This window comes from Calliopsis andreniformis, unplaced genomic scaffold (genome assembly GCF_051401765.1).
Source record: "Calliopsis andreniformis isolate RMS-2024a unplaced genomic scaffold, iyCalAndr_principal scaffold0031, whole genome shotgun sequence".
NCBI lineage: Eukaryota > Metazoa > Arthropoda > Insecta > Hymenoptera > Andrenidae > Calliopsis > Calliopsis andreniformis.
Window position 1 is genome coordinate 586,970 of NW_027480440.1, and position 72,089 is coordinate 659,058.

Below are 72,089 nucleotides of genomic sequence, written 5' to 3' on the forward strand. Positions count from 1 at the left end.
GATTGGGGATTGAGGATTGAGGATTGAGGATTGAAGATTGAGTATTGGGGACTGAGTGTTGAGGGTTGAGTGATGAGAATTGATGTTTGTGGATAGAGATTTGAAGATTGCAGACTGAGTATTGCGTATTGGAAAACCCTGAACTGAGGATATTCTATTGAGGATTGAGGATTGACAACTGATTGATGAGGACTGACGGCTGAAGATAGAGGTTTCAGGATTGAGGATTCAGGATTGTGGTTTGAGGACTGAGGATTGAGGTTTGAGGATTGAGGATTGAGGATTGAGGATTGAGGATTGAGGATTGAAGATTGAGGATTGAGGATTGAGGAATGAACATTGAGCATTGAGGATTGAGGATTGAAGATTGAGGATTGGGTATTGAGGATTGGACATTGAGGATTGAAGAATGAGGATTGAGGATTGAGGATTGAGGATTGAGGATTGAAGATAGAGGATTGGGTATTGAGGATTGAAGAATGAGTATTGAGGATTGAGGATTGAGGATTGAGAGTTGAAGATTGAGGATTGAGGATTGAGTATGGAGGATTGAAGATTGAGTATTGAGGATTGAAGATTGAGGATTGAGGATTGAAGATTGAGTATTGAGGTTTGAAGACTGACGATTGAGTATTGAGGATAGAAGATTGAGGATTGAGGAATGAGGATTGAGGATTGAGGATTGAGGATTGAGGATTGAGGATTGAAGATTGAGTATTGAGGATTGAATATTGAGGATTGTGGATTGAGGATTGAGGATTGAGGATTGAAGATTAAGGATTGGGGATTGAGGATTGACGATTGAGGATTGAGTATTGAGGATTAAGAATTGAGGATTGAGGATTGAGGATTGAGGATTGAAGATTCAGTATTGAGGATTGAAGATTGAGGATTGAGGATTGAGGATTGAGGATTGAGGATTGAAGATTCAGTATTGAGGATTGAAGATTGAGGATTGAGGATTGAGGATTGAGGATTGACTATGAGGGCTGAGGGTTGAGGATTGTGGTTTGAGGACTGAGGACTGAGGATTGAGGATTGAGAATTGAGGATTCAGGATTGAGGATTGAAGATAGAGGATTGGGTATTGAGGATTGAAGAATGAGGATTGAGGATTGAGGATTGAGGATTGAGGATTGAAGATAGAGGATTGGGTATTGAGGATTGAAGAATGAGTATTGAGGATTGAGGATTGAGGATTGAGAGTTGAAGATTGAGGATTGAGGATTGAGTATGGAGGATTGAAGATTGAGTATTGAGGATTGAAGATTGAGGATTGAGGATTGAAGATTGAGTATTGAGGTTTGAAGACTGACGATTGAGGGTTGAGGATTGAGGATTGAGGATTGAGGATTGAGGATTGAGGATTGAGGATTGAGGATTGAAGATTGAAGATTGAGGATTGGGTATTGAGGATTGAACATTGAGGATTGAGGATTAAGGATTGAGGATTGAAGATTGAGTATTGAGGATTGAAGATTGAGGATTCAGGATTGAGGTTTGAGGATTGAGGATGAGGACTGAGGATTGACGATTGAAGATTGAGTATTGAGGATTGAAGATTGATGATTGAGTATTGAGGATTGAAGATTGAGGATTGAGGATTGAGGATTGAGGATTGAGGATTGAGGATTGACTATGAGGGCTGAGGGTTGAGGATTGCGGTTTGAGGACTGAGGACTGGGGATTGAGGATTGAGAATTGAGGATTGAAGATTTAGGATTGAAGATTGAGGACTGGGTATTGAGGATTGAAGAATGAGGATTGAGGATTGAGGATTGAGGATTGAGGATTGAAGATTGAGGACTGAAGATTGAGGTTTCAGGATTGAGGATTCAGGATTGTGGTTTGAGGACTGAGGATCGAGGTTTGAGGATTGATGATTGAGGATTGAGGATTGAGGACTGAGGGTTGAGGGTTGAGGATTGAGGATTGACGATTGAGGATTGATGGTTGAGGATGGAGGATTGAAGAGAGAGGACTGAGTCTTGAGGATTAATTGTTGAGAATTGATGTTTGAGGATTGAGATTTGATTATTGAATATTGTGGATTGAGTATTGAACCATGAGAATTCAGGATATTCTATTGAGTATTGAGAATTGAGTATTGATGGTTGAGTATTGAGGATTGATGGTTGAGTGTTGTGTGTTGAATATTGAGGATTGAGGATTGAGGATTGAGGACTGAAGATTGAGGATTGAAGATTTAGTATTGACGATTGAAGACTGAGGATTGAGGATTGAGTGTTGAGGATTGAGGACGAGGACTGACGGTTGAGGATTGAGGTTTGTGGATTGTGGATTGAGGATTGAGGACTGAGGATTGAGGATTGAGGACTGAGCATTGAGGATTGAAGATTGAGGACTGGGGATTGAGGATTGAAGATTGAGGATTAAGGATTGAGCATTGGGGATTGGTGATCTAGTATTGGAGATTGATTATTGAGGATTGAAGATTGAGGGTTGAGGATTCAGGATTGAGAATTGAGAATTGAGGATGGGGACTGAGGGTTGAGGATTGAGGTTTGAGGAACGAGGATTGAGGATTGAGGATTGAGGACAGATGACTGACGATTGAGTATTGAAGATTGAGGATTGATGACTGACGATTGAGAATTGAGGATTGATGATTGCTGATTGAGGATTGAAGATTGAGTATTGATGATTGAAGATTGAGGATTGAGGGCTGTGGATTGAGGACCAGGACTGAGGGTTGAGTATTGATGTTTGAGGTCTGAGGATTGAGGATTGAGGATTGAGAATTGAGGATTGTGGATTGAGGATACAAGATTGAGGATTGGGTATTGAGGATTGAGGAATGAGGATTGAGGATTGAGGATTGAGGATTGAGCATTGAAGATTGAGTATTGGGGATAGAAGATTGAGGATTGAGGAATGAGGATTGAGGATTGAGGATTGAGGATTGAGGATTGAGGATTGAAGGTTGAGTATTGAGGATTGAATATTGAGGATTGTGGATTGAGGATTGAGGATTGAGGATTGAAGATTAAGGATTGGGGATTGAGGATTGACGATTGAGGATTGAGTATTGAGGATTAAGAATTGAGGATTGAGGATTGAGTATTGAAGATTCAGTATTGAGGATTGAAGATTGAATATTGATGATAGAAGATTGAGGATTGAGGATTGAGGATTGAGGATTGACGATTGAGGACTGAGTATTGAGGATTGAAAATTGAGGATTGAGGATTGATGATTGAAGATTCAGTATTGAGGATTGAAGATTGAGTATTGAGAATTGAGGATTGAGGATTGACTATGAGGGCTGAGGGTTGAGGATTGCGGTTTGAGGACTGAGGACTGGGGATTGAGGATTGAGAATTGAGGATTGAAAATTTAGGATTGAAGATTGAGGACTGGGTATTGAGGATTGAAGAATGAGGATTGAGGATTGAGGATTGAGGATTGAGGATTGAAGATTGAGGACTGAGGATTGAGGATTGAGGATTGAAGAATGAGGATTGAGGATTGAGTATTGAGGAATGAAGATTGATTATTGAGGATTGAATATTGAGGATTGAGGATTGAGGATTGAGGATATAGGATTGAGGATGAGAGCTGAGCGCTGAGGATTGAGGTTTGAGGACTGAGGACTGATGATTGAGTATTGAGACTTGAGGATTGAGGATTGAGTATTGAGGATTGAAGATTGAGGATTGGGTATTGAGGATTGAACATTGAGGATTGAGGATTGAGGATTGAGGATTGAGGATTGAGGATTGAAGATTGAATATTGATGATAGAAGGTTGAGGATTGAGGATTGGGGATTGAGGATTGAGGAGTGAGGATTGAAGATTGAGGATTGGGGACTGAGTGTTGAGGGTTGAGTGATGAGAATTGATGTTTGTGGTTAGAGATTTGAAGATTGCAGATTGAGTATTGCGTATGGAAAACTCTGAGCTGAGGATATTCTATTGATGATTGAGGATTGACAACTGATTGTTGAGGACTGAAGGCTGAAGATTGAGGTTTCAGGATTGAGGATTCAGGATTGTGGTTTGAGGACTGAGGATCGAGGTTTGAGGATTGATGATTGAGGATTGAGGTTTGAGGACTGAGGATTGAGGGTTGAGGATTGAGGATTGACGCTTGAGGATTGATGCTTGAGGATGGAGGATTGAAGAGAGAGGACTGAGTGTTGAGGATTAATTGTTGAGAATTGATGTTTGAGGATTGAGATTTGATTATTGAATATTGTGGATTGAGTATTGAACCATGAGAATTCAGGATATTCTATTGAGTATTGAGAATTGAGTATTGATGGTTGAGTATTGAGGACTGATGGTTGAGTGTTGTGTGTTGAATATTGAGGATTGAGGATTGAGGATTGAGGACTGAAGATTGAGGATTGAAGATTTAGTATTGACGATTGAAGACTGAGGATTGAGGATTGAGTGTTGAGGATTGAGGACGAGGACTGACGGTTGAGGATTGAGGTTTGTGGATTGTGGATTGAGGATTGAGGACTGAGGATTGAGGATTGAGGACTGAGCATTGAGGATTGAAGATTGAGGACTGGGGATTGAGGATTGAAGATTGACGATTAAGGATTGAGCATTGGGGATTGGTGATCTAGGATTGGAGATTGATTATTGAGGATTGAAGATTGAGGGTTGAGGATTCAGGATTGAGAATTGAGAATTGAGGATGGGGACTGAGGGTTGAGGATTGAGGTTTGAGGAACGAGGATTGAGGATTGAGGATTGAGGACAGATGACTGACGATTGAGTATTGAAGATTGAGGATTGATGACTGACGATTGAGAATTGAGGATTGATGATTGCTGATTGAGGATTGAAGATTGAGTATTGAGGATTGAATACTGAGGATTGAGGATTGACAATTGATTGTTGAGGACTGAGGGCAGAAGATTGAGGATTCAGGATTGAGGATTCAGAATTGAGGTTTGAGGAATGAGGATTGAGGATTGAAGATTGATTATTGAGGATTGAATATTGAGGATTGAGGATTGAGGATTGAGGATTGGGGATTGAGGATGAGAGCTGAGCGTTGAGGATCGAGGTTTGAGGACTGAGGACTGAGGATTGAGTTTTGAGAGTTGAGGATTGAGTACTGAGGATTGAAGATTGAGGATTGAGGATTGAGGATTGAGGAATGAGGATTGAGGATTGAGGATTGAGGATTGAGGATTGAAGATTGATTATTGAGGATTGAAGATTGAGGATTGAGTATTGAGGATTGAGGATTGAGGATTGAATATTGAGGATTGGGGATTGAGTGTTGAGGGTTGAGTGATGAGAATTAATGTTTGTGGATAGAGATTTCAAGATTGCAGATTGAGCATCGAGTATTGAAAACTGTGAATTGAGGATATTCTATTGAGGATTAAGGATTGACAATTGACTGTCGAGGACTGAGGGCTGAAGATTGAGGATTCAGGATTGAGGATTCAGAATTGAGGTTTGAGGACTGAGGATTGAGGATTGAATATTGAGTGTTGAGGATTGAAGATTGAGGATTGAGGATTGAGGATGGAGGATTGAAGAAAGAGGACTGAGTGTTGAGGATTGAGTGTTGAGAATTGATGTTTGAGGGTTGAGATTTGATTATTGATTTTTGTGGATTGAGTATTGAACGATGAGAATTCAGGGTATTCTATTGAGTATTGAGAATTGAGGATTGATGGTTGAATATTGAGGATTGATAGTTGAGGGTTGTGTGTTGAATACTGAGGATTGAGGATTGAGGATTGAGGATTTAGAATTGAGGATTGAGGATTGAAGATTGAGGATTGGGGATTGAGGATTGACGATTGAGGATTGAGTATTGACGATTGAGAATTGAGGGTTGAGGATTGAAGATTGAGTATTGAGGATTGAAGACTGAGGATTGAGGATTGGGGATTGAGGATTGAGGACTGAGGATTGAGGATTGAGGATTGATCATTGAGGATTGAGGACAGAGGATTGAGGTTTGAGGATTGACGATGAGGGCTGAGGGTTTGACGATTGAGGTTTGAGGTCTGAGGACTGAGGATTGAGGATTGAGAATTGAGGATTGAGGATTGAGGATTGAAGATTGAGTATTGGGGACTGAGTGTTGAGGGTTGAGTGATGAGAATTCATGTTTGTGGATACAGATTTGAAGATTGCAGATTGAGTATTGCGTATGGAAAACTCTGAACTGAGGATATTCTATTGAGGATTGAGGATTGACAACTGATTGTTGAGGACTGAGGGCTGACGATTGAGGTTTCAGGATTGAGGATTCAGGACTGTGGTTTGAGGACTGAGGATTGAGGTTTGAGGATTGAGGATTGAGGATTGAGGGTTGAGGATTGAAGATTGAGGATTGATGATTGAGGATTGAACATTGAGGATTGAGGATTGAGGATTGAGAATTGAGGATTGAAGGTTGAGGATTGAGGATTGAGGGTTGAGGATTGAGGATTGACTATGAGGGCTGAGGTTTGAGGATTGAGGTTTGAGGACTGAGGACTGGGGATTGAGGATTGAGAATTGAGGATTGACGATTTAGGATTGAAGATTGAGGACTGGGTATTGAGGATAGAAGAACGGGGATTGAGGATTGAGGATTGAGGATTGAGGATTGAAGATTGAGTATTGAGGTTTGAAGACTGACGATTGAGGGTTGAGGATTGAGGATTGAGGATTGAGGATTGACAATTCATTGTTGAGGACTGAGGGCTGAAGATTGAGGATTCAGGATTGAGAATTGAGAATTGAGGATGGGGACTGAGGGTTGAGGATTGAGGTTTGAGGAACGAGGATTGAGGATTGAGGATTGAGGGCAGACGATTGACGATTGAGTATTAAAGATTGAGGATTGATGACTGACGATTGAGAATTGAGGATTGATGATTGCGGATTGAGGATTGAAGATTGAGTATTGAGGATTGAATATTGAGAATTGAGGATTGAGGGTTGAGGATTGAAGATTGAGAATTGAGGATTGAGGTTTGAAAATTGAGTATTGACGATTGAAGATTGAGGATTGAGGATTGAGGATTGGAGATTGAGGACTGAGTGCTGAGGGTTGTGTGATGAGCATTGATGTTTGTGGGTGGTGATTTGAAGATTGAACATTGAGGATTGAGTGTTGAAAACTAAGAATTCAGGATATTCTGCTGAGTATTGAGACTTGAGTATTGATGGTTGAGTATTGAGGATTGATGGTTGAGCGTTGTGTGTTGAATATTGAGGATTGGCGGATTGAGTATTGAAGATTGAGGACTGAGGACTGAGGATTGAGTATTGAGGATTGAGGATTGAGTATTGATGATTCAGGAATGAAGTTTGAGTATTGATGATTGAAGATTGCGGATTGATTATTAAGGGTTGATGATTGAGGGCGAGGACTGAGGGTTGAGGATTGAGGACTGAGCGTTGAGGATTGAGGATTGAGCATTGAGGATTGAAGATTGAGGACTAGGGATTGAGGATTGAAGATTGAGGATTAAGGATTGAGGATTGGGGATTGGGGATCTAGCATTGGAGACTGATTATTGAGGATTGAAGATTGAGGGTTGAGGATTGAGGATCGAGAATTGAGAATTGAAGATTGAGGATAGAGGATTGAGGATTGAGGATTGAGGATTGAAGATTGAGGATTGGGGATTGAGGATTGTCGATTGAGGATTGAGTATTGAGGATTGAGAATTGAGGATTGAGGATTCAAGATTGAGTATAGAGGATTGACGGTTGAGGATTGAGAATTGAGGTTTGCGGATTGACGATGAGGGCTGAGGGTTGAGGACTGAGGATTGAGGACTGAGGACTGAGGATTGAAGATTGAGGATTGGGGACTGAGTGTTGAGGGTTGAGTGATGAGAATTGATGTTTGTGGATAGAGATTTGAAGTTTGCAGATTGAATATTGCGTATGGAAAACTCTGAACTGAGGATATTCTATTGAGGATTGAGGATTGACAACTGATTGTTGAGGACTGAGGGCTGAAGATTGAGGTTTCAGGATTGAGGATTCAGGATTGTGGTTTGAGGACTGAGGATTGAGGTTTGAGGATTGAGGATTGAGGATTGAGGATTGAGGATTGAGGATTGAAGATTGAGGATTGAGGATTGAGGATTGAACATTGAGGATTGAGGATTGAAGATTGAGGATTGGGTATTGAGGATTGAACATTGAGGATTGAGGATTGAGGATCGTGGATTGAGGATTGAGGATTGAAGATTGAATATTGATGATTGAAAATTGAGGATTGAGGATTGAGGGTAGTGGATTGAGGACGAGGACTGAGGGTTGAGTATTGATGTTTGAGGTCTGAGGATTGAGGATTGAGGATTGGGGATTGGGGATCTAGGATTGGAGACTGATTATTGAGGATTGAAGATTGAGGGTTGAGGATTGAGGAATGAGGATTGAGGATTGAGGATGAGGGCTGAGGGTTGATGGTTGAGGTTTTAGGACTGAGGACTGAGGATTGAGGATTGAGAATTGAGGATTTAGGATTGAGGATTGAAGATTGAGGATTGGGTATTGAGGATTGAAGAATGAGGATTGAGGATTGAGGATTGAGGATTGAAGATTGAGGATAGGGGATTGAGGATTGAGGATTGAGGATTGAAGATTCAGGATTGGGGACTGAGTGTTGAGGGTTGAGTGATGAGAATTGATGTTTGTGGATAGAGATTTGAAGTTTGCAGATTGAATATTGCGTATGGAAAACTCTGAACTGAGGATATTCTATTGAGGATTGAGGATTGACAACTGATTGTTGAGGACTGAGGGCTGAAGATTGAGGTTTCAGGATTGAGGATTCAGGATTGTGGTTTGAGGACTGAGGATTGAGGTTTGAGGATTGAGGATTGAGGATTGAGGGTTGAGGATTGAAGATTGAGGATTGATGATTGAGGATTGAACATTGAGGATTGAGGATTGAGGATTGAGAATTGAGGATTGAAGGTTGAGGATTGAGGATTGAGGGCTGAGGTTTGAGGATTGAGGTTTGAGGACTGAGGACTGGGGATTGAGGATTGAGAATTGAGGATTGACGATTTAGGATTGAAGATTGAGGACTGGGTATTGAGGATAGAAGAATGAGGATTGAGGATTGAGGATTGAGGATTGAGGATTGAAGATTGAGTATTGAGGTTTGAAGACTGACGATTGAGGGTTGAGGATTGAGGATTGAGGATTGAGGATTGACAATTGATTGTTAAGGACTGAGGGCTGAAGATTGAGGATTCAGGATTGAGAATTGAGAATTGAGGATGGGGACTGAGGGTTGAGGATTGAGGTTTGAGGAACGAGGATTGAGGATTGAGGATTGAGGGCAGACGATTGACGATTGAGTATTAAAGATTGAGGATTGATGACTGACGATTGAGAATTGAGGATTGATGATTGCGGATTGAGGATTGAAGATTGAGTATTGAGGATTGAATATTGAGGATTGAGGATTGAGGGTTGAGGATTGAAGATTGAGAATTGAGGATTGAGGTTTGAAAATTGAGTATTGACGATTGAAGATTGAGGATTGAGGATTGAGGATTGGAGATTGAGGACTGAGTGCTGAGGGTTGTGTGATGAGCATTGATGTTTGTGGGTGGTGATTTGAAGATTGAACATTGAGGATTGAGTGTTGAAAACTAAGAATTCAGGATATTCTGCTGAGTATTGAGAATTGAGTATTGATGGTTGAGTATTGAGGATTGATGGTTGAGCGTTGTGTGTTGAATATTGAGGATTGGCGGATTGAGTATTGAAGATTGAGGACTGAGGACTGAGGATTGAGTATTGAGGATTGAGGATTGATAATTGATGATTCAGGAATGAAGTTTGAGTATTGATGATAGAAGATTGCGGATTGATTATTAAGGGTTGATGATTGAGGGCGAGGACTGAGGGTTGAGGATTGAGGACTGAGCGTTGAGGATTGAGGATTGAGCGTTGAGGATTGAAGATTGAGGACTAGGGATTGAGGATTGAAGATTGAGGATTAAGGATTGAGGATTGGGGATTGGGGATCTAGCATTGGAGACTGATTTTTGAGGATTGAAGATTGAGTGTTGAGGATTGAGGATCGAGAATTGAGAATTGAAGATTGAGGATAGAGGATTGAGGATTGAGGATTGAGGATTGAAGATTGAGGATTGGGGATTGAGGATTGTCGATTGAGGATTGAGTATTGAGGATTGAGAATTGAGGATTGAGGATTGAAGATTGAGTATAGAGGATTGACGGTTGAGGATTGAGAATTGAGGTTTGCGGATTGACGATGAGGGCTGAGGGTTGAGGACTGAGGATTGAGGACTGAGGACTGAGGATTGAAGGTTGAGGATTGGGGACTGAGTGTTGAGGGTTGAGTGATGAGAATTGATGCTTGTGGATAGAGATTTGAAGTTTGCAGATTGAATATTGCGTATGGAAAACTCTGAACTGAGGATATTCTGTTGAGGATTGAGGATTGACAACTGATTGTTGAGGACTGAGGGCTGAAGATTGAGGTTTCAGGATTGAGGATTCAGGATTGTGGTTTGAGGACTGAGGATTGAGGTTTGAGGATTGAGGATTGAGGATTGAGGGTAGTGGATTGAGGACGAGGACTGAGGGTTGAGTATTGATGTTTGAGGTCTGAGGATTGAGGATTGAGGATTGGGGATTGGGGATCTAGGATTGGAGACTGATTGTTGAGGATTGAAGATTGAGGGTTGAGGATTGAGGAATGAGGATTGAGGATTGAGGATGAGGGCTGAGGGTTGATGGTTGAGGTTTTAGGACTGAGGACTGAGGATTGGGGATTGAGAATTGAGGATTTAGGATTGAGGATTGAAGATTGAGGATTGGGTATTGAGGATTGAAGAATGAGGATTGAGGATTGAGGATTGAGGATTGAAGATTGAGGATTGGGGATTGAGGATTGAGGATTGAGGATTGAAGATTCAGGATTGGGGACTGAGTGTTGAGGGTTGAGTGATGAGAATTGATGTTTGTGGATAGAGATTTGAAGTTTGCAGATTGAATATTGCGTATGGAAAACTCTGAACTGAGGATATTCTATTGAGGATTGAGGATTGACAACTGATTGTTGAGGACTGAGGGCTGAAGATTGAGGTTTCAGGATTGAGGATTCAGGATTGTGGTTTGAGGACTGAGGATTGAGGTTTGAGGATTGAGGATTGAGGATTGAGGATATAGGATTGATGATTGAAGATTGAGGATTGAGGATTGAGGATTGAACATTGAGGATTGAGGATTGAAGATTGAGGATTGGGTATTGAGTATTGAACATTGAGGATTGAGGATTGAGGATCGTGGATTGAGGATTCAGGATTGAGGATGAGGGCTGAGGTTTGAGGTTTGAGGTTTGAGTATTGAATCGTGAGAATTCAGGATATTCTATTGAGTATTGAGGATTGAGGATTGAGGATTGAGGATGGAGGAGTGAGGATGAGAGCTGTGCGTTGAGGATTGAGGTTTGAGGACTGTGGACTGAGGATTGAGGATTGAGAATTGAGAATTGAGGATTGAGTATTGAAGATTGAGAATTGAGGATTGAAGGTTGACGATTGAGGAATGAGGATTGAGGATTGAGGATGAGGGCTGAGGGTAGATAGTTGAGGTTTTAGGACTGAGGACTGAGGATTGAGGATTGAGGATTGAGGACTGAGGATTGAGGACTGAAGATTGAATATTGATGATTGAAGATTGAGGATTGAGGATTGAGGGCTGTGGATTGAGGACGAGGACTGAGGGTTGAGTATTGATGTTTGAGGTCTGAGGATTGAGGATTGAGGATTGAGAATTGAGGATTGAGGATTGAGGATTCAAGATTGAGGATTGGGTATTGAGGATTGAAGAATGAGGATTGAGGATTGAGGATTGAGGATTGAGGATTGAAGATTGAGCATTGAGGATAGAAGATTGAGAATTGAGGAATGAGGATTGAGGATTGAGGATTGAGGATTGAGGATCGAGGATTGAAGATTGAGTATTGAGGATTGAATATTGAGGATTGTGGATTGAGGATTGAGGATTGAAGATTCAGTATTGAGGATTGAAGATTGAGGATTGGGGATTGAGGATTGAGGATTGAAGATTGAGGACTGAGGATTGAGGAAAGAGGATTGAGGATTGAGGATTGAGGATTGAGGATTGAAGATTGTGGATTGGGTATTGAGGATTAAACATTGAACATTGAGGATTGAGGATTGAGGATTGAGGATTGAGGATTGAAGATTGAATATTGATGATAGAAGATTGAGGATTGAGGATTGAGGATTGAGGATTGACGATTGAGGACTGAGTATTGAGGATTGAAAATTGAGGATTGAGGATTGAGGATTGAAGATTCTGTATTGAGGATTGAAGATTGAGTATTGAGAATTGAGGATTGAGGATTGACTATGAGGGCTGAGGGTTGAGGATTGCGGTTTGAGGACTGAGGCTTGAGGATTGAGGATTGAGGATTGAGGATTGAAGATTGAGTATTGAGGTTTGAAGACTGACGATTGAGGGTTGAGGATTGAGGATTGAGGATTGAGGATTGACAATTGATTGTTGAGGACTGAGGGCTGAAGATTGAGGATTCAGGATTGAGAATTGAGAATTGAGGATGGGGACTGAGGGTTGAGGATTGAGGTTTGAGGAACGAGGATTGAGGATTGAGGATTGAGGGCAGAGGATTGACGATTGAGTATTAAGGATTGAGGATTGATGACTGACGATTGAGAATTGAGGATTGATGATTGCGGATTGAGGATTGAAGATTGAGGATTGGGGACTGAGTGTTGAGGGTTGAGTGATGAGAATTGATGTTTGTGGCTAGAGATTTGAAGTTTGCAGATTGAATATTGCGTATGGAAAACTCTGAACTGAGGATATTCTATTGAGGATTGAGGATTGACAACTGATTGTTGAGGACTGAGGGCTGAAGATTGAGGTTTCAGGATTGAGGATTCAGGATTGTGGTTTGAAGACTGAGGATTGAGGTTTGAGGATTGAGGATTGAGGATTGAGGATTGAGGATTGAGTATTGAAGATTGAGGATTGGGGATTGAGGATTGAGGATTGAGGATTGAAAATTAAGGATTGGGGATTGAGGATTGACGATTGAGGATTGAGTATTGAGGATTAAGAATTGAGGATTGAGGATTGTGGACTGAGAGCTGAGGGTTGAGTGATGGGAATTGATGTTTGTGGATAGAGATTTAAAGATTGCAGATTGAGTATTGAGTATTGAAAACTGTGAATTGATGATATTCTATTGAGGATTGAGAATTGACAACTGATTGTTGAGGATTTCGGTCTGAAGATTGAGGATTCAGGATAGAGGATTCAGGATTGAGGTTTGAGGACTGAGGATTGAGGATTGGCTATTGCGGATTGAACATTGAGGATTGAGGATTGAGGATTGAGGACTGAGGATTGAGGACTGAAGATTGAATATTGATGATTGAAGATTGAGGATTGAGGATTGAGGGCTGTGGATTGAGGACGAGGACTGAGGTTTGAGTATTGATGTTTGAGGTCTGAGGATTGAGGATTGAGGATTGAGAATTGAGGATTGTGGATTGAGGATACAAGATTGAGGATTGGGTATTGAGGATTGAAGAATGAGGATTGAGGATTGAGGATCGAGGATTGAGGATTGAGGATTGAGGATTGAAGATTGGGTACTGAGTGTTGAGGGTTGAGTGATGAGGATTGATGTTTGTGGATAGAGATTCGAAGATTGCAGATTGAGAATTTAGTGTTGGAAGCTGTGAATTGATGATATTCTATTGAGGATTGAGGATTGACAACTGATTGTTGAGGTCTGAAGTCTGAAGGTTGAGGACTGAGGATTGAGTACTCAGGATTGAGGTTTGAGGACTGAGGATTGAGGATTGAGGATTGAGGCTTGAGGATTGAGGATTGAGGATTGAAGATTGAGGATTGTGGATTGAGGATTGAGGATTGAGGATTGAAGATTGAGTATTGGGGACTGAGTGTTGAGGGTTGAGTGATGAGAATTGATGTTTGTGGATAGAGATTTGAAGATTGCAGATTGAGTATTGCGTATGGAAAACTCTGAACTGAGGATATTCTATTGAGGATTGAGGATTGACAACTGATTGTTGAGGACTGACGGCTGAAGATAGAGGTTTCAGGATTGAGGATTCAGGATTGTGGTTTGAGGACTGAGGATTGAGGTTTGAGGATCGAGGATTGAGGATTGAGGATTGAGGATTGAGGATTGAAGATTGAGGATTGAGGATTGAGGAATGAACATTGAGCATTGAGGATTGAGGATTGAAGATTGAGGATTGGGTATTGAGGATTGAACATTGAGGATTGAGGATTGAGGATCGAGGATTGAAGATTGAGGATTGGGGATTGAGGATTGAGGATTGAGGATTGAAAATTAAGGATTGAGGAATGAGGATTGAGGATTGAGGATTGAGGATTGAGGATTGAAGATTGATTATTGAGGATTGAAGATTGAGGATTGAGTATTGAGGATTGAGGATTGAGGATTGAATATTGAGGATTGGGGATTGAGTGTTGAGGGTTGAGTGATGAGAATTAATGTTTGTGGATAGAGATTTCAAGATTGCAGATTGAGCATCGAGTATTGAAAACTGTGAATTGAGGATATTCTATTGAGGATTAAGGATTGACAATTGATTGTCGAGGACTGAGGGCTGAAGATTGAGGATTCAGGATTGAGGATTCAGAATTGAGGTTTGAGGACTGAGGATTGAGGATTGAATATTGAGTGTTGAGGATTGAAGATTGAGGATTGAGGATTGAGGATGGAGGATTGAAGAAAGAGGACTGAGTGTTGAGGATTGAGTGTTGAGAATTGATGTTTGAGGGTTGAGATTTCATTATTGATTTTTGTGGATTGAGTATTGAACGATGAGAATTCAGGGTATTCTATTGAGTATTGAGAATTGAGGATTGATGGTTGAATATTGAGGATTGATAGTTGAGGGTTGTGTGTTGAATACTGAGGATTGAGGATTGAGGATTGAGGATTTAGAATTGAGGATTAAGGATTGAAGATTGAGGATTGGGGATTGAGGATTGACGATTGAGGATTGAGTATTGACGATTGAGAATTGAGGGTTGAGGATTGAAGATTGAGTATTGAGGATTGAAGACTGAGGATTGAGGATTGGGGATTGAGGATTGAGGACTGAGGATTGAGGATTGAGGATTGATCATTGAGGATTGAGGACAGAGGATTGAGGTTTGAGGATTGACGATGAGGGCTGAGGGCTGAGGATTGAGGTTTGAGGTCTGAGGACTGAGGATTGAGGATTGAGAATTGAGGATTGAGGATTGAGGATTGAAGATTGAGTATTGGGGACTGAGTGTTGAGGGTTGAGTGATGAGAATTCATGTTTGTGGATACAGAATTGAAGATTGCAGATTGAGTATTGCGTATGGAAAACTCTGAACTGAGGATATTCTATTGAGGATTGAGGATTGACAACTGATTGTTGAGGACTGAGGGCTGACGATTGAGGTTTCAGGATTGAGGATTCAGGACTGTGGTTTGAGGACTGAGGATTGAGGTTTGAGGATTGAGGATTGAGGATTGAGGGTTGAGGATTGAAGATTGAGGATTGATGATTGAGGATTGAACATTGAGGATTGAGGATTGAGGATTGAGAATTGAGGATTGAAGGTTGAGGATTGAGGATTGAGGGTTGAGGATTGAGGATTGACTATGAGGGCTGAGGTTTGAGGATTGAGGTTTGAGGACTGAGGACTGGGGATTGAGGATTGAGAATTGAGGATTGACGATTTAGGATTGAAGATTGAGGACTGGGTATTGAGGATAGAAGAATGGGGATTGAGGATTGAGGATTGAGGATTGAGGATTGAAGATTGAGTATTGAGGTTTGAAGACTGACGATTGAGGGTTGAGGGTTGAGGATTGAGGATTGAGGATTGACAATTGATTGTTGAGGACTGAGGGCTGAAGATTGAGGATTCAGGATTGAGAATTGAGAATTGAGGATGGGGACTGAGGGTTGAGGATTGAGGTTTGAGGAACGAGGATTGAGGATTGAGGATTGAGGGCAGACGATTGACGATTGAGTATTAAAGATTGAGGATTGATGACTGACGATTGAGAATTGAGGATTGATGATTGCGGATTGAGGATTGAAGATGGAGTATTGAGGATTGAATATTGATGATTGAGGATTGAGGGTTGAGGATTGAAGATTGAGAATTGAGGATTGAGGTTTGAAAATTGAGTATTGACGATTGAAGATTGAGGATTGAGGATAGAGGATTGGAGATTGAGGACTGAGTGCTGAGGGTTGTGTGATGAGCATTGATGTTTGTGGGTGGTGATTTGAAGATTGAACATTGAGGATTGAGTGTTGAAAACTAAGAATTCAGGATATTCTGCTGAGTATTGAGAATTGAGTATTGATGGTTGAGTATTGAGGATTGATGGTTGAGCGTTGTGTGTTGAATATTGAGGATTGGCGGATTGAGTATTGAAGATTGAGGACTGAGGACTGAGGATTGAGTATTGAGGATTGAGGTTTGAGTATTGATGATTCAGGAATGAAGTTTGAGTATTGATGATTGAAGATTGCGGATTGATTATTAAGGGTTGATGATTGAGGGCGAGGACTGAGGGTTGAGGATTGAGGACTGAGCGTTGAGGATTGAGGATTGAGCATTGAGGATTGAAGATTGAGGACTAGGGATTGAGGATTGAAGATTGAGGATTAAGGATTCAGGATTGGGGATTGGGGATCTAGCATTGGAGACTGATTATTGAGGATTGAAGATTGAGGGTTGAGGATTGAGGATCGAGAATTGAGAATTGAAGATTGAGGATAGAGGATTGAGGATTGAGGATTGAGGATTGAAGATTGAGGATTGGGGATTGAGGATTGTCGATTGAGGATTGAGTATTGAGGATTGAGAATTGAGGATTGAGGATTGAAGATTGAGTATAGAGGATTGACGGTTGAGGATTGAGAATTGAGGTTTGCGGATTGACGATGAGGGCTGAGGGTTGAGGACTGAGGATTGAGGACTGAGGACTGAGGATTGAAGATTGAGGATTGGGGACTGAGTGTTGAGGGTTGAGTGATGAGAATTGATGTTTGTGGATAGAGATTTGAAGTTTGCAGATTGAATATTGCGTATGGAAAACTCTGAACTGAGGATATTCTATTGAGGATTGAGGATTGACAACTGATTGTTGAGGACTGAGTGCTGAAGATTGAGGTTTCAGGATTGAGGATTCAGGATTGTGGTTTGAGGACTGAGGATTGAGGTTTGAGGATTGAGGATTGAGGATTGAGGATTGAGGATTGAGGATTGAAGATTGAGGATTGAGGATTGAGGATTGAACATTGAGGATTGAGGATTGAAGATTGAGGATTGGGTATTGAGGATTGAACATTGAGGATTGAGGATTGAGGATCGTGGATTGAGGATTGAGGATTGAAGATTGAATATTGATGATTGAAAATTGAGGATTGAGGATTGAGGGTAGTGGATTGAGGACGAGGACTGAGGGTTGAGTATTGATATTTGAGGTCTGAGGATTGAGTATTGAGGATTGGGGATTGGGGATCTAGGATTGGAGACTGATTATTGAGGATTGAAGATTGAGGGTTGAGGATTGAGGAATGAGGATTGAGGATTGAGGATGAGGGCTGAGGGTTGATGGTTGAGGTTTTAGGACTGAGGACTGAGGATTGAGGATTGAGAATTGAGGATTTAGGATTGAGGATTGAAGATTGAGGATTGGGTATTGAGGATTGAAGAATGAGGATTGAGGATTGAGGATTGAGGATTGAAGATTGAGGATTGGGTATTGAGGATTGAGGATTGAGGATTGAAGATTCAGGATTGGGGACTGAGTGTTGAGGGTTGAGTGATGAGAATTGATGTTTGTGGATAGAGATTTGAAGTTAGCAGATTGAATATTGCGTATGGAAAACTCTGAACTGAGGATATTCTATTGAGGATTGAGGATTGACAACTGATTGTTGAGGACTGAGGGCTGAAGATTGAGGTTTCAGGATTGAGGATTCAGGATTGTGGTTTGAGGACTGAGGATTGAGGTTTGAGGATTGAGGATTGAGGATTGAGGATATAGGATTGATGATTGAAGATTGAGGATTGAGGATTGAGGATTGAACATTGAGGATTGAGGATTGAAGATTGAGGATTGGGTATTGAGTATTGAACATTGAGGATTGAGGATTGAGGATCGTGGATTGAGGATTCAGGATTGAAGATTGAATATTGATGATTGAAAATTGAGGATTGAGGATTGAGGGTAGTGGATTGAGGACGAGGACTGAGGGTTGAGTATTGATGTTTGAGGTCTGAGGATTGAGGATTGAGGATTGAGAATTGGGGATTGAGGATTGAGGATTGAAGATTGAGGATTGGGTATTGAGGGTAGTGGGTTGAGGACGAGGACTGAGGGTTGAGTATTGATGTTTGAGGTCTGAGGATTGAGGATTGAGGATTGAGAATTGTGGATTGACGATTGAGGATTGAGGATGAGGGCTGAGGTTTGAGGTTTGAGGTTTGAGTATTGAATCGTGAGAATTCAGGATATTCTATTGAGTATTGAGTGTTGAGGATTGAGGATTGAGGATGGAGGAGTGAGGATGAGAGCTGTGCGTTGAGGATTGAGGTTTGAGGACTGCGGACTGAGGATTGAGGATTGAGAATTGAGAATTGAGGATTGAGTATTGAAGATTGAGAATTGAGGATTGAAGGTTGAGGATTGAGGAATGAGGATTGAGGATTGAGGATTGAGGATTGAAGATCGAAGATTGAGGATTGGGTATTGAGGATTGAACATTGAGGATTGAGGATTGAGGATTGAGGATTGAGGATTGAGGATTGAAGATTGAATATTGATGATAGAAGGTTGAGGATTGAGGATTGAGGATTGAGGATTGACGATTGAGGACTGAGTATTGAGGATTGAAAATTGAGGATTGAGGATTGATGATTGAAGATTCAGTATTGAGGATTGAAGATTGAGTATTGAGAATTGAGGATTGAGGATTGACTATGAGGGCTGAGGGTTGAGGATTGCGGTTTGATGACTGAGGACTGGGGATTGAGGATTGAGAGTTGAGGATTGAAGATTTAGGATTGAAGATTGAGGACTGGGTATTAAGGATTGAAGAATGAGGATTGAGGATTGAGGATTGAGGATTCAGAATTGAGGTTTGAGGTCTGAGGATTGAGGATTGAGGATTGAAGATTGAGTATTGAGGATTGAAGATTGAGGATTGAGGATTGAGGATTGACGATTGAGGATGAGGTCTGAGGATTGACGATTGAAGATTGAGTTGAGGATTGAAGATTGATGATTGAGTGTTGAGGATTGAAGATTGAGGAATGAGGATTGAGGATTGAGGATTGAGGATTGAGGATTGAAGATTGAGGATTGGGGATTGAAGATTGAGTATTGAGTATTCAAGATTGAGGATTGATGACTGAGGATTGAGGATTGAGGACTGATGATTGCGGATTGAGGATTGAAGATTGAGTATTGAGGATTGAATATTGAGGATGGAGGATTGAGTATTGAGGATTGAAGATTGAGTATTGAGGATTGAAGATTGAGGATTGAGGATTGAGGATTGAGGATTGAGGATTGAGGATTGAGGATTGAGGATTGGGGATTGAGGATTGAGGATTGAAGATTGAGGATTGGGTATTGAGGATTGAAGAATGAGGACTGAGGATTGAGGATTGAGGATTGAGGATTGAAGATTGAGTATTGAGGGTTGACGGTTGAGGATTGAGAATTGAGGTTTGATGATTCACGATGAGGGCTGAGGGTTGAGGAATGAGGATTGAGGACAGAGGACTGAGGATTGAGTGTTGAGGATTGACGGCTGAGGATTGTGAATTGAGGATTGAGGATTGAGGATGAGGGCTGGGGTTTGAGGTTTGATGTTTGAGTATTGAATCGTGAGAATTCAGGATATTCTCTTGAGTATTGAGGATTGAGGAATGAGGATTGCGGATTGAGGATCAGGGCTGAGGGTTGATGGTTGAGGTTTTAGGACTGAGGACTGAGGATTTAGGATTGAGAATTGAGGATTTAGGATTGAGGATTGAAGATTGAGGATTGGGTATTGAGGATTGAAGGTTGAGTATTGAGGATTGAAGATTGAGGATTGAGGATTGAGGATTGAACATTGAGGACTGAGTGTTGAGGGTTGAGTGATGAGAATTGATGTTTGTGGATAGAGATTTGAAGATTGCAGATTGAGTATTGTGTATCGAAAACTGCGAATTGAGGTTATTCTATTGAGGATTGAGGATTGTCACCTGATTGTTGAGGACTGAGGGCTGAAGATTGAGGTTCCAGGATTGAGGATTCAGGATTGTGGTTTGAGGACTGAGGATTGAGGTTTGAGGATTGAGGATTGAGGATTGAGGATTGAGGATTGAGGATTGAGGATTGAGGACTGAGGATTGAGGAATGAACATTGAGCATTGAGGATTGAGGATTGAAGATTGAGGATTGGGTATTGTGGATTGAACATTGAGGATTGAGGATTGAGGATCGAGGATTGAGGATTGAGGATTGAGGATTGAAGATTGAATATTGATGATTGAAGATTGAGGATTGAGGATTCAGGGTAGTGGATTGAGGACGAGGACTGAGGGTTGAGTATTGATGCTTGAGGTCTGAGGATTGAGGATTGAGGATTGAGAATTGGGGATTGAGGATTGAGGATTGAAGATTGAGGATTGGGTATTGAGGATTGAAGAATGAGGACTGAGGATTGAGGATTGAGGATTGAGGATTGAAGATTGAGTATTGAGGATTGACGATTGAGGATTGAGGATGAGGGCTGAGGTTTGAGGTTTGAGGTTTGAGTATTGAATCGTGAGAATTCAGGATATTCTATTGAGTATTGAGGATTGAGGATTGAGGATTGAGGATGGAGGAGTGAGGATGAGAGCTGTGCGTTGAGGATTGAGGTTTGAGGACTGTGGACTGAGGATTGAGGATTGAGAATTGAGAATTGAGGATTGAGTATTGAAGATTGAGAATTGAGGATTGAAGGTTGAGTATTGAGGAATGAGGATTGAGGATTGAGGATGAGGGCTGAGGGTGGATGGTTGAGGTTTTAGGACTGAGGACTGAGGATTGAGGATTGAGAATTGAGGATTTAGGATTGAGGATTGAAGATTGAGGATTGGGTATTGAGTATTGAAGAATGATGATTGAGGATTGAGGATTGAGGATTGAAGATTGAGGATTGGGGATTGAGGATTGAGGATTGAGGATTGAAAATTAAGGATTGAGGAATGAGGATTGAGGATTGAGGATTGAGGATTGAGGATTGAAGATTGATTATTGAGGATTGAAGATTGAGGATTGAGTATTGAGGATTGAGGATTGAGGATTGAATATTGAGGATTGGGGATTGAGTGTTGAGGGTTGAGTGATGAGAATTAATGTTTGTGGATAGAGATTTCAAGATTGCAGATTGAGCATCGAGTATTGAAAACTGTGAATTGAGGATATTCTATTGAGGATTAAGGATTGACAATTGATTGTCGAGGACTGAGGGCTGAAGATTGAGGATTCAGGATTGAGGATTCAGAGTTGAGGTTTGAGGACTGAGGATTGAGGATTGAATATTGAGTGTTGAGGATTGAAGATTGAGGATTGAGGATTGAGGATGGAGGATTGAAGAAAGAGGACTGAGTGTTGAGGATTGAGTGTTGAGGATTGATGTTTGAGGGTTGAGATTTGATTATTGATTTTTGTGGATTGAGTATTGAACGATGAGAATTCAGGGTATTCTATTGAGTATTGAGAATTGAGGATTGATGGTTGAATATTGAGGATTGATAGTTGAGGGTTGTGTGTTGAATACTGAGGATTGAGGATTGAGGATTGAGGATTTAGAATTGAGGATTGAGGATTGAAGATTGAGGATTGGGGATTGAGGATTGACGATTGAGGATTGAGTATTGACGATTGAGAATTGAGGGTTGAGGATTGAAGATTGAGTATTGAGGATTGAAGATTGAGGATTGAGGATTGGGGATTGAGGATTGAGGACTGAGGATTGAGGATTGAGGATTGATCATTGAGGATTGAGGACAGAGGATTGAGGTTTGAGGATTGACGATGAGGGCTGAGGGTTGAGGATTGAGGTTTGAGGTCTGAGGACTGAGGATTGAGGATTGAGAATTGAGGATTGAGGATTGAGGATTGAAGATTGAGTATTGGGGACTGAGTGTTGAGGGTTGAGTGATGAGAATTCATGTTTGTGGATACAGATTTGAAGATTGCAGATTGAGTATTGCGTATGGAAAACTCTGAACTGAGGATATTCTATTGAGGATTGAGGATTGACAACTGATTGTTGAGGACTGAGGGCTGACGATTGAGGTTTCAGGATTGAGGATTCAGGACTGTGGTTTGAGGACTGAGGATTGAGGTTTGAGGATTGAGGATTGAGGATTGAGGGTTGAGGATTGAAGATTGAGGATTGATGATTGAGGATTGAACATTGAGGATTGAGGATTGAGGATTGAGAATTGAGGATTGAAGGTTGAGGATTGAGTATTGAGGGCTGAGGTTTGAGGATTGAGGTTTGAGGACTGAGGACTGGGGATTGAGGATTGAGAATTGAGGATTGACGATTTAGGATTGAAGATTGAGGACTGAGTATTGAGGATAGAAGAATGAGGATTGAGGATTGAGGATTGAGGATTGAGGATTGAAGATTGAGTATTGAGGTTTGAAGACTGACGATTGAGGGTTGAGGATTGAGGATTGAGGATTGAGGATTGACAATTGATTGTTGCGGACTGAGGGCTGAAGATTGAGGATTCAGGATTGAGATTTGAGAATTGAGGATGGGGACTGAGGGTTGAGGATTGAGGTTTGAGGAACGAGGATTGAGGATTGAGGATTGAGGGCAGACGATTGACGATTGAGTATTAAAGATTGAGGATTGATGACTGACGATTGAGAATTGAGGATTGATGATTGCGGATTGAGGATTGAAGATTGAGTATTGAGGATTGAATATTGAGGATTGAGGATTGAGGGTTGAGGATTGAAGATTGAGAATTGAGGATTGAGGTTTGAAAATTGAGTATTGACGATTGAAGATTGAGGATTGAGGATTGAGGATTGGAGATTGAGGACTGAGTGCTGAGGGTTGTGTGATGAGCATTGATGTTTGTGGGTGGTGATTTGAAGATTGAACATTGAGGATTGAGTGTTGAAAACTAAGAATTCAGGATATTCTGCTGAGTATTGAGAATTGAGTATTGATGGTTGAGTATTGAGGATTGATGGTTGAGCGTTGTGTGTTGAATATTGAGGATTGGCGGATTGAGTATTGAAGATTGAGGACTGAGGACTGAGGATTGAGTATTGAGGATTGAGGATTGATAATTGATGATTCAGGAATGAAGTTTGAGTATTGATGATTGAAGATTGCGGATTGATTATTAAGGGTTGATGATTGAGGGCGAGGACTGAGGGTTGAGGATTGAGGACTGAGCGTTGAGGATTGAGGATTGAGCGTTGAGGATTGAAGATTGAGGACTAGGGATTGAGGATTGAAGATTGAGGATTAAGGATTGAGGATTGGGGATTGGGGATCTAGCATTGGAGACTGATTATTGAGGATTGAAGATTGAGTGTTGAGGATTGAGGATCGAGAATTGAGAATTGAAGATTGAGGATAGAGGATTGAGGATTGAGAATTGAGGATTGAGGATTGCAGATTGAGTATTGAGGATTGACGGTTGAGGATTGAGAATTGAGGTTTGAGGATTGACGATGAGGGCTGAGGGTTGAGGATGAGGACTGAGGGTTGAGTATTGATGTTTGAGGTCTGAGGATTGAGGATTGAGGATTGAGAATTGAGGATTGAGGATTGAGGATTCAAGATTGAGGATTGGGTATTGAGGATTGAAGAATGAGGATTGAGGATTGAGGATTGAGGATTGAGGATTGAAGATTGAGCATTGAGGATAGAAGATTGAGAATTGAGGAATGAGGATTGAGGATTGAGGATTGAGGATTGAGGATCGAGGATTGAAGATTGAGTATTGAGGATTGAATATTGAGGATTGTGGATTGAGGATTGAGGATTGAAGATTCAGTATTGAGGATTGAAGATTGAGGATTGAGGATTGAGGATTGAGGATTGAGGATTGAGGTTTGAGGTCTGAGGATTGAGGATTGTAGATTGAGGATTGGGGACTGAGTGTTGAGTGTTGAGTGATGAGAATTGATGTTTGTGGATAGAGATTTGAAGATTGCAGATTGAGTATTGCGTATGGAAAACTCCGAACTGAGGATATTCTATTGAGGATTGAGGATTGACAACTGATTGTTGAGGACTGAGGGCTGAAGATTGAGGTTTCAGGATTGAGGATTCAGGATTGTGGTTTGAAGAATGAGGATTGAGGTTTGAGGATTGAGGATTGAGGATTGAGGATTGAGGATTGAGGATTGAAGATTGAGGATTGGGGATTGAGGATTGAGGATTGAGGATTGAAAATTAAGGATTGGGGATTGAGGATTGACGATTGAGGATTGAGTATTGAGGATTAAGAATTCAGGATTGAGGATTGGGGACTGAGAGCTGAGGGTTGAGTGATGGGAATTGATGTTTGTGGATAGAGATTTAAAGATTGCAGATTGAGTATTGAGTATTGAAAACTGTGAATTGATGATATTCTATTGAGGATTGAGAATTGACAACTGATTGTTGAGGATTTAGGTCTGAAGATTGAGGATTCAGGGTTGAGGATTCAGGATTGAGGTTTGAGGACTGAGGATTGAGGATTGGCTATTGCGTATTGAACATTGAGGATTGAGGATTGAGGATTGAGGACTGAGGATTGAGGACTGAAGATTGAATATTGATGATTGAAGATTGAGGATTGAGGATTGATGGCTGTGGATTGAGGACGAGGACTGAGGGTTGAGTATTGATGTTTGAGGTCTGAGGATTGAGGATTGAGGATTGAGAATTGAGGATTGTGGATTGAGGATACAAGATTGAGGATTGGGTATTGAGGATTGAAGAATGAGGATTGAGGATTGAGGATTGAGGATTGAGGATTGAAGATTGAGTATTGAGGATAGAAGATTGAGGATTGAGGAATGAGGATTGAGGATTGAGGATTGAGGATTGAGGATTGAGGATTGAAGATTGAGTATTGAGGATTGAATATTGAGGATTGTGTATTGAGGATTGAGGATTGAGGATTGAAGATTAAGGATTGGGGATTGAGGATTGACGATTGAGGATTGAGTATTGAGGATTAAGAATTGAGGATTGAGGATTGAGGATTGAAGATTCATTATTGAGGATTGAAGATTGAGGATTGAGGATTGAGGATTGAGGATTGACTATGAGGGCTGAGGGTTGAGGATTGTGGTTTGAGGACTGAGGACTGAGGATTGAGGATTGAGAATTGAGGATTCAGGATTGAGGATTGAAGATAGAGGATTGGGTATTGAGAATTGAAGAATGAGGATTGAGGATTGAGGATTGAGGATTGAGGATTGAAGATAGAGTATTGGGTATTGAGGATTGAAGAATGAGGATTGAGGATTGAGGATTGAGGATTGAGAATTGAAGATTGAGGATTGAGGATTGAGTATGGAGGATTAAAGATTGAGTATTGAGGATTGAAGATTGTGGATTGAGGATTGAAGATTGAGTATTGAGGTTTGAAGACTGACGATTGAGGGTTGTGGATTGTGGATTGAGGATTGAGGATTGAGGATTGAGGATTGAGGATTGAGGATTGAAGATCGAAGATTGAGGATTGGGTATTGAGGATTGAACATTGAGGATTGAGGATTGAGGATTGAGGATTGAGGATTGAGGATTGAAGATTGAATATTGATGATAGAAGGTTGAGGATTGAGGATTGAGGATTTAGGATTGACGATTGAGGACTGAGTATTGAGGATTGAAAATTGAGGATTGAGGATTGATGATTGAAGATTCAGTATTGAGGATTGAAGATTGAGTATTGAGAATTGAGGATTGAGGATTGACTATGAGGGCTGAGGGTTGAGGATTGCGGTTTGAGGACTGAGGACTGGAGATTGAGGATTGAGAATTGAGGATTGAAGATTTAGGATTGAAGATTGAGGACTGGGTATTGAGGATTGAAGAATGAGGATTGAGGATTGAGGATTGAGGATTCAGAATTGAGGTTTGAGGTCTGAGGATTGAGGATTGAGGATTGAAGATTGAGTATTGAGGATTGAAGATTGAGGATTGAGGATTGAGGATTGACGATTGAGGATGAGGTCTGAGGATTGACGATTGAAGATTGAGTATTGAGGATTGAAGATTGATGATTGAGTGTTGAGGATTGAAGATTGAGGATTGAGGATTGAGGATTGAGGATTGAGGATTGAGGATTGAAGATTGAGGATTGGGGATTGAAGATTGAGTATTGAGTATTCAAGATTGAGGATTGATGACTGAGGATTGAGGATTGAGGACTGATGATTGCGGATTGAGGATTGAAGATTGAGTATTGAGGATTGAATATTGAGGATTGAGGATTGAGTATTGAGGATTGAAGATTGAGTATTGAGGATAGAAGATTGAGGATTGAGGAATGAGGATTGAGGATTGAGGATTGAGGATTGAGGATTGAGGATTGAAGATTGAGTATTGAGGATTGAATATTGAGGATTGTGGATTGAGGATTGAGGATTGAGGATTGAAGATTAAGGATTGGGGATTGAGGATTGACGATTGAGGATTGAGTATTGAGGATTAAGAATTGAGGATTGAGGATTGAGGATTGAGGATTGACGATTGAGGACTGAGTATTGAGGATTGAAAATTGAGGATTGAGGATTGATGATTGAAGATTCAGTATTGAGGATTGAAGATTGAGTATTGAGAATTGAGGATTGAGGATTGACTATGAGGGCTGAGGGTTGAGGATTGCGGTTTGAGGACTGAGGACTGGGGATTGAGGATTGAGAATTGAGGATTGAAGATTTAGGATTGAAGATTGAGGACTGGGTATTGAGGATTGAAGAATGAGGATTGAGGATTGAGGATTGAGGATTGAGGATTGAAGATTGAGGATTGAGGATTGAGGATTGAGGATTGAAGAATGAGGATTGAGGACTGAGGATTGAGGATTGAAGATTGATTATTGAGGATTGAATATTGAGGATTGAGGATTGAGGATTGAGGATTGAGGATGAGAGCTGAGCGTTGAGGATTGAGGTTTGAGGACTGAGGACTGAGGATTGAGTATTGAGACTTGAGGATTGAGTATTGAGTATTGAGGATTGAAGATTGAGGATTGGGTATTGAGGATTGAACATTGAGGATTGAGGATTGAGGATTGAGGACTGAAGATTGAGGATTGAAGATTTAGTATTGACGATTGAAGACTGAGGATTGAGGATTGAGTGTTGAGGATTGAGGACGAGGACTGACGGTTAAGGATTGAGGCTTGTGGATTGATGATTGAGGATTGAGGTTTGAGGACTGAGGATTGAGGGTTGAGGGTTGAGGATTGACGCTTGAGGATTGATGGTTGAGGATGGAGGATTGGAGAGAGAGGACTGAGTGTTGAGGATTAAGTGTTGAGAATTGATGTTTGAGGATTGAGATTTGATTATTGAATATTGTGGATTGAGTATTGAAACATGAGAATTCAGGATATTCTATTGAGCATTGAGAATTGAGTATTGATGGTTGAGTATTGAGGATTGATGGTTGAGGGTTGTGTGTTGAATATTGAGGATTGAGGATTGAGGATTGAGGACTGAAGATTGAGGATTGAAGATTTAGTATTGACGATTGAAGACTGAGGATTGAGGATTGAGTGTTGAGGATTGAGGACGAGGACTGACGGTTGAGGATTGAGGTTTGTGGATTGTGGATTGAGGATTGAGGACTGAGGATTGAGGATTGAGGACTGAGCATTGAGGATTGAAGATTGAGGACTGGGGATTGAGGATTGAAGATTGAGGATTAAGGATTGAGCATTGGGGATTGGTGATCTAGGATTGGAGATTGATTATTGAGGATTGAAGATTGAGGGTTGAGGATTCAGGATTGAGAATTGAGAATTGAGGATGGGGACTGAGGGTTGAGGATTGAGGTTTGAGGAACGAGGATTGAGGATTGAGGATTGAGGACAGATGACTGACGATTGCGTATTGAAGATTGAGGATTGATGACTGACGATTGCGAATTGAGGATTGATGATTGCGGATTGAGGATTGAAGATTGAGTATTGAGGATTGAATATTGAGGATTGAGGATTGACAATTGATTGTTGAGGACTGAGGGCAGAAGATTGAGGATTCAGGATTGAGGATTCAGAATTGAGGTTTGAGGAATGAGGATTGAGGATTGAAGATTGATTATTGAGGATTGAACATTGAGGATTGAGGATTGAGGATCGAGGATTGAGGATTGAGGATTGAGTATTGAAGATTGAATATTGATGATTGAAAATTGAGGATTGAGGATTGAGGGTAGTAGATTGAGGACGAGGACTGAGGGTTGAGTATTGATGCTTGAGTTCTGAGGATTGAGGATTCAGGATTGAGTATTGGGGATTGAGGATTGAGGATTGAAGATTGAGGATTGGGTATTGAGGATTGAAGAATGAGGACTGAGGATTGAGGATTGAGGATTGAGGATTGAAGATTGAGTATTGAGGATTGAAGATTGAGGACTAGGGATTGAGGATTGAAGATTGAGTATTAAGGATTGAGGATTGGGGATTGGGGATCTAGGATTGGAGATTGATTATTGATGATTGAAGATTGAGGACTGGGTATTGAGGATAGAAGAATGAGGATTGAGGATTGAGGATTGAGGATTGAGGATTGAGGATTGAGGACTGAGGACTGAGGATTGAGTGTTGAGGATTGAGGGTTGAGGATTGTGGATTGACGATTGAGGATTGAGGATGAGGGCTGAGGTTTGAGGTTTGAGGTTTGAGTATTGAATCGTGAGAATTCAGGATATTCTATTGAGTATTGAGGATTGAGGATTGAGGATTGAGGATTGAGTATTGAGGATGAGAGCTGTGCGTTGAGGATTGAGGTTTGAGGACTGTGGACTGAGGATTGAGGATTGAGAATTGAGGATTGAGGATTGAGTATTGAAGATTGAGAATTGAGGTTTGAAGGCTGAGGATTGAGGAATGAGGATTGTGGATTGAGGATGAGGGCTGAGGGTAGATGGTTGAGGTTTTAGCACTGAGGAATGAGGATTGAGGATTGAGAATTGAGGATTTAGGATTGAGGATTGAAGATTGAGGATTGGGTATTGAGTATTGAAGAATGAGGATTGAGGATTGAGGATTGAGGATTGAGGATTGACGATTGGGGATTGAGTATTGAGGATTAAGAATTGAGGATTGAGGATTGGGGACTGAGAGCTGAGGGTTGAGTGATGGGAATTGATGTTTGTGGATAGAGATTTAAAGATTGCAGATTGAGTATTGAGTATTGAAAACTGTGAATTGATGATATTCTGTTGAGGATTGAGAATTGACAACAGATTGTTGAGGATTTAGGTCTGAAGATTGAGGATTCAGGATTGAGGATTCAGGATTGAGGTTTGAGGACTGAGGATTGAGGATTGGCTATTGCGGATTGAACATTGAGGATTGAGGATTGAGGATTGAGGACTGAGGATTGAGGACTGAAGATTGAATATTCATGATTGAAGATTGAGGATTAAGGATTGAGGGCTGTGGATTGAGGACGAGGACTGAGGGTTGAGTACTGATGTTTGAGGTCTGAGGATTTAGGATTGAGGGTTGAGAATTGAGGATTGTGGATTGAGGATACAAGATTGAGGATTGGGTATTGAGGATTGAAGAATGAGGATTGAGGATTGAGGATTGAGGATTGAGGATTGAAGATTGAGTATTGAGGATAGAAGATTGAGGATTGAGGAATGAGTATTGAGGATTGAGGATTGAGGATTGAGGATTGAGGATTGAAGATTGAGTATTGAGGATTGAATATTGAGGATTGTGGATTGAGGATTGAGGATTGAGGATTGAAGATTAAGGATTGGGGATTGAGGATTGACGATTGAGGATTGAGTATTGAGGATTAAGAATTGAGGATTGAGGATTGAGGATTGAAGATTCAGTATAGAGGATTGAAGATTGAGGATTGAGGATTGAGGATTGAGGATTGACTATGAGGGCTGAGGGTTGAGGATTGTGGTTTGAGGACTGAGGACTGAGGATTGAGGATTGAGAATTGAGGATTCAGGATTGAGGATTGAAGATAGAGGATTGGGTATTGAGGATTGAAGAATGAGGATTGAGGATTGAGGATTGAGGATTGAGGATTGAGGATTGATGATTGAGGATTGAGGATTGAGGATTGAAGATTGAAGATTGAGGATTGGGTATTGAGGATTGAACATTGAGGATTGAGGATTGAGGATTAAGGATTGAAGATTGAGTATTGAGGATTGAAGATTGAGGATTGAGGATTGAGGTTTGAGGATTGAGGATGAGGACTGAGGTTTGACGATTGAAGATTGAGTATTGAGGATTGAAGATTGATGATTGAGTGTTGAGGATTGAAGATTGAGGATTGAGGATTGAGGATTGAGTATTGAGGATTGAGGATTGAAGATTGAGGATTGGGGATTGAAGATTGAGTATTGAGTATTCAAGATTGAGGATTGATGACTGAGGATTGAGGATTGAGGATTGAGGATTGAAGATTGAGGATTGGGGATTGAGGATTGTCGATTGAGGATTGAGTATTGAGGATTGAGAATTGAGGATTGAGGATTGAAGATTGAGTATAGAGGATTGACGGTTGAGGATTGAGAATTGAGGTTTGCGGATTGACGATGAGGGCTGAGGGTTGAGGATTGAGGATTGAGGACTGAGGACTGAGGATTGAGTGCTGAGGATTGAGGGTTGAGGATTGAGGATTCAGGATTGTGGTTTGAGGACTGAGGATTGAGGATTGAGGATTGAAGATTGAGGATTGGGGATTGAGGATTGAGGATTGAGGATTGAAGATTGAGGATTGGGGACTGAGTGTTGAGGGTTGAGTGATGAGAGTTGATGGTTGTGGATAGAGATTTGCAGATTGCAGATTGAGTATTGCGTATGGAAAACTCTGAACTGAGGATATTCTATTGAGGATTGAGGATTGACAACTGATTGTTGAGGACTGAAGGCTGAAGATTGAGGTTTCAGGATTGAGGATTCAGGATTGTGGTTTGAGGACTGAGGATTGAGGTTTGAGGATTGATGATTGAGGATTGAGGTTTGAGGACTGAGGATTGAGGGTTGAGGATTGAAGATTGAGGATTGAGGATTGACGCTTGAGGATTGATGGTTGAGGATGGAGGATTGAAGAGAGAGGACTGAGTGTTGAGGATTGAGTGTTGAGAATTGATGTTTGAGGATTGAGATTTGATTATTGAATATTGTGGATTGAGTATTGAACCATGAGAATTCAGGATATTCTATTGAGTATTGAGAATTGAGTATCGATGGTAGAGTATTGAGGATTGATGGTTGAGGGTTGTGTGTTGAATATTGAGGATTGAGGATTGAGGATTGAGGACTGAAGATTGAGGATTGAAGATTTAGTATTGACGATTGAAGACTGAGGATTGAGGATTGATGACTGACGATTGAGAATTGAGGATTGATGATTGCGGATTGAGGATTGAAGGTTGAGTATTGAGGATTGAATATTGAGGATTGAGGATTGAGGGTTGAGGATTGAAGATTGAGAATTGAGGATTGAAGTTTGAGTATTGATGATTGAAGATTGCGGATTGATTATTAAGGGTTGAGGATTGAGGGCGAGGACTGAGGGTTGAGGATTGAGGTTTGTGGATTGAGGATTGAGGATTGAGGACTGAGGATTGAGGATTGAGGACTTAGCATTGAGGATTGAGGATTGAGGATTGAGGGCAGAGGATTGACGATTGAGTATTGAAGATTGAGGATTGATGACTGACGATTGAGAATTGAGGATTGATGATTGCGGATTGAGGATTGAAGGTTGAGTATTGAGGATTGAATATTGAGGATTGAGGATTGAGGGTTGAGGATTGAAGATTGAGAATTGAGGATTGAAGTTTGAGTATTGACGATTGAAGATTGCGGATTGATTATTAAGGGTTGAGGATTGAGGGCGAGGACTGAGGGTTGAGGATTGAGGACTGAGGTTTGAGGATTGAGGATTGAGCATTGAGGATTGAACATTGAGGATTGGTGATTGAGGATTGTCGATTGAGGATTGAGTATTGAGGATTGAGAATTGAGGATTGAGGATTGCAGATTGAGTATTGAGGATTGACGGTTGAGGATTGAGGATTGATGTTTGAGGATTGACGATGAGGGCTGAGGGTTGAGGATTGAGGATTGAGGACTGAGGACTGAGGATTGAGTGTTGAGGATTGAGGGTTGAGGATTGTGAATTGAGGATTGAAGATTGAATATTGATGATTGAAGATTGAGGATTGAGGATTGAGGGCTGTGGATTGAGGACGAGGACTGAGGGTTGAGTATTGATGTTTGAGGTCTGAGGATTGAGGATTGAGGATTGAGAATTGAGGATTGAGGATTGAGGATTCAAGATTGAGGATTGGGTATTGAGGATTGAAGAATGAGGATTGAGGATTGAGGATTGAGGATTGAGGATTGAAGATTGAGCATTGAGGATAGAAGATTGAGGATTGAGGAATGAGGATTGAGGATTGAGGATTGAGGATTGAGGATCGAGGATTGAAGATTGAGTATTGAGGATTGAATATTGAGGATTGTGGATTGAGGATTGAGGATTGAGGATTGAGGATTGAAGATTGAATATTGATGATAGAAGGTTGAGGATTGAGGATTGAGGATTGAGGATTGACGATTGAGGACTGAGTATTGATGATTGAAAATTGAGGATTGAGGATTGAGGATTGAAGATTCAGTATTGAGGATTGAAGATTGAGTATTGAGAATTGAGGATTGAGGATTGACTATGAGGGCTGAGGGTTGATGATTGCGGTTTGAGGACTGAGGCTTGAGGATTTAGGATTGAGGATTGAGAATTGAGAATTGAGGATGGGGACTGAGGGTTGAGGATTGAGGTTTGAGGAACGAGGATTGAGGATTGAGGATTGAGGGCAGAGGATTGACGATTGAGTATTAAAGATTGAGGATTGATGACTGACGATTGAGAATTGAGGATTGATGATTGCGGATTGAGGATTGAAGATTGAGTATTGAGGATTGAATATTGAGGATTGAGGATTGAGGGTTGAGGATTGAAGATTGAGAATTGAGGATTGAGGTTTGAAAATTGAGTATTGACGATTGAAGATTGAGGATTGAGGATTGAGGATTGGAGATTGAGGACTGAGTGCTGAGGGTTGTGTGATGAGCATTGATGTTTGTGGGTGGTGATTTGAAGATTGAACATTGAGGATTGAGTGTTGAAAACTAAGAATTCAGGATATTCTGCTGAGTATTGAGAATTGAGTATTGATGGTTGAGTATTGAGGATTGATGGTTGAGCGTTGTGTGTTGAATATTGAGGATTGGCGGATTGAGTATTGAAGATTGAGGACTGAGGACTGAGGATTGAGTATTGAGGATTGAGGATTGAGTATTGATGATTCAGGAATGAAGTTTGAGTATTGATGATTGAAGATTGCGGATTGATTATTAAGGGTTGATGATTGAGGGCGAGGACTGAGGGTTGAGGATTGAAGACTGAGCGTTGAGCATTGAGGATTGAGCATTGAGGATTGAAGATTGAGGACTAGGGATTGAGGATTGAAGATTGAGGATTAAGGATTGAGGATTGGGGATTGGGGATCTAGCATTGGAGACTGATTATTGAGGATTGAAGGCTGAGGGTTGAGGATTGAGGATCGAGAATTGAGAATTGAAGATTGAGGATAGAGGATTCAGGATTGAGGATTGAGGATTGAAGATTGAGAATTGCGGATTGAGGATTGTCGATAGAGGATTGAGTATTGAGGATTGAGAATTGAGGATTGAGGATTGAAGGTTGAGTATTGAAGATTGAAGATTGAGGATTGAGGATTGAGGATTGAACATTGAGGACTGAGTGTTGAGGGTTGTGTGATGGGAATTGATGTTTGTGGATAGAGATTTGAAGATTGCAGATTGAGTATTGTGTATCGAAAACTGCGAATTGAGGTTATTCTATTGAGGATTGAGGGTTGTCACCTGATTGTTGAGGACTGAGTGCTGAAGATTGAGGATTCAGGTCTGAGGATTCAGAATTGAGGTTTGAGGTCTGAGGATTGAGTATTGAGGATTGAAGATTGAGGATCAGGACTGAGGATTGACGATTGAAGATTGAGTATTGAGGATTGAAGGTTGAGGATTGAGCATTGAGGATTGAAGATTGAGTATTGAGCACTGAAGATTGATGATTGAGTGTTGAGGGTTGAAGATTGAGGATTGAGGATTGAGGACTGAGGATTGAGGATTGAGGATTGAAGATTGAGGATTGGGGATTGAAGATTGAGTATTGAGGATTCAAGATTGAGGATTGAGGATTGAGGATTGAGGATTGAGGATTGCGGATTGAGGATTGAGGATTGAGGATTCAGAATTGAGGTTTGAGGTCTGAGGATTGAGGATTGAGGATTGAAGATTGAGTATTGAGGATTGAAGATTGAGGATTGAGGATTGAGGATTGACGATTGAGGATGAGGTCTGAGGATTGACGATTGAAGATTGAGTATTGAGGATTGAAGATTGATGATTGAGTGTTGAGGATTGAAGATTGAGGATTGAGGATTGAGGATTGAGGATTGAGGATTGAGGATTGAAGATTGAGGATTGGGGATTGAAGATTGAGTATTGAGTATTCAAGATTGAGGATTGATGACTGAGGATTGAGGATTGAGGACTGATGATTGCGGATTGAGGATTGAAGATTGAGTATTGAGGATTGAATATTGAGGATTGAGGATTGAGTATTGAGGATTGAAGATTGAGTATTGAGGATTGAAGATTGAGGATTGAGGATTGAGGATTGAGGATTGAGGATTGAGGATTGAGGATTGAGGATTGAGGATAGAGGATTGAAGATTGAGGATTGGGTACTGAGTGTTGAGGGTTGAGTGATGAGGATTGATGTTTGTGGATAGAGATTCGAAGATTGCAGATTGAGAATTTAGTGTTGAAAGCTGTGAATTGGTGATACTCTATTGAGGATTGAGGATTGACTACTGATTGTTGAGGTCTGAAGTCTGAAGGTTGAGGACTGAGGATTGAGGATTCAGGATTGAGGTTTGAGGACTGAGGATTGAGGATTGACGATTGAGGCTTGAAGGTTGAGGATTGAGGATTGAAGATTGAGGATCGGGGATTGAGGATTGAGGATTGAGGATTGAAGATTGAGTATTGGGGACTGAGTGTTGAGGGTTGAGTGATGACAATTGACGTTTGTGGATAGAGATTTGAAGATTGCAGATTGAGTATTGCGTATGGAAAACTCTGAACTGAGGATATTCTATTGAGGATTGAGGATTGACAACTGATTGTTGAGGACTGACGGCTGAAGATAGAGGTATCAGGATTGAGGATTCAGGATTGTGGTTTGAGGACTGAGGATTGAGGTTTGAGGATTGAGGATTGAGGATTGAGGATTGGGGATTGAGGATTGAGGATTGAAGATTGAGGATTGGGTATTGAGGATTGAAGAATGAGGACTGAGGATTGAGGATTGAGGATTGAGGATTGAAGATTGAGTATTGAGGGTTGACGGTTGAGGATTGAGAATTGAGGTTTGATGATTGACGATGAGGGCTGAGGGTTGAGGATTGAGGGTTGAGGACAGACGACTGAGGATTGAGTGTTGAGGATTGACGGCTGAGGATTGTGAATTGAGGATTGAGGATTGAGGATGAGGGCTGGGGTTTGAGGTTTGATGTTTGAGTATTGAATCGTGAGAATTCAGGATATTCTCTTGAGTATTGAGGATTGAGGAATGAGGATTGCGGATTGAGGATCAGGGATGAGGGTTGATGGTTGAGGTTTTAGGACTGAGGACTGAGGATTTAGGATTGAGAATTGAGGATTTAGGATTGAGGATTGAAGATTGAGGATTGGGTATTGAGGATTGAAGGTTGAGTATTGAGGATTGAAGATTGAGGATTGAGGATTGAGGATTGAACATTGAGGACTGAGTGTTGAGGGTTGAGTGATGAGAATTGATGTTTGTGTATAGAGATTTGAAGATTGCAGATTGAGTATTGTGTATCGAAAACTGCGAATTGAGGTTATTCTATTGAGGATTGAGGATTGTCACCTGATTGTTGAGGACTGAAGGCTGAAGATTGAGGTTCCAGGATTGAGGATTCAGGATTGTGGTTTGAGGACTGAGGATTGAGGTTTGAGGATTGAGGATTGAGGATTGAGGATTGAGGATTGAGGATTGAGGATTGAGGATTGAGGATTGAGGAATGAACATTGAGCATTGAGGATTGAGGATTGAAGATTGAGGATTGGGTATTGAGGATTGAACATTGAGGATTGAGGATTGAGGATCGAGAATTGAGGATTGAGGATTGAGTATTGAAGATTGAATATTGATGATTGAAGATTGAGGATTGAGGATTGAGGGTAGTGGATTGAGGACGAGGACTGAGGGCTGAGTATTGATGCTTGAGGTCTGAGGATTGAGGATTGAGGATTGAGAATTGGGGATTGAGGATTGAGGATTGAAGATTGAGGATTGGGTATTGAGGATTGAAGAATGAGGACTGAGGATTGAGGATTGAGGATTGAGGATTGAAGATTGAGTATTGAGCATTGAAGATTGAGGATTGAGGATTGAGGATTGAACATTGAGGACTGAGTGTTGAGGGTTGAGTGATGAGAATTGATGTTTGTGGATAGAGATTTGAAGATTGCAGATTGAGTATTGTGTATCGAAAACTGCGAATTGAGGATATTCTATTGAGGATTGAGGATTGTCACCTGATTGTTGAGGACAGAGGGCTGAAGATTGAGGATTCAGGATTGAGGATTCAGAATTGAGGTTTGAGGTCTGAGGATTGAGGATTGAGGATTGAAGATTGAGTATTGAGGATTGAAGATTGAGGACTAGGGTTTGAGGATTGAAGATTGAGTATTAAGGATTGAGGATTGGGGATTGGGGATCTAGGATTGGAGATTGATTATTGAGGATTGAAGATTGAGGACTGGGTATTGAGGATAGAAGAATGAGGATTGAGGATTGAGGATTGAGGATTGAGGATTGAAGATTGAGGATTGAGGATTGAAGATTGAGGATTGGGCATTGAGGATTGTCGATTGAGGATTGAGTATTGAGGATTGAGAATTGAGGATTGAGGATTGAAGATTGAGTATCGAGGATTGACGGTTGAGGATTGAGAATTGAGGTTTGCGGATTGACGATGAGGGCTGAGGGTTGAGGATTGAGGATTGAGGACTGAGGACTGAGGATTGAGTGCTGAGGATTGAGGGTTGAGGATTGAGTATTGAGGATTGAGGATTGAGGATGAGGGCTGAGGTTTGAGGTTTGAGGTTTGAGTATTGAATCGTGAGAATTCAGGATATTCTATTGAGTATTGAGAATTGAGGATTGAAGGTTGAGTATTGAGGATTGAAGATTGAGGATTGAGGATTGAGGATTGAACATTGAGGACTGAGTGTTGAGGGTTGAGTGATGAGAATTGATGTTTGTGTATAGAGATTTGAAGATTGCAGATTGAGTATTGTGTATCGAAAACTGCGAATTGAGGTTATTCTATTGAGGATTCAGGATTGCCACCTGATTGTTGAGGACTGAGGGCTGAAGATTGAGGTTCCAGGATTGAGGATTCAGGATTGTGGTTTGAGGACTGAGGATTGAGGTTTGAGGATTGAGGATTGAGGATTGAGGATTGAGGATTGAGGATTGAGGATTGAGGATTGAGGATTGAGGAATGAACATTGAGCATTGAGGATTGAGGATTGAAGATTGAGGATTGGGTATTGAGGATTGAACATTGAGGATTGAGGATTGAGGATCGAGAATTGAGGATTGAGGATTGAGTATTGAAGATTGAATATTGATGATTGAAGATTGAGGATTGAGGATTGAGGGTAGTGGATTGAGGACGAGGACTGAGGGCTGAGTATTGATGCTTGAGGTCTGAGGATTGAGGATTGAGGATTGAGAATTGGGGATTGAGGATTGAGGATTGAAGATTGAGGATTGGGTATTGAGGATTGAAGAATGAGGACTGAGGATTGAGGATTGAGGATTGAGGATTGAAGATTGAGTATTGAGCATTGAAGATTGAGGATTGAGGATTGAGGATTGAACATTGAGGACTGAGTGCTGAGGGTTGAGTGATGAGAATTGATGTTTGTGGATAGAGATTTGAAGATTGCAGATTGAGTATTGTGTATCGAAAACTGCGAATTGAGGATATTCTATTGAGGATTGAGGATTGTCACCTGATTGTTGAGGACAGAGGGCTGAAGATTGAGGATTCAGGATTGAGGATTCAGAATTGAGGTTTGAGGTCTGAGGATTGAGGATTGAGGATTGAAGATTGAGTATTGAGGATTGAAGATTGAGGACTAGGGTTTGAGGATTGAAGATTGAGTATTAAGGATTGAGGATTGGGGATTGGGGATCTAGGATTGGAGATTGATTATTGAGGATTGAAGATTGAGGACTGGGTATTGAGGATAGAAGAATGAGGATTGAGGATTGAGGATTGAGGATTGAGGATTGAAGATTGAGGATTGAGGATTGAGGATTGAGGATTGAAGATTGAGTATTGAGGATTGAAGATTGAGGATTGGGGATTGAGGATTGAGGATTGAGGATTGAAGATTGAGGATTGGGGACTGAGTGTTGAGGGTTGAGTGATGAGAATTGATGTTTGTGGATAGAGATTTGAAGATTGCAGATTGAGTATTGCGTATGGAAAACTCTGAACTGAGGATATTCTATTGAGGATTGAGGATTGACAACTGATTGTTGAGGACTGAAGGCTGAAGATCGAGGTTTCAGGATTGAGGATTCAGAATTGTGGTTTGAGGACTGAGGATTGAGGTTTGAGGATTGATGATTGAGTATTGAGGTTTGAGGACTGAGGATTGAGGGTTGAGGATTTAGGATTGTCGCTTGAGGATTGATGGTTGAGGATGGAGGATTGTAGAGAGAGGACTGAGTGTTGAGGATTAAGTGTTGAGAATTGATGTTTGAGGATTGAGATTTGATTATTGAATATTGTGGATTGAGTATTGAAACATGAGAATTCAGGATATTCTGTTGAGCATTGAGAATTGAGTATTGATGGTTGAGTATTGAGGATTGATGGTTGAGGGTTGTGTGTTGAATATTGAGGATTGAGGATTGAGGATTGAGGACTGAAGATTGAGGATTGAAGATTTAGTATTGACGATTGAAGACTGAGGATTGAGGATTGAGTGTTGAGGATTGAGGACGAGGACTGACGGTTGAGGATTGAGGTTTGTGGATTGTGGATTGAGGTTTGATGACTGAGGATTGACGATTGAGGACTGAGCATTGAGGATTGAAGATTGAGGACTGGGGATTGAGGATTGAAGATTGAGGATTAAGGATTGAGCATTGGGGATTGGTGATCTAGGATTGGAGATTGATTATTGAGGATTGAAGATTGAGGGTTGAGGATTCAGGATTGAGAATTGAGAATTGAGGATGGGGACTGAGGGTTGAGGATTGAGGTTTGAGGAACGAGGATTGAGGATTGAGGATTGAGGACAGATGACTGACGATTGAGTATTGAAGATTGAGGATTGATGACTGACGATTGAGAATTGAGGATTGATGATTGCTGATTGAGGATTGAAGATTGAGTATTGAGGATTGAATATTGAGGATTGAGGATTGAGGATTGAGGATTGGGGATTGAGGATGAGAGCTGAGCGTTGAGGATCAAGGTTTGAGGACTGAGGACTGAGGATTGAGTTTTGAGAATTGAGAATTGAGTACTGAGGATTGAAGATTGAGGATTGAGGATTGAGGATTGAGGATTGAGGATTGAGGATTGAGGATTGAGTATTGAGGATAGAGGATTGAAGATTGAGGATTGGGTACTGAGTGTTGAGGGTTGAGTGATGAGGATTGATGTTTTTGGGTAGAGATTCGAAGATTGCAGATTGAGAATTTAGTGTTGAAAGCTGTGAATTGATGATATTCTATTGAGGATTGAGGATTGACAACTGATTGTTCAGGTCTGAAGTCTGAAGGTTGAGGACTGAGGATTGAGTATTCAGGATTGAGGTTTGAGGACTGAGGATTGAGGATTGAGGATTGAGGCTTGAGGATTGAGGATTGAGGATTGAAGATTGAGGATTGTGGATTGAGGATTGAGGACTGAGGATTGAAGATTGAGTATTGGGGACTGAGTGTTGAGGGTTGAGTGATGAGAATTGATGTTTGTGGATAGAGATTTGAAGATTGCAGATTGAGTATTGCGTATGGAAAACTCTGAACTGAGGATATTCTATTGAGGATTGAGGATTGACAACTGATTGTTGAGGACTGACGGCTGAAGATAGAGGTTTCAGGATTGAGGATTCAGGATTGTGGTTTGAGGACTGAGGATTGAGGTTTGAGGATTGAGGATTGAGGATTGAGGATTGAGGATTGAGGATTGAAGATTGAGGATTGAGGATTGAGGAATGAACATTGAGCATTGAGGATTGAGGATTGAAGATTGAGGATTGGGTATTGAGGATTGAACATTGAGGATTGAGGATTGAGGATCGAGGATTGAGGATTGAGGATTGAGGATTGAAGATTGAATATTGATGATTGAAGATTGAGGATTGAGGATTGAGGGTAGTGGATTGAGGACGAGGACTGAGGGTTGAGTATTGATGCTTGAGGTCTGAGGATTGAGGATTGAGGATTGAGAATTGGGGATTGAGGATTGAGGATTGAAGATTGAGGATTGGGTATTGAGGATTGAAGAATGAGGACTGAGGATTGAGGATTGAGGATTGAGGATTGAAGATTGAGTATTGAGGATTCAAGATTGAGGGTTGAGGATTGGGGATTGAACATTGAGGATTGAGGATTGAGGATCGAGGATTGAGGATTGAGGATTGAGGATTGAGTATTGAAGATTGAATATTGATGATTGAAGATTGAGGATTGAGGATTGAGGGTAGTGGATTGAGGACGAGGACTGAGGGTTGAGTATTGATGCTTGAGGTCTGAGGATTGCGGATTGAGGATTGAGAATTGGGGATTGAGGATTGAGGATTGAAGATTGAGGATTGGGTATTGAGGATTGAAGAATGAGGGCTGAGGATTGAGGATTGAGGATTGAGGATTGAAGATTGAGTATTGAGGATTGAAGATTGAGGATTGAGGATTGAGGATTGAACATTGAGGACTGAGTGTTGAGGGTTGAGTGATGAGAATTGATGTCTGTGGATAGAGATTTGAAGATTGCAGATTGAGTATTGTGAATCGAAAACTGCGAATTGAGGGTATTCTATTGAGGATTGAGGATTGTCACCTGATTGTTGAGGACAGAGGGCTGAAGATTGAGGATTCAGGATTGAGGATTCAGAATTGAGGTTTGAGGTCTGAGGATTGAGGATTGAGGATTGAAGATTGAGTATTGAGGATTGAAGATTGAGGACTAGGGATTGAGGATTGAAGATTGGGTATTAAGGATTGAGGATTGGGGATTGGGGATCTAGGATTGGAGATTGATTATTGAGGATTGAAGATTGAGGACTGGGTATTGAGGATAGAAGAATGAGGATTAAGGATTGAGGATTGAGGATTGAGGATTGAAGATTGAGGATTGAGGATTGAGGATTGAGGATTGAAGATTGAGTATTGAGGATTGAAGACTGAGGATTGGGGATTGAGGATTGAGGATTGAGGATTGAAGATTGAGGATTGGGGACTGAGTGTTGAGGGTTGAGTGATGAGAATTGATGTTTGTGGATAGAGATTTGAAGATTGCAGATTGAGTATTGCGTATGGAAAACTCTGAACTGAGGATATTCTATTGAGGATTGAGGATTGACAACAGATTGTTGAGGACTGAAGGCTGAAGATTGAGGTTTCAGGATTGAGGATTCAGGATTGTGGTTTGAGGACTGAGGATTGAGGTTTGAGGATTGATGATTGAGGATTGAGGTTTGAGGACTGAAGATTGAGGGTTGAGGATTGAGGATTGAGGATTGAGGATTGACGATTGAGGATTGATGGTTGAGGATGGAGGATTGAAGAGAGAGGACTGAGTGTTGAGGATTGAGTGTTGAGAATTGATGTTTGAGGATTGAGATTGGATTATTGAATATTGTGGATTGAGTATTGAACCATGAGAATTCAGGATATTCTATTGAGTATTGAGAATTGAGTATTGATGGTTGAGTATTGAGGAATGATGGTTGAGGGTTGTGTGTTGAATATTGAGGATTGAGGATTGAGGATTGAGGACTGAGGATTGAGGATTGGCTATTGCGGATTGAACATTGAGGATTGAGGATAGAGGATTGAGGACTGAGGACTGAGGACTGAAGATTGAATATTGATGATTGAAGATTGAGGATTGAGGATTGAGGGCTGTGGATTGAGGACGAGGACTGAGGGTTGAGTATTGATGTTTGAGGTCTGAGGATTGAGGATTGAGGATTGAGAATTGAGGATTGTGGATTGAGGATACAAGATTGAGGATTGGGTATTGAGGATTGAAGAATGAGGATTGAGGATTGAGGATTGAGGATTGAGGATTGAAGATTGAGTATTGAGTATAGAAGATTGAGGATTGAGGAATGAGGATTGAGGATTGAGGATTGAGGATTGAGGATTGAGGATTGAAGATTGAGTATTGAGGATTGAATATTGAGGATTGTGGATTGAGGATTGAGGATTGAGGATTGAAGATTAAGGATTGGGGATTGAGGATTGACGATTGAGGATTGAGTATTGAGGATTAAGAATTGAGGATTGAGGATTGAGGATTGAGGATTGACGATTGAGGACTGAGTATTGAGGATTGAGGATTGAGGATTGAGGATTGACTATGAGGGCTGAGGGTTGAGGATTGTGGTTTGAGGACTGAGGACTGAGGATTGAGGATTGAGAATTGAGGATTCAGGATTGAGGATTGAAGATAGAGGATTGGGTATTGAGGATTGAAGAATGAGGATTGAGGATTGAGGATTGAGGATTGAGGATTGAGGATTGAAGATAGAGGATTGGGTATTGAGGATTGAAGAATGAGTATTGAGGATTGAGGATTGAGGATTGAGAATTGAAGATTGAGGATTGAGGATTGTGTATGGAGGATTGAAGATTGAGTATTGAGGATTGAAGATTGAGGATTGAGGATTGAAGATTGAGTAATGAGGTTTGAAGACTGACGATTGAGGGTTGAGGATTGAGGATTGAGGATTGAGGATTGAGGATTGAAGATTGAAGATTGAGGATTGGGTATTGAGGATTGAACATTGAGGATTGAGGATTGAGGATTGAGGATTGAAGATTGAGTATTGAGGATTGAAGATTGAGGACTAGGGATTGAGGATTGAAGATTGGGTATTAAGGATTGAGGATTGGGGATTGGGGATCTAGGATTGGAGATTGATTATTGAGGATTGAAGATTGAGGACTGGGTATTGAGGATAGAAGAATGAGGATTAAGGATTGAGGATTGAGGATTGAGGATTGAAGATTGAGGATTGAGGATTGAGGATTGAGGATTGAAGATTGAGTATTGAGGATTGAAGACTGAGGATTGGGGATTGAGGATTGAGGATTGAGGATTGAAGATTGAGGATTGGGGACTGAGTGCTGAGGGTTGAGTGATGAGAATTGATGTTTGTGGATAGAGATTTGAAGATTGCAGATTGAGTATTGCGTATGGAAAACTCTGAACTGAGGATATTCTATTGAGGATTGAGGATTGACAACAGATTGTTGAGGACTGAAGGCTGAAGATTGAGGTTTCAGGATTGAGGATTCAGGATTGTGGTTTGAGGACTGAGGATTGAGTATTGAGGATTGAAGATTGAGGACTAGGGATTGAGGATTGAAGATTGGGTATTAAGGATTGAGGATTGGGGATTGGGGATCTAGGATTGGAGATTGATTATTGAGGATTGAAGATTGAGGACTGGGTATTGAGGATAGAAGAATGAGGATTAAGGATTGAGGATTGAGGATTGAGGATTGAAGATTGAGGATTGAGGATTGAGGATTGAGGATTGAAGATTGAGTATTGAGGATTGAAGACTGAGGATTGGGGATTGAGGATTGAGGATTGAGGATTGAAGATTGAGGATTGGGGACTGAGTGTTGAGGGTTGAGTGATGAGAATTGATGTTTGTGGATAGAGATTTGAAGATTGCAGATTGAGTATTGCGTATGGAAAACTCTGAACTGAGGATATTCTATTGAGGATTGAGGATTGACAACAGATTGTTGAGGACTGAAGGCTGAAGATTGATGTTTCAGGATTGAGGATTCAGGATTGTGGTTTGAGGACTGAGGATTGAGGTTTGAGGATTGATGATTGAGGATTGAGGTTTGAGGACTGAAGATTGAGGGTTGAGGATTGAGGATTGAGGATTGAGGATTGACGCTTGAGGATTGATGGTTGAGGATGGAGGATTGAAGAGAGAGGACTGAGTGTTGAGGATTGAGTGTTGAGAATTGATGTTTGAGGATTGAGATTGGATTATTGAATATTGTGGATTGAGTATTGAACCATGAGAATTCAGGATATTCTATTGAGTATTGAGAATTGAGTATTGATGGTTGAGTATTGAGGAATGATGGTTGAGGGTTGTGTGTTGAATATTGAGGATTGAGGATTGAGGATTGAGGACTGAAGATTGAGGATTGAAGATTTAGTATTGACGATTGAAGACTGAGGATTGAGGATTGAGTGTTGAGGATTGAGGACGAGGACTGACGGTTGAGGATTGAGGTTTGTTAATTGTGGATTGAGGATTGAGGACTGAGGATTGCAGATTGAGTACTGAGTATTGAAAACTGTGAATTGATGATATTCTACTGAGGATTGAGAATTGACAACTGATTGTTGTGGATTTAGGTCTGAAGATTGAGGATTCAGGATTGAGGATTCAGGATTGAGGTTTGAGGACTGAGGATTGAGGATTGGCTATTGCGGATTGAACATTGAGGATTGAGGATTGAGGATTGAGGACTGAGGACCGAGGACTGAAGATTGAATATTGATGATTGAAGATTGAGGATTGGGGATTGAGGATTGAGGATTGAGGATTGAGGATTGAAAATTAAGGATTGGGGATTGAGGATTGACGATTGAGGATTGAGTATTGAGGACTAAGAACTGAGGATTGAGGATTGGGGACTGAGAGCTGAGGGTTGAGTGATGGGAATTGATGTTTGTGGATAGAGATTTAAAGATTGCAGATTGAGTATTGAGTATTGAAAACTGTGAATTGATGATATTCTACTGAGGATTGAGAATTGACAACTGATTGTTGAGGATTTAGGTCTGAAGATTGAGGATTCAGGATTGAGGATTCAGGATTGAGGTTTGAGGACTGTGGATTGAGCATTGGCTATTGCGGATTGAACATTGAGGATTGAGGATTGAGGATTGAGGACTGAGGACTGAGGACTGAAGATTGAATATTGATGATTGAAGATTGAGGATTGGGGATTGAGGATTGAGGATTGAGGATTGAGGATTGAAAATTAAGGATTGGGGATTGAGGATTGACGATTGAGGATTGAGTATTGAGGATTAAGAACTGAGGATTGAGGATTGGGGACTGAGAGCTGAGGGTTGAGTGGTGGGAATTGATGTTTGTGGATAGAGATTTAAAGATTGCAGATTGAGTATTGAGTATTGAAAACTGTGAATTGATGATATTCTACTGAGGATTGAGAATTGACAACTGATTGTTGAGGATTTAGGTCTGAAGATTGAGGATTCAGGATTGAGGATTCAGGATTGAGGTTTGAGGACTGAGGATTGAGGATTGGCTATTGCGGATTGAACATTGAGGATTGAGGATAGAGGATTGAGGACTGAGGACTGAGGACTGAAGATTGAATATTGATGATTGAAGATTGAGGATTGAGGATTGAGGGCTGTGGATTGAGGACGAGGACTGAGGGTTGAGTATTGATGTTTGAGGTCTGAGGATTGAGGATTGAGGATTGAGAATTGAGGATTGTGGATTGAGGATACAAGATTGAGGATTGGGTATTGAGGATTGAAGAATGAGGATTGAGGATTGAGGATTGAGGATTGAGGATTGAAGATTGAGTATTGAGGATAGAAGATTGAGGATTGAGGAATGAGGATTGAGGATTGAGGATTGAGGATTGAGGATTGAGGATTGAAGATTGAGTATTGAGGATTGAATATTGAGGATTGTGGATTGAGGATTGAGGATTGAGGATTGAAGATTAAGGATTGGGGATTAAGAATTGAGGATTGAGGATTGAGGATTGAGGATTGACGATTGAGGACTGAGTATTGAGGATTGAGGATTGAGGATTGAGGATTGACTATGAGGGCTGAGGGTTGAGGATTGTGGTTTGAGGACTGAGGACTGAGGATTGAGGATTGAGAATTGAGGATTCAGGATTGAGGATTGAAGATAGAGGATTGGGTATTGAGGATTGAAGAATGAGGATTGAGGATTGAGGATTGAGGATTGAGGATTGAGGATTGAAGATAGAGGATTGGGTATTGAGGATTGAAGAATGAGTATTGAGGATTGAGGATTGAGGATTGAGAATTGAAGATTGAGGATTGAGGATTGTGTATGGAGGATTGAAGATTGAGTATTGAGGATTGAAGATTGAGGATTGAGGATTGAAGATTGAGTAATGAGGTTTGAAGACTGACGATTGAGGGTTGAGGATTGAGGATTGAGGATTGAGGATTGAGGATTGAAGATTGAAGATTGAGGATTGGGTATTGAGGATTGAACATTGAGGATTGAGGATTGAGGATTGAGGATTGAAGATTGAGTATTGAGGATTGAAGATTGAGGATTGAGGATTGAGGTTTGAGGATTGAGGATGAGGACTGAGGTTTGACGATTGAAGATTGAGTATTGAGGATTGAAGATTGATGATTGAGTGTTGAGGATTGAAGATTGAGGTTTGAGGATTGATGATTGAGGATTGAGGTTTGAGGACTGAAGATTGAGGGTTGAGGATTGAGGATTGAGGATTGAGGATTGACGCTTGAGGATTGATGGTTGAGGATGGAGGATTGAAGAGAGAGGACTGAGTGTTGAGGATTGAGTGTTGAGAATTGATGTTTGAGGATTGAGATTGGATTATTGAATATTGTGGATTGAGTATTGAACCATGAGAATTCAGGATATTCTATTGAGTATTGAGAATTGAGTATTGATGGTTGAGTATTGAGGAATGATGGTTGAGGGTTGTGTGTTGAATATTGAGGATTGAGGATTGAGGATTGAGGACTGAAGATTGAGGATTGAAGATTTAGTATTGACGATTGAAGACTGAGGATTGAGGATTGAGTGTTGAGGATTGAGGACGAGGACTGACGGTTGAGGATTGAGGTTTGTTAATTGTGGATTGAGGATTGAGGACTGAGGATTGCAGATTGAGTATTGAGTATTGAAAACTGTGAATTGATGATATTCTACTGAGGATTGAGAATTGACAACTGATTGTTGAGGATTTAGGTCTGAAGATTGAGGATTCAGGATTGAGGATTCAGGATTGAGGTTTGAGGACTGAGGATTGAGGATTGGCTATTGCGGATTGAACATTGAGGATTGAGGATTGAGGATTGAGGACTGAGGACCGAGGACTGAAGATTGAATATTGATGATTGAAGATTGAGGATTGGGGATTGTGGATTGAGGATTGAGGATTGAGGATTGAAAATTAAGGATTGGGGATTGAGGATTGACGATTGAGGATTGAGTATTGAGGACTAAGAACTGAGGATTGAGGATTGGGGACTGAGAGCTGAGGGTTGAGTGATGGGAATTGATGTTTGTGGATAGAGATTTAAAGATTGCAGATTGAGTATTGAGTATTGAAAACTGTGAATTGATGATATTCTACTGAGGATTGAGAATTGACAACTGATTGTTGAGGATTTAGGTCTGAAGATTGAGGATTCAGGATTGAGGATTCAGGATTGAGGTTTGAGGACTGTGGATTGAGCATTGGCTATTGCGGATTGAACATTGAGGATTGAGGATTGAGGATTGAGGACTGAGGACTGAGGACTGAAGATTGAATATTGATGATTGAAGATTGAGGATTGGGGATTGAGGATTGAGGATTGAGGATTGAGGATTGAAAATTAAGGATTGGGGATTGAGGATTGACGATTGAGGATTGAGTATTGAGGATTAAGAACTGAGGATTGAGGATTGGGGACTGAGAGCTGAGGGTTGAGTGATGGGAATTGATGTTTGTGGATAGAGATTTAAAGATTGCAGATTGAGTATTGAGTATTGAAAACTGTGAATTGATGATATTCTACTGAGGATTGAGAATTGACAACTGATTGTTGAGGATTTAGGTCTGAAGATTGAGGATTCAGGATTGAGGATTCAGGATTGAGGTTTGAGGACTGTGGATTGAGCATTTGCTATTGCGGATTGAACATTGAGGATTGAGGATTGAGGATTGAGGACTGAGGACTGAGGACTGAAGATTGAATATTGATGATTGAAGATTGAGGATTGGGGATTGAGGATTGAGGATTGAGGATTGAGGATTGAAAATTAAGGATTGGGGATTGAGGATTGACGATTGAGGATTGAGTATTGAGGATTAAGAACTGAGGATTGAGGATTGGGGACTGAGAGCTGAGGGTTGAGTGATGGGAATTGATGTTTGTGGATAGAGATTTAAAGATTGCAGATTGAGTATTGAGTATTGAAAACTGTGAATTGATGATATTCTACTGAGGATTGAGAATTGACAACTGATTGTTGAGGATTTAGGTCTGAAGATTGAGGATTCAGGATTGAGGATTCAGGATTGAGGTTTGAGGACTGAGGATTGAGGATTGGCTATTGCGGATTGAACATTGAGGATTGAGGATAGAGGATTGAGGACTGAGGACTGAGGACTGAAGATTGAATATTGATGATTGAAGATTGAGGATTGAGGATTGAGGGCTGTGGATTGAGGACGAGGACTGAGGGTTGAGTATTGATGTTTGAGGTCTGAGGATTGAGGATTGAGGATTGAGAATTGAGGATTGTGGATTGAGGATACAAGATTGAGGATTGGGTATTGAGGATTGAAGAATGAGGATTGAGGATTGAGGATTGAGGATTGAGGATTGAAGATTGAGTATTGAGGATAGAAGATTGAGGATTGAGGAATGAGGATTGAGGATTGAGGATTGAGGATTGAGGATTGAGGATTGAAGATTGAGTATTGAGGATTGAATATTGAGGATTGTGGATTGAGGATTGAGGATTGAGGATTGAAGATTAAGGATTGGGGATTAAGAATTGAGGATTGAGGATTGAGGATTGAGGATTGACGATTGAGGACTGAGTATTGAGGATTGAGGATTGAGTATTGAGGATTGAAGATTGAGTATTGAGGATTGAAGATTGAGGATTGAGGATTGAGGATTGAGGATTGAGGATTGAGGATTGAGGATTGAGGATTGAGGATAGAGGATTGAAGATTGAGGATTGGGTACTGAGTGTTGAGGGTTGAGTGATGAGGATTGATGTTTGTGGATAGAGATTCCAAGATTGCAGATTGAGAATTTAGTGTTGAAAGCTGTGAATTGATGATATTCTATTGAGGATTGAGGATTGACAACTGATTGTTGAGGTCTGAAGTCTGAAGGTTGAGGACTGAGGATTGAGGATTCAGGATTGAGGTTTGAGGACTGAGAATTGAGGATTGAGGATTGAGGCTTGAGGATTGCGGATTGAGGATTGAAGATTGAGGATTGTGGATTGAGGATTGAGGATTGAGGATTGAAGATTGAGTATTGGGGACTGAGTGTTGAGGGTTGAGTGATGAGAATTGATGTTTGTGGATAGAGATTTGAAGATTGCAGATTGAGTATTGCGTATGGAAAACTCTGAACTGAGGATATTCTATTGAGGATTGAGGATTGACAACTGATTGTTGAGGACTGACGGCTGAAGATAGAGGTTTCAGGATTGAGGATACAGGATTGTGGTTTGAGGACTGAGGATTGAGGTTTGAGGATTGAGGATTGAGGATTGAGGATTGAGGATTGAGGATTGTGGATTGAAGATTGAGGATTGAGGATTGAGGAATGAACATTGAGCATTGAGGATTGAGGATTGAAGATTGAGGATTGGGTATTGAGGATTGAACATTGAGGATTGAGGATTGAGGATCGAGGATTGAGGATTGAGGATTGAGGATTGAAGATTGAATATTGATGATTGAAGATTGAGGATTGAGGATTGAGGGTAGTGGATTGAGGACGAGGACTGAGGGTTGAGTATTGATGCTTGAGGTCTGAGGATTGAGGATTGAGGATTGAGAATTGGGGATTGAGGATTGAGGATTGAAGATTGAGGATTGGGTATTGAGGATTGAAGAATGAGGACTGAGGATTGAGGATTGAGGATTGAGGATTGAAGATTGAGTATTGAGGATTGAAGATTGAGTTTTGAGGATTGAGGATCGAACATTGAGGATTGAGGATTGAGGATCGAGGATTGAGGATTGAGGATTGAGTATTGAAGATTGAATATTGATGATTGAAGATTGAGGATTGAGAATTGAGGGTAGTGGATTGAGGACGAGGGCTGAGGGTTGAGTATTGATGCTTGAGGTCTGAGGATTGAGGATTGAGGATAGAGAATTGGGGATTGAGGATTGAGGATTGAAGATTGAGGATTGGGTATTGAGGATTGAAGAATGAGGACTGAGGATTGAGGATTGAGGATTGAGGATTGAAGATTGAGTATTGAGGATTGAAGATTGAGGATTGAGGATTGAGGATTGAACATTGAGGACTGAGTGTTGAGGGTTGAGAGATGAGAATTGATGATTGTGGATAGAGATTTGAAGATTGCAGATTGAGTATTGTGAATCGAAAACTGCGAATTGAGGGTATTCTATTGAGGATTGAGGATTGTCACCTGATTGTTGAGGACAGAGGGCTGAAGATTGAGGATTCAGGATTGAGGTCTCAGAATTGAGGTTTGAGGTCTGAGGATTGAGGATTGAGGATTGAAGATTGAGTATTTTGGATTGAAGATTGAGGACTAGGGATTGAGGATTGAAGATTGAGTATTAAGGATTGAGGATTGGGGATTGGGGATCTAGGATTCGAGATTGATTATTGAGGATTGAAGATTGAGGACTGGGTATTGAGGATAGAAGAATGAGGATTGAGGATTGAGGATTGAGGATTGAGGATTGAAGATTGAGGATTGAGGATTGAGGATTGAGGATTGAAGATTGAGTATTGAGGATTGAAGATTGAGGATTGGGGATTGAGGATTGAGGATTGAGGATTCAAGATTGAGGATTGGGGACTGAGTGTTGAGGGTTGAGTGATGAGTATTGATGTTTGTGGATAGAGATTTGAAGATTGCAGATTGAGTATTGCGTATGGAAAACTCTGAACTGAGGATATTCTATTGAGGATTGAGGATTGACAACTGATTGTTGAGGACTGAAGGCTGAAGATTGAGGTTTCAGGATTGAGGATTCAGGATTGTGGTTTGAGGACTGAGGATTGAGGTTTGAGGATTGATGATTGAGGATTGAGGTTTGAGGACTGAGGATTGAGGGTTGAGGATTGAGGATTGAGGATTGACGCTTGAGGATTGATGGTTGAGGATGGAGGATTGAAGAGAGAGGACTGAGTGTTGAGGATTGAGTGTTGAGAATTGATGTTTGAGGATTGAGGTTTGATTATTGAATATTGTGGATTGAGTGTTGAACAATGAGAATTCAGGTTATTCTATTGAGTATTGAGAATTGAGTATTGATGGTTGAGTATTGAGGATTGATGGTTGAGGGTTGTGTGTTGAATATTGAGGATTGAGGATTGAGGATTGAGGACTGAAGATTGAGGATTGAAGATTTAGTATTGACGATTGAAGACTGAGGATTGAGGATTGAGTGTTGAGGATTGAGGACGAGGACTGACGGTTGAGGATTGAGGTTTGTGGATTGTGGATTGAGGATTGAGGACTGAGGATTGAGGATTGAGGACTGAGCATTGAGGATTGAAGATTGAGGACTGGGGATTGAGAATTGAAGATTGAGGATTAAGGAATGAGCATTGGGGATTGGTGATCTAGGATTGGAGATTGATTATTGAGGATTGAAGATTGGGGGTTGAGGATTCAGGATTGAGAATTGAGAATTGAGGATGGGGACTGAGGGTTGAGGATTGAGGTTTGAGGAACGAGGATTGAGGATTGAGGATTGAGGACAGATGACTGACGATTGAGTATTGAAGATTGAGGATTGATGACTGACGATTGAGAATTGAGGATTGATGATTGCGGATTGAGGATTGAGGATTGAGTATTGAGGATTGAATATTGAGGATTGAGGATTGACAATTGATTGTTGAGGACTGAGGGCTGAAGATTGAGGATTCAGGATTGAGAATTGAGGATGGGGACTGAGGGTTGAGGATTGAGGTTTGAGGAACGAGGATTGAGGATTGAGGATTGAGGGCAGAGAATTGACGATTGAGTATTAAAGATTGAGGATTGATGACTGACGATTGAGAATTGAGGATTGATGATTGCGGATTGAGGATTGAAGATTGAGTATTGAGGATTGAATATTGAGGATTGAGGATTGAGGGTTGAGGATTGAAGATTGAGAATTGAGGATTGAGGATTGAGGTTTGAAAATTGAGTATTGACGATTGAAGATTGAGGATTGAGGATTGAGGATTGGAGATTGAGGACTGAGTGCTGAGGGTTGTGTGATGAGCATTGATGTTTGTGGGTGGTGATTTGAAGATTGAACATTGAGGATTGAGTGTTGAAAACTAAGAATTCAGGATATTCTACTTAGTATTGAGAATTGAGTATTGAGGATTGAGTATTGACGATTGAGAATTGAGGGTTCAGGATTGAAGATTGAGTATTGAGGATTGAAGATTGAGGATTGAGGATTGGGGATTGAGGATTGAGGACTGAGGATTGAGGATTGAGGATTGATCATTGAGGATTGAGGACTGAGGATTGAGGTTTGAGGATTGACGATGAGGGCTGAGGGTTGAGGATTGAGGTTTGAGGTCTGAGGACTGAGGATTGAGGATTGAGAATTGAGGACTGAGGATTGAGGATTGAAGATTGAGTATTGGGGACTGAGTGTTGAGGGTTGAGTGATGAGAATTCATGTTTGTGGATACAGATTTGAAGATTGCAGATTGAGTATTGCGTATGGAAAACTCTGAACTGAGGATATTCTATTGAGGATTGAGGATTGACAACTGATTGTTGAGGACTGAGGGCTGACGATTGAGGTTTCAGGATTGAGGATTCAGGACTGTGGTTTGAGGACTGAGGATTGAGGATTGAGGATTGAGAATTGAGGTTTGAAGGTTGAGGATTGAGGATTGAGGGTTGAGGATTGAGGATTGACTACGAGGGCTGAGGTTTGAGGATTGAGGTTTGAGGACTGAGGACTGGGGATTGAGGATTGAGAATTGAGGATTGACGATTTAGGATTGAAGATTGAGGACTGGGTATTGAGGATAGAAGAATGAGGATTGAGGATTGAGGATTGAGGATTGAGGATTGAAGATTGAGTATTGAGGTTTGAAGACTGACGATTGAGGGTTGAGGATTGAGGATTGAGGATTGAGGATTGACAATTGATTGTTGAGGACTGAGGGCTGAAGATTGAGGATTCAGGATTGAGAATTGAGAATTGAGAATGGGGACTGAGGGTTGAGGATTGAGGTTTGAGGAACGAGGATTGAGGATTGAGGATTGAGGGCAGAGGATTGACGATTGAGTATTGAAGATTGAGGATTGATGACTGACGATTGAGAATTGAGGATTGATGATTGCGGATTGAGGATTGAAGGTTGAGTATTGAGGATTGAATATTGAGGAATGAGGATTGAGGGTTGAGGATTGAAGATTGAGAATTGAGGATTGAAGTTTGAGTATTGATGATTGAAGATTGCGGATTGATTATTAAGGGTTGAGGATTGAGGGCGAGGACTGAGGGTTGAGGATTGAGGACTGAGGGTTGAGGTTTGAGGATTGAGCATTGAGGATTGAACATTGAGGATTGGTGATTGAGGATTGTCGATTGAGGATTGAGTATTGAGGATTGAGAATTGAGGGTTGAGGATTGCAGATTGAGTATTGAGGATTGACGGTTGAGGATTGAGAATTGATGTTTGGGGATTGACGATGAGGGCTGAGGGTTGAGGATTGAGGATTGAGGACTGAGGACTGAGGATTGAGTGTTGAGGATTGAGGGTTGAGGATTGTGAATTGAGGATTGAAGATTGAATATTGATGATTGAAGATTGAGGATTGAGGATTGAGGGTAGTGGATTGAGGACGAGGATTGAGGGTTGAGTATTGATGTTTGAGGTCTGAGGATTGAGGATTGAGGATTGAGAGTTGGGGATTGAGGATTGAGGATTGAAGATTGAGGATTGGGTATTGAGGATTGAAGAATGAGGACTGAGGATTGAGGATTGAGGATTGAGGATTGAAGATTGAGTATTGAGGATTGAAGGTTGAGTATTGAGAATTGAGGATTGAGGATTGACTATGAGGGCTGAGGGTTGAGGATTGCGGTTTGAGGACTGAGGCTTGAGGATTGAGGATTGAGGATTGAGGATTGAAGATTTAGTATTGAGGTTTGAAGACTGACGATTGAGGGTTGAGGATTGAGGATTGAGGATTGAGGATTGACAATTGGTTGTTGAGGACTGAGGGCTGAAGATTGAGGATTCAGGATTGAGAATTGAGAATTGAGGATGGGGACTGAGGGTTGAGGATTGAGGTTTGAGGAACGAGGATTGAGGATTGAGGATTGAGGGCAGAGGATTGACGATTGAGTATTAAAGATTGAGGATTGATGACTGACGATTGAGAATTGAGGATTGATGATTGCGGATTGAGGATTGAAGAATGAGGATTGGGGACTGAGTGTTGAGGGTTGAGTGATGAGAATTGATGTTTGTGGATAGAGATTTGAAGTTTGCAGATTGAATATTGCGTATGGGAAAGCTCTGAACTGAGGATATTCTATTGAGGATTGAGGATTGACAACTGATTGTTGAGGACTGAGGGCTGAAGATTGAGGTTTCAGGATTGAGGATTCAGGATTGTGGTTTGAAGACTGAGGATTGAGGTTTGAGGATTGAGGATTGAGGATTGAGGATTGAGGATTGAGGATCGAAGATTGAGTATTGAGGATTGAGGATTGAACATTGAGGATTGAGGATTGAAGATTGAGGATTGGGTATTGAGGATTGAACATTGAGGATTGAGGATTGAGGATCGTGGATTGAGGATTGAGGATTGAAGATTGAGGATTGGGTATTGAGGGTAGTGGGTTGAGGACGAGGACTGAGGGATGAGTATTGATGTTTGAGGTCTGAGGATTGAGGATTGAGGATTGAGAATTGTGGACTGACGATTGAGGATTGAGGATGAGGGCTGAGGTTTGAGGTTTGAGGTTTGAGTATTGAATCGTGAGAATTCAGGATATTCTATTGAGTATTGAGGATTGAGGATTGAGGATTGAGGATGGAGGAGTGAGGATGAGAGCTGTGCGTTGAGGATTGAGGTTTGAGGACTGTGGACTGAGGATTGAGGATTGAGGATTGAGGATTGAAGATTGAGGATTGGGTATTGAGGATTGAAGAATGAGGACTGAGGATTGAGGATTGAGGATTGAGGATTGAAGGTTGAGTATTGAAGATTGAAGATTGAGGATTGAGGATTGAGGATTGAACATTGAGGACTGAGTGTTGAGGGTTGAGTGATGAGAATTGATGTTTGTGGATAGAGATTTGAAGATTGCAGATTGAGTATTGTGTATCGAAAACTGCGAATTGAGGTTATTCTATTGAGGATTGAGGGTTGTCACCTGATTGTTGAGGACTGAGTGCTGAAGATTGACGATTCAGGTCTGAGGATTCAGAATTGAGGTTTGAGGTCTGAGGATTGAGGATTGAGGATTGAAGATTGAGGATCAGGACTGAGGATTGACGATTGAAGATTGAGTATTGAGGATTGAAGGTTGAGGATTGAGCATTGAGGATTGAAGATTGAGTATTGAGCATTGAAGATTGATGATTGAGTGTTGAGGGTTGAAGATTGAGGATTGAGGATTGAGGATTGAGGATTGAGGATTGAGGATTTAAGATTGAGGATTGGGGATTGAAGATTGAGTATTGAGGATTCAAGATTGAGGATTGAGGATTGAGGATTGAGGATTGACGATGAGGGCTGAGGGTTGAGGATGAGGATTGAGGACTGAGGACTGAGGATTGAGTGTTGAGGATTGAGGGTTGAGGATTGTGGATTGACAATTGAGGATTGAGGATGAGGGCTGAGGTTTGAGGTTTGAGGTTTGAGTATTGAATCGTGAGAATTCAGGATATTATATTGAGTATTGAGGATTGAGGATTGAGGATTGAGGATGGAGGATTGAGGATGAGAGCTGTGCGTTGAGGATTGAGGTTTGAGGACTGTGGACTGAGGATTGAGGATTGAGAATTGAGGATTGAGGATTGAGTATTGAAGATTGAGAATTGAGGATTGAAGGTTGAGGATTGAGGAATCAGGATTGAGGATTGAGGATGAGGGCTGAGGGTAGATAGTTGAGGTTTTAGGACTGAGGACTGAGGATTGAGGATTGAGGATTGAGGATTGAGGATTGAAGATTGAGTATTGAGGATTGAATATTGAGGATTGTGGATTGAGGGTTGAGGATTGAAGATTCAGTATTGAGGATTGAAGATTGAGGATTGAGGATTGAGGATTGAGGATTGACTATGAGGGCTGAGGGTTGAGGATTGTGGTTCGAGGACTGAGGACTGAGGATTGAGGATTGAGAATTGAGGTTTCAGGATTGAGGATTGAAGATAGAGGATTGGGTATTGAGGATTGAAGAATGAGGATTGAGGATTGAGGATTGAGGATTGAGGATTGAAGATTGAGGATTGAGGATTGAGTATGGAGGATTGAAGATTGAGTATTTAGGATTGAAGATTGAGGATTGAGGTTTGAGGACTGAGGATTGAGGATTGTAGATCGAGGATTGGGGACTGAGTGTTGAGGGTTGAGTGATGAGAATTGATGTTTGTGGATAGAGATTTGAAGATTGCAGATTGAGTATTGCGTATGGAAAACTCCGAACTGAGGATATTCTATTGAGTATTGAGGATTGATAACTGATTGTTGAGGACAGGGCGCTGAAGAGTGAGGATTCAGGATTGAGGATTCAGGATTGTGGTTTGAGGACTGAGGATTGAGGATTGAGGATTGAGGATTGAGGATTGAGGATTGAGGATTGAAGATTGTGGATTGGGTATTGAGGATTGAACATTGAGGATTGAGGATTGAGTGTTGAGGATGGAGGATTGAGGATTGAAGATTGAATATTGATGATTGAAGATTGAGGATTGAGGATTGAGGGTTGTGGATTGAGGACGAGGTCTGATGGTTGAGTATTGATGTTTGAGGTCTGGGGATTGAGGATTGAGGATTGAGAATTGAGGATTGAGGATTGAGGATTGACGATTGAGGATTGAGGACTGAGGATCGATGATTGAGGATTGAAGATTGAGTATTGAGGATTGAAGATTGAGTATTGAGGATTGAGGATTGAGGATTGAGGATTGAAGATTGAAGATTGGGGATTGAGGATTGACGGTTGAGGATTGAGTAATGACGATTGAGGATTGAGGATTGAGGATTGAAGATTGAGGATTGAGGATTGTGGATTGAATATTGAGGACTTAGTGTTGAGGGCTGAGTGATGAGAATTGATGTTTGTGGATTGAGATTTGATGATTGAAGAATAGGGATTGAGTATTGAAAACTGTGAATTGAGGATATTCTATTGAGGATTGAGGATTGACAATTGATTGTTGAGGACTGATGGCTGAAGATTGAGGATTCAGGATTGAGGATTCGGGATTGAGGTTTGAGAACTGAGGATTGAGGGTTGAGGATTGAGGATTGAGGATTGACGCTAGAGGATTGATGGTTGAGGATGGAGAATTGAAGAGAGAGGACTGAGTGTTGAGGATTGAGTATTGAGAATTGATGTTTGAGGACTGAGATTTGATTATTGAATATTTTGGATTGAGTATTGAACCATGAGAATTCAGGATATTCTATTGAGTATTGAGAATTGAGTATTGATGGTTGAGTATTGAGTGTTGATGGTTGAGGGTTGTGTGTTGAATATTGAGGATTGAGGATTGAGGATTGAGGAATGAAGATTGAGGATTGAAGATTTAGTATTGACGATTGAAGATTGAGGATTGAGGATTGAGTGTTGAGGATTGAGGACGAGGACTGACGGTTGAGGATTGAAGTTTGTGGATTGAGGATTGAGGATTGAGGACTGAGGATTGAGGATTGAGGACTGAGCATTGAGGATTGATGATTGAGGACTGGGGATTGTGGATTGAAGATTGAGGATTAAGGATTGAGGATTGGGGATTGGGGATCTAGGATTGGAGATTGATTATTGAGGATTGAAGATTGAGGGTTGAGGATTCAGGATTGAGAATTGAGAATTGACGATGGGGACTGAGGGTTGAGGATTGAGGTTTGAGGAACGAGGATTGAGGATTGAGGATTGAGGACAGAGGATTGACGATTGAGTATTGAAGATTGAGGATTGACGACTGACGATTGAGGATTGAGGATAGATGATTGCGGATTGAGGATTGAAGATTGAGAAGATTGAGGCAATCCTCAACCCTCAACCTTCAGTAATCAACCATCAATCCTCAATCCTCAATCCTCAATCCTCAATCCTCAATCCTCAATCCTCAATCCTCAATACTCAACCATCAATCCTCAATTCTCAATACTCAATAGAATATCCTGAATTCTCATGGTTCAATACTCAATTCACAATATTCAGTAATCAAATCTCAATCCTCAAACATCAATTCTCAACACTCAATCCTCAACACTCAGTCCTCTCTCTTCAATCCTCCATCCTCAACCCTCAATCCTCAAGCGTCAATCCTCAATCCTCAATCATCAACCCTCAATCCTCAGTCCTCAAACCTCAATCCCGAATCCTCAATACTGACTCCTCAATTTTCTGCCCTCAGTCCTCAAAAACCAATTGTCAATCCTCAATCCTCAATAGAATATCCTCAATTCACAGTTTTCAATACTCAATCCCCATTCTTCAATCTTCAAATCTCAATCCACAAACATCAATTCTCATCACTCAACCATCAACACTCAGTCCTCAATCGTCAATCCTCAATACTCAATCCTCAACCTTCAATCCTCAATACTCAAACCTCAGTCCTCAATCCTTAATTCTCAATCCTCAATACTCAATCCTCAATCGTCAATCCCCAAACCCCAATCCTCAATCTTCAATCCTCAATCCTCAATCCTCAATCCTCAATCCTCAATATTCAACACACAACCCTCAACCATCAATCCTCAATACTCAACAATCAATCCTCAATTCTCAATACTCAATAGAATATCCTGGATTCTCATGGTTCAACACTCAATCCACAAAATTCATTAATCAAATCTCAATCCTCAAACATCAATTCTCAACACACAATCCTCAATACTCAGTCCTCTCACTTCAATCCTCAATCCTCAACCCTCAATCCTCGGTCCTCAAACCTCAATCCCGAATCCTCAATCCTGAATCGTCAATCTTCTGCCCTCAGTCCTCAAAAATCAATTGTCAATCCTCAATCCTCAATAGAATATCCTCAATTCACAGTTTTCAATACTCAATCCCCATTCTTCAATCTTCAAATCTCAATCCACACACATCAATTCTCATCACTCAACCCTCAACACTCAGTCCTCAATCGTCAATCCTCAATCTTCAATCCTCAATCTTCAATCCTCAATCCTCAATCCCCAATCCTCAATCCTCATTCTTCAATCCTCAATACCCAATCCTCAATTTTCAATCCTCAATCCTCAATCCTCAATTTTCAATACTCAATCCTCAGTCCTCAGTCCTCAAACCTCAATCCTCAACCCTCAGTCCTCATCCTCAATCCTCAATCCTCAATCCTCAATCCTCATTCTTCAATCCTCAATACCCAATCCTCAATCTTCAATCCTCAATCCTCAATCCTCAATTCTCAATTTCCAATCCTCAATACTGAATCTTCAATCCTCAATCCTCAATCCTCAATCCTCAATCCTCAATACTCAACCATCGATCCTCAATTCTCAATACTCAATCTTCAATCCTCAATCCTCAATCCTCAACGCTCAATCCTCAATCCTCGATATTCAACACTCAACCCTCAACCATCAATCCTCAATACTCATCATCAATCCTCAATTCTCAATACTCAATAGAATATCCTGAATTCTAATGGTTCAATACTCAATCCACAATATTCAATAATCAAATCTCAATCCTCAAACATCAATTCTCAACACTCAATCCTCAACACTCAGTCCTCTCTCTTCAATCCTCCATCCTCAACCCTCAATCCTCAAGCGTCAATCCTTAATCCTCAATCCTCAATCCTCAATTCTTAATCCTCAATACTCAATCCTCAATCGTCAATCCTCAATCCCCAATCCTTAATCTTCAATCCTCAATCCTCAATCCTCAATCCTCAATACACAATCTTCAATCCTCATTCTTCAGTCCTCAATACCCAATCCTCAATCTTCAATCCTCAATACTCAATCTTCAATCCTCAATCCTCAATCCTCAAACCTCAATCCTCATTCTTCAATCCTCAACACCCAATCCTCAATCTTCAATCCTCAATCCTCAATCCTCAATTCTCAATCCTCAATCCTCAATCCTCAGACCTCAAACATAAATACTCAACCCTCAGTCCTCGTCCTCAATCCACAACCCTCAATCCTCGATCCTCAATCTTCAATCATCAATATTCAATCTTCAATCCTCAATCCTCAATCCTCAATACTCAATCCTCAATCCTCAATGTTCAATCCTCAATACCCAATCCTCAATCTTCAATCCTCAATTCTCAATCCTCAATCCTCAATCCTCAATCCTCACCCCTCAGTCCTCAAACCTCAATCCTGAATCCTCAATCCTGAATCCTCAATCTTCAGCCCTCAGTCCCCAACAATCAGTTGTCAATCCTCAATCCTCAATAGAATATCCTCAATTCACAGGTTTCAATACTCAATACCCAATCCTCAATCTTCAATCCTCAATCCTCAATCCTCAATTCTCAACCCTCAATCCTCAGTCCTCAGTCCTCAAACCTCAATCCTCAAACCTCAGCCCTCATCCTCAATCCTCAATACTCAATCCTCAATCCTCAATCTTCTATCCTCAATACACAATCTTCAATCCTCAATCCTCAGTCCTCAAACCTCAATCCTGAATCCTCAATCCTGAGTCCTCAATCTTCAGACCTCAGTCCACAACAATCAGTAGTCAATCCTCAATCCTCAATAGAATATCCTCAATTCACAGATTTCAATACTCAATACTCAATCTGCAATCTTCAAACATGTATCCACAAACATCAATTCTCATCACTCAACCCTCAACACTCAGTCCTCAATGTTCAATCCTCAAACCTCAATTCTCAATCTTCAATCCTCAATACTGAATCTTCAATCCCCAATCCTCAATCCTCAATCCTCAACCCTCAATCCTCATTCTTCAATCCTCAGTCCCCAATCCTCAATATTCTATCCTCAATACTCAATCCTCAATCCTCAATCCTCAATCCTCAGTCTTGAATCCTCAATACTCAATCTTCAATCCTCAATCCTCAATCCTCAATCATCAATCCTCAATCATCAATCCTGAGTCTTCAATACTCAATCCTCAATCCTCAATCCTCAATCCTCAATATACAACCATCAATACTCAATTCTCAATACTCAATAGAATATCCTGAATTCTCAGGATTCTATACTCAAACATCAATCCTCAACTCTCAGCCCTCATTCTCAATCCTCAATCAACAATCCTCAAACATCAATCCTCAACCGTCGGTCCTCGTCCTCGACCCTCAACCCTCTATCCTCATTCCTCCCATCTTCAATCATCAATACTCAATCTTCAATCCCCAATCCTCAATCCTCAATGTTCAATCCTCAATCCTCGATATTCAACACTCAACCCTCAACCATCAATCCTCAATACTTATCATCAATCCTCAATTCTCAATACTCAAAAGAATATCCTGGATTCTCATGGTTCAATACTCAATCCACAATATTCAATAATCAAATCTCAATCCTCAAACATCAATTCTCAACTCTCAATCCTCAACACTCAGTCCTCTCTCTTCAATCCTCCATTCTCAACCCTCAATCCTCAAGCGTCAGTCCTCAATCCTCAATCATCAACCCTCAATCCTCAGTCCTCAAACCTCAATCCCGAATCCACAATCCTGAATCCTCAATCTTCTGCCCTCAGTCCTCAAAAACCAATTGTCAATCCTCAATCCTCAATAGAATATCCTCAATTCACAGTTTTCAATACTCAATCCCCATTCTTCAATCTTCAAATCTCAATCCACAAACATCAATTCTCATCACTCAACCATCAACACTCAGTCCTCAATCGTCAATCCTCAATACTCAATCCTCAACCTTCAATCCTCAATACTCAAACCTCAGTCCTCAATCCTTAATTCTCAATCCTCAATACTCAATCCTCAATCGTCAATCCCCAAACCCCAATCCTCAATCTTCAATCCTCAATCCTCAATCCTCAATCCTCAATCCTCAATATTCAACACACAACCCTCAACCATCAATCCTCAATACTCAACAATCAATCCTCAATTCTCAATACTCAATAGAATATCCTGGATTCTCATGGTTCAACACTCAATCCACAAAATTCATTAATCAAATCTCAATCCTCAAACATCAATTCTCAACACACAATCCTCAATACTCAGTCCTCTCACTTCAATCCTCAATCCTCAACCCTCAATCCTCGGTCCTCAAACCTCAATCCCGAATCCTCAATCCTGAATCGTCAATCTTCTGCCCTCAGTCCTCAAAAATCAATTGTCAATCCTCAATCCTCAATAGAATATCCTCAATTCACAGTTTTCAATACTCAATCCCCATTCTTCAATCTTCAAATCTCAATCCACACACATCAACTCTCATCACTCAACCCTCAACACTCAGTCCTCAATCGTCAATCCTCAATCTTCAATCCTCAATCTTCAATCCTCAATACTCAATCTTCAATCCTCATTCCTCAATTCTCAATCCTCAATACTCAATCCTCAATCCTCAATCCTCAATCCTCAATCCTCAATCCTCAATCCTCAATCCTCAATCTTCAATCCTCAGTAATCAATCTCCAATCCTAGATCCTCAATCCCCAATCCTCAATCCTTAATCCTCAATTTTCAATCCTCAATCCCCAGTCCTCAGTCTTCAATCCTCAATGCTCAATCCTCAATCCTCAATCCTCAATCCTCAATCCTCAATCCTCAATCCTCAATCCTCAATCCTCAAACCTCAATACTCAATCCTCAATCTTCAATCTTCAATACTCAATATTCAATCCTCAATCCTCAATCCTCAATCCTCAATCTTCAATCCTCAATCCTCAATCCCCAATCCTCAATCCTCATTCTTCAATCCTCAATACCCAATCCTCAATTTTCAATCCTCAATCCTCAATCCTCAATTTTCAATGCTCAATCCTCAGTCCTCAGTCCTCAAACCTCAATCCTCAACCCTCAGTCCTCATCCTCAATCCTCAATCCTCAATCCTCAATCCTCATTCTTCAATCCTCAATACCCAATCCTCAATCTTCAATCCTCAATCCTCAATCCTCAATTCTCAATTTCCAATCCTCAATACTGAATCTTCAATCCTCAATCCTCAATCCTCAATCCTCAATCCTCAATACTCAACCATCGATCCTCAATTCTCAATACTCAATCTTCAATCCTCAATCCTCAATCCTCAACGCTCAATCCTCAATCCTCGATATTCAACACTCAACCCTCAACCATCAATCCTCAATACTCATCATCAATCCTCAATTCTCAATACTCAATAGAATATCCTGAATTCTAATGGTTCAATACTCAATCCACAATATTCAATAATCAAATCTCAATCCTCAAACATCAATTCTCAACACTCAATCCTCAACACTCAGTCCTCTCTCTTCAATCCTCCATCCTCAACCCTCAATCCTCAAGCGTCAATCCTTAATCCTCAATCATCAGCACTCAATCCTCAGTCCTCAAACCTCAATCCCGAATGCTCAATCCTGAATCCTCAATCTTCTGCCCTCAGTCCTCAAAAATCAATTGCCAATCCTCAATCCGCAATGGAATATCCTCAATTGACAGTCTTCAATACTCAATCCCCATTCTTCAATCTTCATATCTCAATTCACAAACATCAATTCTCATCACTCTACCATCAACACTCAGTCCTCAATCTTGAATCCTCAATCCTCAATACACAATCTACAATCCTCATTCTTCAGTCCTCAATACCCAATCCTCAATCTTCAATCCTCAATCCTCTATCCTCAATTGTCAATCCTCAATCCTCAGTCCTCAGTCCTCAAACATCAATCCTCAATCCTCAGACCTCATCCTCAATCCTCAATTCTCGATCCTCAATCCTCAATCCTCAGTCTTCAATTCTCAATACTCAACCTTTAATCCTCAACACTCAATCCTCAATCCTCAATCCACATTCTTCAATCCTCAATCCACAATCCTCAAACCTCAATCCTCAACCGTCGGTCCTCGTCCTCAATCCTCAACCCTCAATCCTCATTCCTCCCATCTTCAATCATCAATACACAATCTTCAATCCTCAATCCTTAATCCTCAATGCTCAATCCTCAACCGTCAATATTCAACACTCAACCCTCAACGATCAGTCCTCAATACTCATCATCAATCCTCAATTCTCAATACTCAATAGAATATCCTGAATTCTCATGGTTCAATACTCAATTCACAATATTCAGTAATCAAATCTCAATCCTCAAACATCAATTCTCAACACTCAATCCTCAACACTCAGTCCTCTCTCTTCAATCCTCCATCCTCAACCCTCAATCCTCAAGCGTCAATCCTCAATCCTCAATCATCAACCCTCAATCCTCAGTCCTCAAACCTCAATCCCGAATCCTCAATACTGACTCCTCAATTTTCTGCCCTCAGTCCTCAAAAACCAATTGTCAATCCTCAATCCTCAATAGAATATCCTCAATTCACAGTTTTCAATACTCAATCCCCATTCTTCAATCTTCAAATCTCAATCCACAAACATCAATTCTCATCACTCAACCATCAACACTCAGTCCTCAATCGTCAATCCTCAATACTCAATCCTCAACCTTCAATCCTCAATACTCAAACCTCAGTCCTCAATCCTTAATTCTCAATCCTCAATACTCAATCCTCAATCGTCAATCCCCAAACCCCAATCCTCAATCTTCAATCCTCAATCCTCAATCCTCAATCCTCAATCCTCAATATTCAACACACAACCCTCAACCATCAATCCTCAATACTCAACAATCAATCCTCAATTCTCAATACTCAATAGAATATCCTGGATTCTCATGGTTCAACACTCAATCCACAAAATTCATTAATCAAATCTCAATCCTCAAACATCAATTCTCAACACACAATCCTCAATACTCAGTCCTCTCACTTCAATCCTCAATCCTCAACCCTCAATCCTCGGTCCTCAAACCTCAATCCCGAATCCTCAATCCTGAATCGTCAATCTTCTGCCCTCAGTCCTCAAAAATCAATTGTCAATCCTCAATCCTCAATAGAATATCCTCAATTCACAGTTTTCAATACTCAATCCCCATTCTTCAATCTTCAAATCTCAATCCACACACATCAACTCTCATCACTCAACCCTCAACACTCAGTCCTCAATCGTCAATCCTCAATCTTCAATCCTCAATCTTCAATCCTCAATACTCAATCTTCAATCCTCATTCCTCAATTCTCAATCCTCAATACTCAATCCTCAATCCTCAATCCTCAATCCTCAATCCTCAATCCTCAATCCTCAATCCTCAATCTTCAATCCTCAATAATCAATCTCCAATCCTAGATCCTCAATCCCCAATCCTCAATCCTTAATCCTCAATTTTCAATCCTCAATCCCCAGTCCTCAGTCTTCAATCCTCAATGCTCAATCCTCAATCCTCAATCCTCAATCCTCAATCCTCAATCCTCAATCCTCAATCCTCAATCCTCAAACCTCAATACTCAATCCTCAATCTTCAATCCTCAATCCTCAATCCCCAATCCTCAATCCTCATTCTTCAATCCTCAATACCCAATCCTCAATTTTCAATCCTCAATCCTCAATCCTCAATTTTCAATACTCAATCCTCAGTCCTCAGTCCTCAAACCTCAATCCTCAACCCTCAGTCCTCATCCTCACTCCTCAATCCTCAATCCTCAATCCTCATTCTTCAATCCTCAATACCCAATCCTCAATTTCAATCCTCAATCCTCAATCCTCAATTCTCAATTTCCAATCCTCAATACTGAATCTTCAATCCTCAATCCTCAATCCTCAATCCTCAATCCTCAATACTCAACCATCGATCCTCAATTCTCAATACTCAATCTTCAATCCTCAATCCTCAATCCTCAACGCTCAATCCTCAATCCTCGATATTCAACACTCAACCCTCAACCATCAATCCTCAATACTCATCATCAATCCTCAATTCTCAATACTCAATAGAATATCCTGAATTCTAATGGTTCAATACTCAATCCACAATATTCAATAATCAAATCTCAATCCTCAAACATCAATTCTCAACACTCAATCCTCAACACTCAGTCCTCTCTCTTCAATCCTCCATCCTCAACCCTCAATCCTCAAGCGTCAATCCTTAATCCTCAATCATCAGCACTCAATCCTCAGTCCTCAAACCTCAATCCCGAATGCTCAATCCTGAATCCTCAATCTTCTGCCCTCAGTCCTCAAAAATCAATTGCCAATCCTCAATCCGCAATGGAATATCCTCAATTGACAGTCTTCAATACTCAATCCCCATTCTTCAATCTTCATATCTCAATTCACAAACATCAATTCTCATCACTCTACCATCAACACTCAGTCCTCAATCTTGAATCCTCAATCCTCAATACACAATCTTCAATCCTCATTCTTCAGTCCTCAATACCCAATCCTCAATCTTCAATCCTCAATCCTCTATCCTCAATTCTCAATCCTCAATCCTCAGTCCTCAGTCCTCAAACATCAATCCTCAATCCTCAGACCTCATCCTCAATCCTCAATTCTCGATCCTCAATCCTCGATCCTCAGTCTTCAATTCTCAATACTCAACCTTTAATCCTCAACACTCAATCCTCAATCCTCAATCCACATTCTTCAATCCTCAATCCACAATCCTCAAACCTCAATCCTCAACCGTCGGTCCTCGTCCTCAATCCTCAACCCTCAATCCTCATTCCTCCCATCTTCAATCATCAATACACAATCTTCAATCCTCAATCCTTAATCCTCAATGCTCAATCCTCAACCGTCAATATTCAACACTCAACCCTCAACGATCAGTCCTCAATACTCATCATCAATCCTCAATTCTCAATACTCAATAGAATATCCTGAATTCTCATGGTTCAATACTCAATTCACAATATTCAGTAATCAAATCTCAATCCTCAAACATCAATTCTCAACACTCAATCCTCAACACTCAGTCCTCTCTCTTCAATCCTCCATCCTCAACCCTCAATCCTCAAGCGTCAATCCTCAATCCTCAATCATCAACCCTCAATCCTCAGTCCTCAAACCTCAATCCCGAATCCTCAATACTGACTCCTCAATTTTCTGCCCTCAGTCCTCAAAAACCAATTGTCAATCCTCAATCCTCAATAGAATATCCTCAATTCACAGTTTTCAATACTCAATCCCCATTCTTCAATCTTCAAATCTCAATCCACAAACATCAATTCTCATCACTCAACCATCAACACTCAGTCCTCAATCGTCAATCCTCAATACTCAATCCTCAACCTTCAATCCTCAATACTCAAACCTCAGTCCTCAATCCTTAATTCTCAATCCTCAATACTCAATCCTCAATCGTCAATCCCCAAACCCCAATCCTCAATCTTCAATCCTCAATCCTCAATCCTCAATCCTCAATCCTCAATATTCAACACACAACCCTCAACCATCAATCCTCAATACTCAACAATCAATCCTCAATTCTCAATACTCAATAGAATATCCTGGATTCTCATGGTTCAACACTCAATCCACAAAATTCATTAATCAAATCTCAATCCTCAAACATCAATTCTCAACACACAATCCTCAATACTCAGTCCTCTCACTTCAATCCTCAATCCTCAACCCTCAATCCTCGGTCCTCAAACCTCAATCCCGAATCCTCAATCCTGAATCGTCAATCTTCTGCCCTCAGTCCTCAAAAATCAATTGTCAATCCTCAATCCTCAATAGAATATCCTCAATTCACAGTTTTCAATACTCAATCCCCATTCTTCAATCTTCAAATCTCAATCCACACACATCAACTCTCATCACTCAACCCTCAACACTCAGTCCTCAATCGTCAATCCTCAATCTTCAATCCTCAATCTTCAATCCTCAATACTCAATCTTCAATCCTCATTCCTCAATTCTCAATCCTCAATACTCAATCCTCAATCCTCAATCCTCAATCCTCAATCCTCAATCCTCAATCCTCAATCCTCAATCTTCAATCCTCAATAATCAATCTCCAATCCTAGATCCTCAATCCCCAATCCTCAATCCTTAATCCTCAATTTTCAATCCTCAATCCCCAGTCCTCAGTCTTCAATCCTCAATGCTCAATCCTCAATCCTCAATCCTCAATCCTCAATCCTCAATCCTCAATCCTCAATCCTCAATCCTCAAACCTCAATACTCAATCCTCAATCTTCAATCCTCAATCCTCAATCCCCAATCCTCAATCCTCATTCTTCAATCCTCAATACCCAATCCTCAATTTTCAATCCTCAATCCTCAATCCTCAATTTTCAATACTCAATCCTCAGTCCTCAGTCCTCAAACCTCAATCCTCAACCCTCAGTCCTCATCCTCACTCCTCAATCCTCAATCCTCAATCCTCATTCTTCAATCCTCAATACCCAATCCTCAATCTTCAATCCTCAATCCTCAATCCTCAATTCTCAATTTCCAATCCTCAATACTGAATCTTCAATCCTCAATCCTCAATCCTCAATCCTCAATCCTCAATACTCAACCATCGATCCTCAATTCTCAATACTCAATCTTCAATCCTCAATCCTCAATCCTCAACGCTCAATCCTCAATCCTCGATATTCAACACTCAACCCTCAACCATCAATCCTCAATACTCATCATCAATCCTCAATTCTCAATACTCAATAGAATATCCTGAATTCTAATGGTTCAATACTCAATCCACAATTTTCAATAATCAAATCTCAATCCTCAAACATCAATTCTCAACACTCAATCCTCAACACTCAGTCCTCTCTCTTCAATCCTCCATCCTCAACCCTCAATCCTCAAGCGTCAATCCTTAATCCTCAATCATCAGCACTCAATCCTCAGTCCTCAAACCTCAATCCCGAATGCTCAATCCTGAATCCTCAATCTTCTGCCCTCAGTCCTCAAAAATCAATTGCCAATCCTCAATCCGCAATGGAATATCCTCAATTGACAGTCTTCAATACTCAATCCCCATTCTTCAATCTTCATATCTCAATTCACAAACATCAATTCTCATCACTCTACCATCAACACTCAGTCCTCAATCTTGAATCCTCAATCCTCAATACACAATCTTCAATCCTCATTCTTCAGTCCTCAATACCCAATCCTCAATCTTCAATCCTCAATCCTCTATCCTCAATTCTCAATCCTCAATCCTCAGTCCTCAGTCCTCAAACATCAATCCTCAATCCTCAGACCTCATCCTCAATCCTCAATTCTCGATCCTCAATCCTCGATCCTCAGTCTTCAATTCTCAATACTCAACCTTTAATCCTCAACACTCAATCCTCAATCCTCAATCCACATTCTTCAATCCTCAATCCACAATCCTCAAACCTCAATCCTCAACCGTCGGTCCTCGTCCTCAATCCTCAACCCTCAATCCTCATTCCTCCCATCTTCAATCATCAATACACAATCTTCAATCCTCAATCCTTAATCCTCAATGCTCAATCCTCAACCGTCAATATTCAACACTCAACCCTCAACGATCAGTCCTCAATACTCATCATCAATCCTCAATTCTCAATACTCAATAGAATATCCTGAATTCTCATGGTTCAATACTCAATTCACAATATTCAGTAATCAAATCTCAATCCTCAAACATCAATTCTCAACACTCAATCCTCAACACTCAGTCCTCTCTCTTCAATCCTCCATCCTCAACCCTCAATCCTCAAGCGTCAATCCTCAATCCTCAATCATCAACCCTCAATCCTCAGTCCTCAAACCTCAATCCCGAATCCTCAATACTGACTCCTCAATTTTCTGCCCTCAGTCCTCAAAAACCAATTGTCAATCCTCAATCCTCAATAGAATATCCTCAATTCACAGTTTTCAATACTCAATCCCCATTCTTCAATCTTCAAATCTCAATCCACAAACATCAATTCTCATCACTCAACCATCAACACTCAGTCCTCAATCGTCAATCCTCAATACTCAATCCTCAACCTTCAATCCTCAATACTCAAACCTCAGTCCTCAATCCTTAATTCTCAATCCTCAATACTCAATCCTCAATCGTCAATCCCCAAACCCCAATCCTCAATCTTCAATCCTCAATCCTCAATCCTCAATCCTCAATCCTCAATATTCAACACACAACCCTCAACCATCAATCCTCAATACTCAACAATCAATCCTCAATTCTCAATACTCAATAGAATATCCTGGATTCTCATGGTTCAACACTCAATCCACAAAATTCATTAATCAAATCTCAATCCTCAAACATCAATTCTCAACACACAATCCTCAATACTCAGTCCTCTCACTTCAATCCTCAATCCTCAACCCTCAATCCTCGGTCCTCAAACCTCAATCCCGAATCCTCAATCCTGAATCGTCAATCTTCTGCCCTCAGTCCTCAAAAATCAATTGTCAATCCTCAATCCTCAATAGAATATCCTCAATTCACAGTTTTCAATACTCAATCCCCATTCTTCAATCTTCAAATCTCAATCCACACACATCAACTCTCATCACTCAACCCTCAACACTCAGTCCTCAATCGTCAATCCTCAATCTTCAATCCTCAATCTTCAATCCTCAATACTCAATCTTCAATCCTCATTCCTCAATTCTCAATCCTCAATACTCAATCCTCAATCCTCAATCCTCAATCCTCAATCCTCAATCCTCAATCCTCAATCCTCAATCTTCAATCCTCAATAATCAATCTCCAATCCTAGATCCTCAATCCCCAATCCTCAATCCTTAATCCTAAATTTTCAATCCTCAATCCCCAGTCCTCAGTCTTCAATCCTCAATGCTCAATCCTCAATCCTCAATCCTCAATCCTCAATCCTCAATCCTCAATCCTCAATCCTCAATCCTCAAACCTCAATACTCAATCCTCAATCTTCAATCCTCAATCCTCAATCCCCAATCCTCAATCCTCATTCTTCAGTCCTCAATACCCAATCCTCAATTTTCAATCCTCAATCCTCAATCCTCAATTTTCAATACTCAATCCTCAGTCCTCAGTCCTCAAACCTCAATCCTCAACCCTCAGTCCTCATCCTCACTCCTCAATCCTCAATCCTCAATCCTCATTCTTCAATCCTCAATACCCAATCCTCAATCTTCAATCCTCAATCCTCAATCCTCAATTCTC